The sequence below is a fragment of the Lissotriton vulgaris genome, chromosome 10 (genome assembly GCF_964263255.1).
Source record: "Lissotriton vulgaris chromosome 10, aLisVul1.2, whole genome shotgun sequence".
NCBI lineage: Eukaryota > Metazoa > Chordata > Amphibia > Caudata > Salamandridae > Lissotriton > Lissotriton vulgaris.
This window is the reverse complement of record NC_141698.1, coordinates 42,401,655-42,473,743: the sequence shown is the minus strand read 5'-3', so window position 1 is coordinate 42,473,743 and position 72,089 is coordinate 42,401,655. Positions and strand designations below refer to the sequence as shown.

The 72,089-nt window shown below is 44.8% G+C and overlaps 1 protein-coding gene across 1 annotated transcript; it reads right to left on the bottom strand.

Annotated features, from left to right (window-relative positions):
- Positions 1-33,416: 33,416 nt before the first annotated feature.
- On the bottom strand, positions 33,417-68,608 carry LOC147684508 (uncharacterized). The gene is made up of 3 exons (XM_086942360.1): positions 68,513-68,608; positions 36,245-36,295; positions 33,417-35,095 (listed from the first exon to the last, which is right to left on the bottom strand). Exons 2-3 carry the CDS (start codon positions 36,245-36,247, stop codon positions 34,133-34,135), a joined length of 966 nt encoding a protein of 321 aa, XP_086798486.1. The 5' UTR covers positions 36,248-36,295; positions 68,513-68,608; the 3' UTR covers positions 33,417-34,132.
- Positions 68,609-72,089: the final 3,481 nt, after the last annotated feature.

The following is a 72,089-nucleotide window of genomic DNA, read 5'->3' as shown; positions in this document are numbered from 1 at the left end:
TTTAAAGATAAAAATATTTCCCATTTTATAAATTGGTGTTGGATTTCTATTATGTGTTGTGCCTTAATTATTTACTGAATTGGTATTTTTAAATGCTTTACATACCTGCGTTACCAGTGATGCCTGTCTGCTTACAGCAAGCTACCAAGGGTTGAGAATAGGAATATTTTTCTAAGACCTACACTGAGGCCTACCATGTGTTAGTGGCCTTATTGCCAGTGGCAGACCTACATTTGCCCCTACCATTAACCCACTTTCCAACAGTATTGGAACACAATCTCTGTGGGGACTTGAGCTTTCCTGTATTTACACGCAAGCTCTGTTTCGGCTTGAACATCATCAGCTTTGCCTTCTCTGTATGGGGCTTTGTGAATACTGAAAAGTAGTAAGGTTAAACTTTTTATCTAAGTTTACCTTTGCGAATCGAGCCCTTTTTTAATGAGGACTTAAACACAATCATCTTCATGGACTATCTCTGCGGGGACTTAAACATCGCTATAATAACACACTATCTTTGTGGGGACTTGAACAACACTATTCTAAAACACTATCTTTGTGGGGGCACTTGAACAACACTATAATAACACACTATCTTTGTGGGGACTTGAACATCACTATAGTAACATACCATCTCTGTGGGGAATTGAGGAATAGGACACGTTACAACGCAAACATTTATAATGTATGCCTTTATAACAGGTTTTTACATCACAACATCCATTACAACGCATGTCATCACAACGCATTCTTAGAAACTACATTTACAATGCATTCAATTACAACGCATAATACTTTTAGAGCAACAGTAGGGTAAGTGTTGGATAGTGTAGGGGTAACAATTTCTATTCCCAGTCCAGTGAGTACAACAGTAGGGAAAATTTTGGATAGTGAAGGGTTAAAAATGACTATTCCCCATTACTTACCTTATAATGCGTTGTAATGGCATGTGTTGTAGTGACATGCGTTGTAATGGCTGCATTGTAATGGCATGCGATGTAAAGGCAGTTGCGTTGTAATGACTGGGTTGTAAATGTAGTGCATTGTAATGACTGCGTTGTAATGATTGTTCCCCGACTTGAGCATTCCTGTAACTAAACACAAGCTCTGTTTCGACTTGAACATCATCAGCTTCACATTCTCTGTATGGGGCTTTGTTTATATTGAAAAGTAGTAAAGTTAGACTTTTGGTCTAAGTTTACCTTTGTGAATAATGAAAAGTAGTAAAGTTAGACTTTTGGTCTAAGTTTACCTTTGTGAATAATGAAAAGTAGTAAAGTTAGACTTTTGGTCTAAGTTTACCTTTGTGAATAATGAAAAGTAGTAAAGTTAGACTTTTTGTCTAAGTTTACCTTTGTGAATTGGGCCCTATTTCAATGAGGACTTAAACACAATCATCTTCATGCACTATCTTTGTGGGGACTTGAACATCCCCGTGATAACATACCATCACTGTGTGGACTTGTAGATCTCTATTATAACACACCATCTCTGTGGGGGCTTGCATATTTGTTTGTTTGGCACTTACTGATTGACTCCCCCGGTCCACCGCTGCCCGCAGTTTGAGTGGAGGGAAGCCAATACCGGCAAGTTAACTCACTTCCGGTCCTCTCAGCGCGATGGTTAGCAGGCTAGTCTACCGCCAAATAACTATATAAACACCAGGCCACCAGTCACACGCAGCAGACACGCGCAGCGGGCACGCCAAAGGCAAGCCCGTCTGCGTCCGTCCGCGCCAGCACCGGGCTTAGGGCCACCCCCCTGCCGGTTCTATACAAGAGCATCAACCTTACAAGCTTACATATAAACCTGAACATCTAAAAGCCTTTAATAAGTCTTCTCATAAATGCAACCCCATCGACTTAGGCCAATTAAATTACTCCCCCTTTACCTGCCCTACTTGCCCTCTTCTTTTATTGAAAACCGTCACTTACAATGCCTCATTAAAGACAGACAAAATAAAGTGCCAAAAATTGTTCGATCAGCTCTTATTAATGTAAGATCATTACTGAAACATAAACATGAAATTGCTAATATCATAGAAAACTTGAACTTAGATATCCTTTTACTCACTGAAACGTGGGGAGACCCTTCCTGTGGACCCGACTTTACCACAGCTTCTCCCGAAGGTTATACAAATACCAGATGTGATAGGCTTTTAAAAAAAGGAGGAGGCATAGTCATAATATATCGTAACAACTACACACTGCGAATAGAGCCCATACCTACTACTTCATATGAAGCAATTAACTTTACCTTTTTTACCCCCTATTCCAGTTCATTCAGAGGCATTCTCTTATACCGCCCCCAGGTCCACGCACTACGCTCCTATCAATTTTGAGCCACTTCCTAGAACCCATAGCATTTGAAAATACCTTCACCATTTTGGGAGATTTTAACTTCCATCTGGAAACCCTTGATAATTCAGATACAACAGTCGTTCTGACCGAAACAGAAGCAGTAGGCCAAATACAATTAGTCCATTCTCCTACGCATTCTGTGGGTCATACGCTGGATGGAATATTCTCAAACCTTAATTCACTCTCCATAGAGAACACCCTTCCACTAACTTGGACTGACCACTCTGCAATACTTTTTAATATCACCACCCCTGTGAAAGTTGAAGAAATTGATGTACATAGACAGCATTCATTCCCCTTCTTCTCCCACTCCTCTCCCTGTGAGCACCATGAACACCGTAAACTATTGACCGTATCACTCTGCCAGTGAGAGCCCCTACCCCTATACATATGTACAGCCAGTCTAGGCACCATGGCCTTTTACCCATTGGGATCCCCGGTTTCCCTCCTGTGCGTATCTTAACCCCCCCCCCCCCTCTCTCTCATGCATAGACCATGAAACCCTCTCCCTCTGCGCGACTCCGCTGTGAAAGGCAACTCTCCCACTTGACTCGCACAAAACCCCCCCCATTCCTTCTTGGAGAGGCATCCTTCGCCTTAGCTGACGTAGCCCTCCCCAGCCGCACCTGACTGCCCCCGCTCTCTCATGTACGGATCATAAGATCTCTCTCTCTCTGTGGGACTCTGTCCCTGTGTCCACCCTGGCTACCCCTCCCTTCTCCTCACGTGGGCAAGTCATAAACCTTCTTCTTCTGCAAGACCCTGTCCTTGAGAGTCACGGCCGCGCCTGACCAACACCTCCTCCCCTTCCATGAATGCCCCTCTGTTGACAAGCCTTCCCTCCGCGCTCGATTGTCCACGCGGCATGAATACCACTCCTTTGATGACCCTTTCCCCCGAGTCCGGCTGACCACACATGTCCGAGGCCATCGCCTGAGCCAGGAGATACCATTTACTGCCCTTATTGTATGAAGTCACTCCTCTTCAAAGGATCCTCTATTGGTCTTAGCCACCCCACCTCCTGGGCTATGATCAGGCGTACACATCCTACGAAACACTCAGCTGCGTGATTGCCCTCCCCTCTTATCAGCAGGTCAAGGGTCCCCATTGTGAATGTATGTGGGTTAGGATCACCACGAGGATTATAGGGATGTCTTTCTCTTGCGTCATACAGTCCTGATTGTGTTATCGAGTGTTCTGTAAGGTATAAAAGCAAGAGTCTCAGCTCACTTGTTAGAGCACCTCCCGAAAGACACTGTGTTTCGTGTCCGAAATGACTGGCTCTCCTCATGAGAAATAAACTCTGTTCTTGATTCCTGCTTCCAGCGCCCGTCTCTTTATTTTGGTAATTATTCAACATGGGAACTAAGAGGCGGTTTGCGCCAGCGGCCTGGGCATCGATAGGATTATGGGCTCGTTTTCCACAATTGGCGTCCCAACGCGGGGTCCATCAGTGACATAGGGTCCGATAAGAGAGATCCAGACGAAGAAGTGAACATCTAAATGATCGGGGCATGCCTGCCTTGAGAGGGCCCTCGCCCGGCTGCCGATCGACAGAACTTCACCAATTCTGAACTGACCTCTCTTGAGTGACCTATTGTCCTGACTGGAATCCCACAGGAATGCTACATGGAGTAAGAGAACGATCGGGCGCTGGAGGAGGAAGTCAAAGAACTGTCCGTATGGTCCGGTCCGGGTAAGATTAAGTAGGGCGTTCTTACGCCTGATTGGTAGGGTGGTTCTATCCACCTGATTGATTGATTGATTGTATTGAAATCGGTATTTGTATACTGATATTGTTGGTATTGGTTCATTTAGCTTTGAATGCTACTTGACATATTGGTTCTCTTCTGAGAACGAGACATTCTCTGTTTGCAAACAGCGGCGAATAGGAACGTCGTCCCTCTTTGCAGATAGAGAAGGGTAGGTAATGCAGACTTTTGTCCCCGGTATTAATCCGTCATGCCTACTTTTCTCCCCACTGATTGTTTGAAATCGATTAATAATCGATTGTTGCTCTTTGAGATCTTCCCTGTCTACAAACTGAGACGAGTAGGAATATTCTGTTTCCTTTATGGATAGCGAAGGGCAGGTAATGCAGACATTTGTTCCCATTGTAATCCGTCATGCCTGTTTTTCTCCCCACTGATTGGTTGGTTGCCTGGACATTGTTGTTCCAGGAATTGTTTCGTTTGAGGTATTTTCTACTTACAAACAACGTGGAATAGAAATATTCTATCTAGTCTTTGCAAGTAGAAAAGGGTAGGTTATGCCCCTTTGTGAATTCGTCAGTCCTACCCACTCCCCACTGTTTGGGGGGTAGCTCGCATGGTCTGCCCAGGAGACTACCCTTATGGAGGACATATGCTCCCCGCTCATGGGCCATTTAGTGGAAGTAGACCATCTGGTCCGTCCAGGAGGCTACCCTAGTAAATGGAAGTACATCGCTCGGTCTGTCCAGGATGATACCCTAATGAAGGAATATATGTTCCCCTTTTGATCGATAATCTCGTTCCACCCCGGACCATTTATTGGAGGGAACTCGTCTGGTCCGTCCAGAAGTACCCCCTAGTGAAAAGGACACATAAAAATATGAAGTGATCACCGTTCCCTACTAACAGAAAGCTTTAGCTCGAAACACGCTAAGGAAGAGAAAGAAAAATAAAAAAAAAGAAATCAGGCTAAGTCAGTAACCCCCTGATGAGCTTTTGACTTCACTAAAAATAAGAAACATTAGAAATAGTTCATAAAAAGAAATATAAAATGGCGAAAAGTTTGGCAGCAAAAATAGCCACGAGGTAGCTAAGCTTCACTGCCTGTTCCTGCTCCCGACATGCCTGCCTCATTGCCCGCCACGCCCAAATAACGGTCACATGAAATAGAAACAATCCAATAGGTACCTACCCCCATTCCGGAGGCTCCCGAAGTGCAACAGGTCCGCGGTTACGCCCATCCGGAAGGCGAGGCCTCGAGGCACTCGCCTGACCACGGTCGGGAGGAGATGATGTTGGGCAGGCGGTCCAAAGAATGGCAGAGTCCTCTCCTTCTCTCCTCTTCTGCTGCCCTGCAGGCCACGGGGGGGGGTTTTGCCTCAGCCACCGACCACCCCCTCCCCTTCTGTCTCCCGCCTGGTCCGACCCACGAAGAAGGCCGAAGCCAAGAGCGAGAATGGCGGCGCTTGCAAGTAGTCCCGCCACATGTCAAATTCCTGGACAGTTCCAGGTAGTGCCGCCACATGTCGATGCCTGGACGGTTCCAGGTAGTCCCGCCACATGTCAAGAGAAAAGGGGGGGCTGTCTTGCCTCAGCCGCCGACCACCCCCCCCCATCTTCAATAGCCAGCACGGCCAATATCGAAGCGACGGAGCCGAGGAACGGCGCGGGGTCGCTGGAAGGGGGAGGTGACGCGAACGAGCCTCCCCCACCTCCCTCCAGGTGGAGGCTTCCAGCGACACCCCAATGCTCTTACTTAAAGAGGGTCAACATCAAAAAGCGGTCTTCTGCCCAGGACGGGCACACGCTCCATGCCTTCTCCCCTCGACCTTGAAGATTCTATAAGAGCCGGGGGGCACCCCGATCCCTCCGCATGGGTGCCCCCGCCCCCTTCACTGGGAACCACGACACCGGTACAGCTCCTGCCGGCACCAGCCTCGGATTGGAAATGGCTAAAATGCAGCCGCGGCACAGACTTGTTCAGTTCCGGAGGAACACCAGGATGACCCGGTAGGAAAATTGTTGCCGCCCTTCCCACTCTTTGACTCATGGTCCATATTTGATAAACTATTGACCACATAGCACAAAACTTTTTGAACTGCCAACGGAAAGTTCTGGGCCAACCACACGAGACTAGAGACTTTCTGACTATGCTGAAACTCGCCTGACCCCTCCCAAAATGGCGCCGACACAAAATGAGACGTTTTGAATAAACTTTGTTGCACCCTGATTGCGCAGCTTGTTGTCCCGAGATCTATATGCAGTTTTTGGATAATGAAAGTAGATACGAAGGATGTTGAGTATGTGCTTGGATAATGAACTGACTTAGGGTGGGTACTGATTACGATTTGGAAAATGAATTGGTGTAATTTAGATAAAGAATGAGTATCGGATAATGAATTTATGAATTAATTAAAACTGAATTCTTGACATACATCATACTTGCTCTGTAAGAAAATTTTAATACGATTTTATTGCACTGCTGCACTTTATGCAATGAACTGCCACCAATTTCGTTTATTAAAAGTATTTTGAAGAAGAAAGCATGGTTGTAGCAGTTGCATTAATGAGTTTTGGATGCCTTACTACTGTGAGCGAAGAATAAGTATGATGAAGGATGTAGATCAGAAGGGATCAGATATTTAGCAGCTACATTATGTGTCACAAGCAGCCGGAAAAGTGTTTCAGACACCCTTAAAATGACACCACAGAAATGCCACCTGACCGTCACCCTTGCACCCGATAAAGAGGGTTACGACCAAGTAGCTCATGTAGATACGCAGATCGTCAATGATTATCTATCTGACACCACTGGTCCCTTTGGGCTTAAACGCCAAGATGGCAAGGGAATGCAGTACGAGGAGATAGGGCGAGTATGTGGTAGGTAAAAACATTTTCGGATTACTGCATGATGATGTGCTTTGAATGCTGCCCCCCCACCCCTTCTTTTCCTCCCTTCTGCAGGTCACGTCAGAACGTCGGCTGAAGTGTGGAAGAGCGACGGTTGGACCACCGACGAAAAAGGGAAAGAGGGAATATGTGTTTAGTCGTTATAACGATACGTTTTTAAAAAGACGTAGGCTTAACATGACTGTTCCTCCTTAGGACATAGCGACTGAGAGGATGGACTGACATAGAAACTGGACAGGTACTGAATGACGAAAAATTGACTAGAAATGACGTGTTAAATAATGTAACTGGACGTTTGACTAGGTAGGGAAAGGACAAAGAAAAATTATACGGGTAAGGGTTGCCACGGCACCACCCGTCTAGGAAGTTAGAAATGTTGCTGATGTTCAAAATGCACTACCCCCTTTCTCACACTCTTATAGATATAGCCAAGCTGTCTGACTGTTCTCCCGATCAATACTTGCCGTTACCTCAGCCTGGAGAACTTCCCGCCAAAGGAGGGAACAGAAAAATGGCTTAAGATCCAACCATGGGTAACTAGCACGACCAGGTTAATTACTGATCGACCAACCGAGGTGTGAGTATTGGTAATTGGGAACGCTCGCAGGCGTGACAAGCGAGAAGGGAAAGGGGGGAAGGGTAGAAAGAGCTAAGCACATAGATAAAATAGGATAGTAAAGATACGTAGGATATATATATAAAAACAGATCTTGTAGGCTAACAATTGTTTCCTGTCCTGTCGTGAATGTCTTGTATATGTGTAATACATGTGCCGTCTTCCCTGTCTGAGTTTGTGTGTGTGTAATGTACGAATTTATGTCTTCCCTCTGTCTGTATCTGCGTGTTACCCGACCTTTGCTGTTCCGTGTTGTGAGCGCACTAAATGACCTATTTTCGTACACGTCTCTCTCTCTCTCTCTCTCTCACCACCCCCTTATCTCTCCCTCTCTCTCTCTCCCTCTCTCTCCATGTCATACGTGTACCGAATGGCTCGTTTAGATTGCGGACGACTCTCCCTCTCTATGAGAGTCTCCCTATTTTCTCTCCCTCTTTTTGGTAAAATTGTGCCCCACCGGCACCAGTCTGATTTGATACATATTGAACGCAAAGGTGTTCAGCGAAATTGACCGAAACTAAAATGATTGTATCTCGCCATATTACTGCCTCTCCTTTCTGTAAAATGAATGAACTTGAATTGGCTGAGAAGGAAAGGACAGGTAAGACGACTAAAGTCCCCCAAATCTGGCTATTTATAGGGGAACTGTATGTCAATGGCACCTTATGTCTGTTCTTCAGAGACGAACGCCAACGTCTAGATTGACCCCCAATGCCCAGATTGCCCCACCCCCCCCCCCCTTTTTTTTGCACCGAAGCGTAAGCGCCCGAAGCGTCCCTGCCCCATTGTGATAGAACCCAGTTGCTGTCCCGGATATAAACATGATGACCATGAGTAGCTGTTGACCCTCGAGAAAACCTTGTTTTGCCTGACTCTCGATAATGGCACCCCCGCCCTGTTTGATAGGGTTAGCCAGTCCTGAAGGGAAATGCTCTGTAATGTTGAATATGATGTAATGCACAGTTGATGGGAATCTCATTTACCTCACTTGACTTATAAATAAGACGATGAATAGACCTGCCATGAACCCAGTAGGAATACTGACACATGCACTACTTGGTAATGGACCTCTGACTGTGACCAATGAACGTATCTCCCAAATGCGTAGAATTGAGGGAGGAATTCACATGCGTAGATATCTTCTTTTGCCATTTCACTGAAACCTTGTCTTGTACCTATTCAAAGATTCACGATCACCGAAGGAGATGGGTCAGATGTGACGTACAGCCTGACTGCGGATCTTGGGACTCGTGTGACCTCGACCAAAGGTGGAGCCGCAGAGCAACAGGATACGGGACGAGACCGCAATTTCAACGTGGAAAATGAAAAACGGTGGGCCGCCTCGAAGCCCCCCGCCTGCTAACCCACGTGTGCCTGGAGTCTCCGTCCCCCTTCCTTGGGCCCGATGGATGGGCCTGCCTGCTTGTTATCCCTTGCTCCCTTGGTCCCTTTTGTGTGTCCCAGGAACTCTGACCCAACTCCGCCCTCTCACCTATCGACTATTTGAACCACACTCACCCTCTTTTCCACGTGACTTTTTGCCAAGGGAAAGAACGGCATTCCACTGGGAATAGGGTGCTGCCATAGAACTATGGGTGCCGAGCATAAGGCGCCACCAACCGGATTGTTTAGGGAACAGGACTGTGGTCTAACAGCAGAGGACTGACCGCACCCTGCAACGCGTAGGGATAGAACCGAGCTGGACCTATAGCTCCACCGCCGGTGCTCAACAGCGCCAACGAAAGTACTCGGACTAGAGCCTACCAGTGATGGCTCACTGACAAAAAGACACTGTGACGAAGAAATATTGTGTATTGAACTGAATTCCGCTCTCAACTACCTGGTCAAAACTGTTCATTGGTCACATTTTTTAAGTCAGAAAGATTTTTGCTATGTAGTGCATTTAAATTGTTAGGAACTCAATGAAAAGCAATTTTCTTTGTACTGCATTCTGCCCATCACCTTAACTGTCTATGATTGTACGCCAAAATGTTAGTATCGACAAAATGCTAATTCATCAACGATGCCTGTCTACCTGTAAACCCATCAATTGCAAAAAAAAATGACTACTGCTATGTAAAAAGGGGCGACTGTGAAAGTTGAAGAAATTGATGTACATAGACAGCATTCATTCCCCTTCTTCTCCCACTCCTCTCCCTGTGAGCACCATGAACACCGTAAACTATTGACCGTATCACTCTGCCAGTGAGAGCCCCTACCCCTATACATATGTACAGCCAGTCTAGGCACCATGGCCTTTTACCCATTGGGATCCCCGGTTTCCCTCCTGTGCGTATCTTAACCCCCCCCCCTCTCTCTCATGCATAGACCATGAAACCCTCTCCCTCTGCGCGACCCCGCTGTGAAAGGCAACTCTCCCACTTGACTCGCACAACCCCCCCCCCATTCCTTCTTGGAGAGGCATCCTTCGCCTTAGCTGACGTAGCCCTCCCCAGCCGCACCTGACTGCCCCCGCTCTCTCATGTACGGATCATAAGATCTCTCTCTCTCTGTGTGACTCTGTCCCTGTGTCCACCCTGGCTACCCCTCCCTTCTCCTCACGTGGGCAAGTCATAAACCTTCTTCTTCTGCAAGACCCTGTCCTTGAGAGTCACGGCCGCGCCTGACCAACACCTCCTCCCCTTCCATGAATGCCCCTCTGTTGACAAGCCTTCCCTCCGCGCTCGATTGTCCACGCGGCATGAATACCACTCCTTTGATGACCCTTTCCCCCGAGTCCGGCTGACCACACATGTCCGAGGCCATCGCCTAAGCCAGGAGATACCATTTACTGCCCTTATTGTATGAAGTCACTCCTCTTCAAAGGATCCTCTATTGGTCTTAGCCACCCCACCTCCTGGGCTATGATCAGGCGTACACATCCTACGAAACACTCAGCTGCGTGATTGCCCTCCCCTCTTATCAGCAGGTCAAGGGTCCCCATTGTGAATGTATGTGGGTTAGGATCACCACGAGGATTATAGGGATGTCTTTCTCTTGCGTCATACAGTCCTGATTGTGTTATCGAGTGTTCTGTAAGGTATAAAAGCAAGAGTCTCAGCTCACTTGTTAGAGCACCTCCCGAAAGACACTGTGTTTCGTGTCCGAAATGACTGGCTCTCCTCATGAGAAATAAACTCTGTTCTTGATTCCTGCTTCCAGCGCCCGTCTCTTTATTTTGGTAATTATTCAACATGGGAACTAAGAGGCGGTTTGCGCCAGCGGCCTGGGCATCGATAGGATTATGGGCTCGTTTTCCACACCCCCACCCCCCTCCCACTATATCCTCCAATTCCACTAAATTTAAAGCTTGGAAAAGGATTGATCTGGCCGAATTTAACCATAAATTACATACCAGTCAGAAAGTTAACATCTCAGATACAGAAATAGCAGCTATTACACATACCAACTGGCTTCGAAATATAATATATACCACAGTCCCTACTAAAAAAAGATCCACCAATAGAATATCTAATTCGGCTCCCTGGTTTAATCAGAGCCTTAGGCTTGAAAAACAAAGCTGTAGACGGCAAGAACGGAAATGGCGCCAAAACTACAATCCGGAAGAAAAATCCTGTTACAAACAAAAATTAACTAAATATAAACAAATGATCATCTCTGAAAAAGCTAATTCTACAACAATCAAACTAATTCAGCACAGGATTCAGTTAAACAACTATACCAGGTTGTCCAACACCTATCGGGACACGATAAACCCACCACGACAGATACCACCCAATCAATGTGCGACTCCCTAGCAATTTACTTTCAAGAAAAAGTCTGCGATATTTACGCTAAATTCAATAAACATACCACCCCCTTTACAGATCGCATTCTTTCACCATCTGGTCATAAACCTACTCCTGATCCCGTAAGCCCCATAGTTGTTAATAAAAATAAGCCTACTTTTCAAAATTTTGACCAGGTATCCCCGGAACTGGTCGCCAATCTTCTTATAACTATCAACTCAGGCTCCCCCGATGATCCCTGTCCTCCAGCAATACTCAAAATATTTCCTGAAATTATCAGTCACAAACTCAGACGTCTTTAATGCCATGTTCAATTCAGGTGTTTTTCCCTTTATCTGGAAAAAAACGGTAATTAAACCACTCATCAAAAAAAGTATGCTCGACCCTGCAAACGTCACCAGATACAGACCTATAGCATGTCTACCTTTTCCGGCAAAAATCGTGGAAAAAATTATGAACATCCAGATCACTGAATTCATTGACCGTAACCACTGCTTGGACGACTCACAATTTGGATTCAGGAAGGGACATGGCACAGAAACCGCTTTGATTAAAGCATCCGATGAAATCAGGATGATCCTGGACGGTGGAGGTGCTGCAGTGCTTATACTGCTTGACCTCTCCGCGGCCTTTGACACGGTCGAACATACGACTTTGATCGACCGTGTCACGGCAACAGGAGTATCGAAAAATGCCATCTCCCTTCTTTCCTCCTTCCTAGCCAATCGGGAACAGTCCGTGGCTTAAGGTAGTTTTTCATCTTCTCCATTTGTTTTTCCCTGTGGTGTCCCCCAGGGATCCTCGCTAAGTCAGACACTTTTTAATATCTACGTGGCTGACTTGGCGAGGATCATTAAAGCTCATCGTCTAGCGGTAACCTCATACACTGACGATACACAGCTTGTCCTGGCGATTAACAACAACGGACTGAAAGTAGCCGCCAACTTCCAACAGGGAATGCTTGCAATCAGCAACTGGATGAATGAGAATTGCCTTAAACTAAAATCGGATAAAACCGAGGTAATGGTCTTCGGCAATCTCATTCCTACTTGGTCCCCCACTTGGTGGCCGCAAGATCTTGGACTTCCTCCCACCCCGGTCACCAATGTTAGAAACTTAGGGGGGATTTTTTACAACAAACTGTCATTTGTACATCATGCCAATACAGTGGTCTCTTCCTCGTTTTTTACAATAAAAATGATCAGGAAACTCTTGCCCTATCTTCCCACAAGTACAATAAAAACCTTAGTTAGTACCCTAGTCATGTCTTGCATTGACTACTGTAATGCACTCCTTGTCAATGCGCAAGAAAAGGTACTAAACAAACTTCAGCTGGTACAGAATGCAGCTACCAGATTAATCACAGGAATACCCAAGTTTAAACCAATTTCTAAAACCATCCGACAACTTCATTGGTTACCGGTGAGACACAAAATTAAATTTAAAGCCTTATGCATATCTTTCAAAACCATTCATGCAACAGGGCCTGCTTTTCTGAAGCAATTCCTATGCCCCTACAGACCAGCACGTACACTACGATCCTCCACGGCTAATCTCCTCAAGGTTACAAAAACCGAGAAATCTACCTGGGGTGACAGATCATTCGCAATTACTACTGCCAAACTTTTGAACTCTTTGCCGAACCAAATAAAAAGCACCACATCCTTAATACCCTTCCGCAAACAAATAAAAACCTGGCTTTTCAATCAATGATCATCTATCAAGTTATCACTCTACCTAAGCGCCGAGACAACTCAGGGTATTTGTGCACTCAATAAATCTCATAAATTAATAAAATAAATAAATTGAACATCACCATGATAGCACACCATCTCTGTGGGGACTTGAACATCACCATGATAACACACCATCTCTGTGGGGACTTGAACATCACCATGATAACACACCATCTCTGTGGGGACTTGAACTTCTCTATGATAACACACCATCTCTGTGGGGACTTGAACATCTCTTTGATAACACACCATCTCTGTGGGGACTTGAACAACACTATGATAACACACCATCTCTGTGGGGACTTGAACATCACCATGATAACACACCATCTTTGTGGGGACTTGAACATCTCTATGATAACACACCATCTCTGTGGGGACTTGAACAACACTATGATAACACACCATCTCTGTGGGGACTTGAACAACACCATGATAACACACCATCTTTGTGGGGACTTGAACATCTCTATGATAACACACCATCTCTGTGGGGACTTGAACAACACTATGATAACAAACCATCTCTGTGGGGACTTTAACATCACCATGATAACACACCATCTCTGTGGGGACTTGAACATCTCTATGATAACACACTATCTCTGTGGGGACTAGAACATCACTATGATAACACACCATCTCTGTGGGGACTTGAACAACATCATGATAACACACCATCTCTGTGGGGACTTGAACATCATCATGATAACACACCATCTCTGTGGGTACTTGAGCATTCCTATAATTACACACAACTTCTGTGTGGACCTGATCATCATTAGCTTCACACTCTTTATAATGGGATTTAAGCTTTGAATGTACACACTATTTCTATGGAGACTTAAACACAATGATCTTCACCCACTATCTCTGTGGGGACTTGAACATCTATTTGGGCAAAAATGGAAGCCCCTAATCAAGCTCTGGGTTCCACTAGACCATATTCCTTGGTTCCATATGTTAATTTATTTATGTGTTAGTTCCCTTATCTCCTAATATTGTAAGCACTAATAACTAGGTTAAATACAGGTTTAAGTGTCTTTCTTTAAGCATGATATGATATTTTCTGACACATTAACATAATCTGTCTTTAATGCATACCCCTAGAATATATGCAACAATTCATATATGAATAGGTTGTAATGTTATTTGTGTATATTGATAAAATAAACATTTAGCCATGTGTCTTTGACTGCATTCAATCACAAATAGTGTTAGGGACTAAGTCCCCACAAGGATGGTAGCACGTGTTCAAGTCCCCACAAGGATGGTGCTGTGCGCACGATTAAATAACAATATAATTGCAAATTTGAAGCAGGATCCTTTATCATGAATTTTTTCTTAACATTTTTCTGTTATTAGTGTATTCCAAAAACCTTGGGAAAGGTTAGTCCCCACAAGGCAGGTATCCACACATAGTCCCCACAAGGATGGTAACACGTGTATGTGTGTGTGTGTGTGTGTGTGTGTGTGTGTGTGGGTGTGGGTGTGTGTGTGTGTGTGTGTGTGTGCAAATGCAATAGGTCTCGCGTTTGCGAAAGATTAAGCTATTGACATTGTAAATGACAATGCCATTTATCTGTTTTCAAAATCAACACATAAATAAACAATTTGTCATTTACAATGCCAATAGCTCTAACTTTGGCAAAGGCGAAACCGTTGCATTGTAAATGCTTGTTTAATACTTTACTTACATATTTGTCACAATGGGCTTCAAAATGAGAGTTGCCATCTTTCCAAGAGACAAATACCAGCCATTGTTGTTGTTTTAGGAGTCTCCAAAGTCCCGGACGTGATGCCAAATATAACTGCAAAGGCGTATGTATTCATTTGTAATATGACTTTTCGATCTTTGTTTACTTTAACTGGTAGCCATGGATCACTAATGCAAACAAGAGCACATTTAAAAATGCTTTCTATTTATATTTTCTATTTGAAGTACTTACAGATAAAGAATAAAAAAATGTCTTTAAGTGATTTTGCCTATTTTTGTACAAGCTGCGCCATCAATATACCAGTGATGCTGGTATAAAATCAGTCAAGTGGCAACCCTGTTCAAAATGCACCACAGAACGCATATTACAACCCTACCATTCTCTTGCTCAATTGAGGTGTTGCATTGCTACACTTATCCTTAAAGTAGTGCATTCACTTTTCACAAACCCCATGCCTTTGGTGTCTTAACTCCTTCCATGCTCATGACGTCATGAGGCACGGTGCTCGTGTGCTGATGACGAGCTGAGCTCCTCATGACCACACCCATTTCTATTGACCTTCAGCACAGCAGGGGAATATCTCAAGCAGCCAAGGTGTTAACACAGTGCTTTACGTGGGCAGGTACTATCCGGTACTGAAAACCTGCCCTTATTTAATTTTAAGAGTATAAATTCTTTACAATGGAAGAGTCCCAGCACTTCTTAGGAGCAAACAGGTACTCTAATTAGAGAGTTCCCGCACTTCTTTATTTCCATTTGAAGCACTGACATAACATTAATAGCTCGATCCCCCCTCTGGAAATTATTCCATCACCACTGTTGCTTGTTATGGTTGTGGTGCTGGCTATAATTTGTGATTTTCGGTGCCTTTTTCCATTTTAAATCACAATTGTGTTTTCTTCAACTAATTGTAAAGGGAATTTCTATGTTTACATTTTAGTTTTGTCTTCCTATTACTTGAACATACCTCTTGTTTAGCCAAGTATGTTTAGGTCGAGCCTTGCCAGCGCATTACCTGCTCTGTGAAACAAGCTGTATTCAGGTATGGACTTGAAGTTCCGCCAACTCTCCACCCACATTTTTCTTGGCTTGGGTCATTGCCCACTGTAAACTTTGGCTGTTCATTGGTAAAAAATGCTGAGTCGTCCCTCCTTAGTATTGCCTTGACGCATTTTGTAACCTCCCATGGCAACACCTCATTACGTGTACTGTTGCTCTATAGGATTTCATTACAGCCTCCAAGCACTATTTTCTAAAATAGCATCGTCCTGCCAGCTGTTGCAGGCAGGACACGGTCTCCACTAGCTTCATTATTATTTGTTTTACAGGACGCAAGGTCTTGCATTTGCATTTGCGAGAGTTTAAGATATTGGCATTTCAAATGAAAATCAGCCTGATTCATCAAAGACCCGTTTTGCGAGTCTCTAATAGCGATTTATTTATTTATTTATTTGCAAACTTGTACTGCGCTAGGAATCGACTCCCTGAGGAGTATCTCCGCGCCTTTGGCATCATCTGAGAGCAAAAAGGGGCCCAGTTATTTATCCTAACTCCCTAGCCAGTTAGCCTAGTAGTGGAAGAGGAAAGTTTTTAATTTTTTCCTAAAGGGAAGATGTTCTTTGCATAGTCTGATTTCCATAGGGAGATCATTCCATAGCTTCGGGCCGGCCACTGATAGAGCCCTTCCCCCTGGTCTTGTCTTCTTGAACCTGGGGACACATAACAGTTCTTGATCTCCTGATCTCAGAGATCTGGAGGGAACGTATGGATTGAATTTTTTTGTCAAGTAATCTGGACCTTTACCTCTGAGGCACTTGTGAATAATGCAGCATGTTTTGAACATCACCCTCTGTTTCACTGAGAGCCAGTGAAGTTTGACTATTAGGGGTTTAGAAGAAGTACGAGCCGGGACGTTGAGAACAAGGCGTGCAGCAGTGTTTTGCACAACCTGTAGTCTTGCGATAATCCCCTCATTGGCGGCTAGCAGTAGACCATTACAATAATCCAGCCTACTCAGCACGAGCGACTGTATCAGTGTTCTTCTAGTGGTATCAGGTAACAGGGGGAATACCTTCCGAAGAAGCCCAATGACATGGAAGCAGGAGCCGACCACTTGATTGGCGTGTTGTTTGAGGGCGAGCTCCTGATCCAGTTTTACTCCTAGATCTTTCACAACCAATTTGGGCTCGGGGACTGGGCCTAGATCTTGAGGCCACCAGTCAGGAGTCCACAGGCATTTGGCTTCCCCAAAGACCATCACCTCAGTCTTGGAGACGTTACACTGCAGGAAGTTTGCTGCCATCCAGTGGGCCACTTCTTTCATCCCCCGGGCAAAGGAGTTACGTACTTCAGGTGTCATTGTTTTAAACGGAAAGAGGAGTTGAGTATCGTCCGCGTACGATACCGGGATGAACCCGTGGGATCTCATGATGTTAGCTAGGGGCGCCACATAGATGTTGAATAACGTTGGGCTCAGACAGGAGCCCTGTGGCACCCCCTTAGAGATCTCCACCTCCTCTGACTGATATGGACCCAGAATGACTCTTTGAGTACGTTTAGTGAAAAAACTCCTTAGCCAGGCCAGCGCCTTGCCACCCAGACCGATGTCAACTAGTCTGGAGGTCATGATGTCGTGTGACACAGTGTCAAACGCCGCAGACAGATCTAAAAGCACCAAGATAACGGAATAACCTTTATCCTGTAGCATATGAAGATCGTCAGCGACGGACAGCAAGGCGGTCTCAGTGCTGTGCCTAGGCCTAAACCCAGATTGGGAGGGGTCTAGCCCCCCAGCACTTTCGATGTATTTTGACAGGTGTCGGTTGACAAACTTCTCAGTAAGCTTCCCTAGAAGAGGGAGGAGTGAGATAGGTCTCAAGTTTGTCAATTCGGTCCAAGGGATAGTATTGTTTTTCCGCAGTGGCCTCACCAGAGCACGCTTCCAGTCCGGGGGGACTTCCCCTGTACTCAGGGACAGATTAACTACATGCCGAATTCCAGCACCCAGATCGCCAGTCAGTAGTGGCATGATGCGTGCCGGGATAATATCTGAGGGGCACCCGCTCTTTATTTGGGTGATTAAAGCAATTGTCTCCTCCATTGATATGCGAGGGAATTCTACAAGCTTACTAACATTGTTCTATGCTGTTCTAATGGATGACTGAGCCATATGGTCAATTGTGCCCATGTTGTTGGGGATGTTCTTGGAGGCTAGTATCTTATCATAAATCCCCTCAATTCTTCTAATGAAGAACTGGGAGATATTATCACAAAGTTCCTGGGATTCTATCCCCTCAGTCTCACAAGCAGTGGGCTTGATAAAGGTTTGTAGGATTTGATATAGAACTTTCACGTTTTTACCGGCTGCTGATAATTGGGCTGCTATATGCTGTTTCCGAGCAGTCCGAATAGCTTTGTGGTAGCTTTTTAGAGAGATCCTATGGCTCTCCTTATCCTCAGCCTTGCGTGTGACCCTCCATAGTTTTTCTAACTTCCTCGCAGTTAGCTTTAGTTGTCTGAGGTCGTCAGTGAACCAAACTTCTTGTTTTGGAGCAGGCCAGGGTTTGTATGTTCTGAGAGGTACAATGTGGTTTATGGTCGCTGTCACTGCTTCATTGAGTTTACATGCGGTGGTAGCATTGTCCCCACATTCGTCCCAATTGGGTTCAGTGTATTTCCCCCTAAAACCCTCTGGTGTTAATTTATTCCAGGGCCTCCTGACATCTGCCATAGCCCTCTGAATACCCTTTGGTTTATATTTGGTCCGAGTGTAAAATCCAATAATGGAATGGTCAGTCCATTCCACTTGGATGGGAGGCAAGCATTTTATGGCAGTAGAGTTGCATAACACTAGGTCCAATGTATGGCCTGCTAAGTGTGTGGGCCCCTGATTTATCTTATTAAGCCCCAGTGTGCCCAGATCAGTTAAAAGAGTCTGCGCCTCCACACAGGTAGCAATTTCACTATGGACGTTAAAATCCCCTACCAGGATGAAATCAGAATTCACCTGCACATGGGGTGCCAGAGCTTCAACAAGTTGATAAGGAATCGCTATTACAGACTCTCAAAACAGGATTCATGTAGGAATCGCAAAATAAAAGGCGATTCCTACATATTCTTTATTTGCGATAAGCAAATTGCTAATCGCAAATAAGGAATAACTCCCCATTCATTCCTATGGGCCAAAAGGCCCATAGGAATGAATGGGGAGTTATTCCTTATTTGCGATTAGCAATTAGCTAATCGCAAATAAGATAGCGATTTAAAGGATGCCACGGGAGTCCAAAGGACACCCAGTAGCACCCCTTAAATGCAAATTGAAACAGGTGTTGCGCACACACATGTCCAAAGGACATGTGTGTGTGTGCAACATGCAACTTAGAAAAATGCTTTTAAAAGCATTTTTCTAAGTTTTAGCTATTTACCACGAGGTTTGACCTCGCGGTAAATAGCGGCCCGAAATTGCGAATTCGCAATTTAAAAATGGATGATGAATTGCATTTAAGGAATCTCAAATAGAGATTCCTTAAATGTAATTCCTCGCAAAATAGCGAAATCGCTATTACCGATTTTTGCATTTGGGATGATGAATTCCAAATGCAAAAATCGCACTCGCAAAGGGCCAGATTATCAGAATCTGGCCCTTTGCGAGCGGAATTCAGCTTGATGAATCAGGCTGAATGTTTTTATGTATCTGTTTAAAAAAAAAACATAAATAAAAGCCATTCTCATTTACAATGTCAATAGCTCAAACTCTCATAAATGCAAGGCCCATTGCCTTGCAAATGCTTGTTGCATGTTTAATGACAGATCATCCACTTCATAAATCACTGCAGCACCTAGACATTGACCCTGTGTATTGTGAGTTGGGTCCATACATTGTACTGTAACATCAGTGGGTACTGAAGGGCGACATTACAAGGCCTTGGAATGCGCATGTCGTAAAATAAACTAACAGTGCCTTGTTCACAGCAAACATGGTGAGGTCACAACTGAGGTGTGGGGAGAGCAGCGCTAGCAACACACAAGCCCATCTGCGAGGTCAAAGGTCATTGCACTAGTTTTCCATTTTGGTGCCACCGAATGTGCAAAGGCAATGCTTCGGAAACTGCACACAAACCCTCGAGGCACTGAGCGTCGCGTTAATGACGTGAAGAGATTCGCACGTCCCTCGGAGAGACAAGGACACAGAAGGCACGTGCTCCTTCCTCCGTCACCTGGCTCCCTGCATCTCCCTCAGGGGCGCAGAACTTTGTTGAGTTTAGTTCGTGCCCCTGGCGCGGCGCCGGCCCCTCGAGACTCCCGGTAATGGTTACAGTTTGAGCCCAGAGCTGTTCGGGGCTCTATTAAAATAAATAACAGTGTCTCCTCGTTAGCGCCCTCGGCGGGGCTCGTTAGGCGAGGCCTTGTTTACCGGCGGGGGCTCCGGGGAGGCGCGCGCCGGGGCGGCTGATTACGAGCAGGGGACGCTTGTCTCCCGGTCTTATTTTTACAATCTACCTCCGTTAATAAGGACACATTATTTTCTTCATCAAAATGGTGTGTTGTGCTTCTTTAATTGGAGCGCATGTCGTTTAAATCAAACCATTTGGGTGGTGCACCCGTGGGATCAACGCATCGCCACGCGCACAAGACACCTCGCAGCCCCGTGCTCTCCTTCCATATATTTTATTATTGGGACATTCGATCAAACGAAATAAACAAACACTGGCTCTGTAATTAAATCCCAACTCCGGATGTACGCCTCCATTGACTGGGTCAATTGGTCCAAACACACCCGTTTTGCCACCTTTATTGCCTTCTCGGGGACAGGCACGCGCCTTTGAAAGCAATGTGTAGCCCTGTCCAGGAAAAAACATTACCTGTCCAACGCACTCGGAATATTGCAACGCTGCAATAAAAGTATAAATATAGATCATATAGATGCATGCTTGCACGCCTCAATGTTGCGCGCTCCACAGTTTAGCCTTGCACAGTGTCGTCTCAGCCCCTACTCGCCACACAAATCACCTTTAACCGCTCAATTCGGCCGGCTGATTAGCCTCGCTTGGCGACAAACGTCACAACACCTTACATTTTTATATGGCACAATTCATGCCAACTTTTATACTATGTGTCTTTTTTATGCTATCGCTTTTGTAAAATATTTTTAGTAATCATACAATAAAGAATATATCAAAAAACTAAATATATATCATACATACTAATAGACCTTTATTTTAGCTGTACCCCCGCCCGAAATTGCTTCAGCTTAGTTAGCAGTCAAAGGGCAAAATACATTTCCCCAATTGTTTCTCCAAATCTCCCACTTCCTGTTCTAAAATGCTGGCCTGTATGAGAGATAACATAGTGAAGGGCACCACTGTATAATTTCTGTCCAAACACACTCTCCATTGAAAGAAAATGTTTGATTTGCTTATAACTTTTCCCCCCGGTGCTGGCTGTGCAAATCAACTAACTTTTGACGTGTGAAGGTTCATGAAGAGCTGTCCATGGTAAAGGAGGGAAGAAAGTACATGTCCCCATTTTAGGTCCCAAAAGAAATGTTCCTAAAAGATGAGGAGAAACTGCAGTTACACCAAACTTAGCATGAACACATATCTTTACTCAGAAAGTATATATATATATATATATATATATATATATATATACACATATATACATATATATATATAAATTTTGGAATAAATCCGTTCAATAATATTTGTGAGAGCCACATTGGGCAGATACATACGGTCATGGGCAAAACATTTTTAACTTGCTAATAAGTATAGCAGTAGGTGATGAATCTGCACAAAATTGTTGGTAGAAGCTGAAAAGGACGGGTTTTCGATTGGCTGTCAAGTTTTGTGCCAATCTATAAAGGGGGTATATTTAAAGGGGGTCTTTTTTAATTTCCCTATAATTGTGTTGGTCTTTGACCAATCAGTCGGAAGTAGGTGAAAAGTGATACCTAGGGCAGGTTTTATTAAGTTGTTTGAAGATCCAAAGGGGGTAAATCAAAGTTAAAGAGGTGGGTGACTGAAAATATTTTTGATTTACTCATAAATTTGGCATCATTTTCAGATCTGCATGAAACGTGGCGGGGACTTGCCACATTTAACCTTCGTTTAGTATTTTTAGGTCTCGCGACCTATCGAAGCGCACAAGCGCATCGAGCGGAGCGAGAATTCAAGTCGGCAAAACACAAGTCAAACCAAGGGCTTTTAGCCCCGCGGTTTTCTTGCAGTTCACGCGAATCACGTGAACAAACAAGCACGCGCATCAGGCACTCCTCCCCCTCCTCACGGACATCTGTTCATTTCTCCTCCCCCTCCCCAGCCAGCTTCCCCCAGGCACCTGCTGCTTCACACCCTCATTGCCGCTCGGCCCCCTCCCATGCCCGCCGTATCGCATTTCTCCTCCCCCCTCCCCTTCTCTGCCTTGCCTTCCCTCCGTCTTGTTTTCTTTGTCAGTTAAGAACTATAGTGAACTCCCACAGTTCGATGCAACAGCTGGGCTCCCCTTTCATCCACACATTGCTCTGTACCAGTCAAGCAAAGAAAGCACTAGTAGATCCAGCAGAACCTCTATGTGGCTCCAGCACAGTGCCTCGCGTGCACTCAGTCCGATGCAGTTAAGGCAGGAAAAGGCAAACAAGCTGTCCCCAGTCTTCGACTTGTATACAGGATCAGCGCACACTTTAAAGGCTTACTGGCGCTGCAGAGAATTCAGTCCCAACACCAACCACAAAATGCCCGGAGCAGGTATCAGCGGGCTACACGGAAGTGCTCGGATTTTATCTTTGTCCCGACTTTCATAAACTTTCCCTTTCATCGACATAGGAGGACAAACCAGAAGGGTTATAAGAGGTGTTTGAAACATGACAGAAAATAAAGCGTTCTGATTGCTGCAGGATAGCTCAGCGTGGTGACCGTTCTGTTCTATAACCTAAGTAATGTTTGTAGGTCAGGAGTTCGATTCTAGGCACTGATAAATCAACTCATCTATCTTCCACTGCATCCACCACCACATCCACCACATCCACCACCACATCCACCACCACATCCACTGCATCCACCACCACATCCACTGCATCCACCACCACATCCACTGCATCCACCACCACATCTACCGCATCGACCACCGCATCCACCACCGCATCCACATCCACCACATCCGCCACCACCACCACCACCACCACCACCACATCCACCACCACCACATCCACCACCACATCCACCACCACCCCCATCACCACCACATCCACCACCATCACCACCACATCCACCACCATCACCACCACATCCACCACCGCAACCACCACCACCCCCACATCCACCACCACATCCACCACCACTTTCACCACATCCACCACCACCACATCCACCAGTAGGTCTCGCAGTAGGAAAGTTGGAGCTATTGGTTTTGTAAATGACAAAGCCCTTTATGTTTTTAAAATGAAAAGACAAATACAAGGCATTGTTATTTGCAATTGTAATAGCTCCAACTTTCCTACTGCGAGACCTATTGGCAACGCCAGTGCTTGTTAAGCTTATACAGTTCCACCAAGAGGCGGTGGAGGAAAAATAAAGGGTGGGGGGTGAAAAATCTTTGCTAATGACATTGACGCTGTATGACAAATTTGAACAAAATTCGGCAGAAGGTTGGTTTTCCATTGGGCTGCCAAGTTTTGTGCTTATCCATCAAGGGGGGCAATAAAGTGCTCAATTCTATATAACTTTAACACTTTGATGAATCTCCATTCAAGATGGAAGTCAGTTAGCTAGTTACATCCAGTTCATATATTAGAGGTTTTGTGCAGAACCATTGCTGAGAGGAGTTAAATAGATGGTCAAATCGATTTTGATTTACCATTAACTTTGGCACTGGCTGATGGATCATCTGCTCAAAATTTGGCAGAGATGTAGAAAGTATGTTTAACCTACTCTCGGTTTCCTCAATTCATGCAGGCCCCTCAATAGGGCGGGGAATACAACAGCAGGAGGGGAGAGAAGTGTCGATTGCTAATAAATCTCGCACAGTTTGTTGAAGCTACACAAAATGTGGCAGATGTTCAGCAGGTTAAGCTTACTGATATTGATGTAAAGTTTAGAGCAGACTCATCAAGGGTGCTGAGAATAGAGCAATAAGAGTTTCATTCATGAATAACTTTGGTGCTGTTAATTTAATTAGCATGAAACTTGGCAACTAGCAAATTAAGCCCTGCAGTCAACACCCGCTACACAAGGCCAAAGCTAGTTCACCATAGGGCCTGGCCGAAGGCTACGCACAGCACAGAAAAAATACATGGCAGGGTGTGCACAGTGAGGGTTTGATGGACATAACTTAATGGGCATAGAAACTGGGCATGAAGCAAACCCTGGCAGCACAGAGCCGAAGGCTGTCCATATTGCAGGTTGGGCAGGCGCTGGGAGAAGGGCATGGCTACAAGCCCCACTGTGCAGAGCCAAAGGTGGTTTACAGCAGGGGTTGTAAATAATTTATATTAATAATAATAAAAACACAAAATTCACCCATGCAAACCACTGGAAATTCATCAATTTTGGTTAGCAACACATAACATGACCTTCGCCATCACCATGCAGTTATGTTGCTCTGCTGATCACTCTTGTTGATTTCTGTACCTTTGGCGAATTGATGTTCCGAGAATAGCGGGTGGCACAAGTTGTAGTGTATTGTGTGCATTGCTTCCCACAACTGATAAATGTCAATGTTTTGACAAATTTGAGCCATAATCATAACTCACATTTGTAACAGTGTGTGTGTGTATATATATATATATATATATATACACACACACATACGCACACACACGTTCCTTTGAGAAAGTCCTCTCTTTTTCAAGTGTCATTCACATTTTTCTCCTGCCTACTACAGCCCGCATTATTGGGAAGGGGTAAGCCCACTTTAACCAATAGCTCTCTTCACTTTGAGTGATGTCATTTTGCCTCTTGACTTGTTTACTCGCCTAAAATGTAATCCACTTCAATGCCTTGGCTAATTGGTCAATTTTTGCTTTCATTCAATGGGCTATTTTGTACCCATATATTTTTGCAAACATATTCATGCCACCTTTAGACAAAAGCATAATGACTTTTAATTGTTTTTCAACTTTGAATGTGTATTGCACAGGTTTGTTTATATATATTTAAAAAAAACACATTGCTGGCTTGCCATGTCTAGACCCAATAGCTTTGACAATGCTTGAATAAACTTGCCTTGCATCACTAAAGATTCCATGTGTTTATCATTTCTCTTCTTCTGAACATGCCTCCTGCTCCATTTTCTGTAGTGAAACTATATCTTCTGCCATTGAAACACAAGGTTTCTCAAGTATTCTGGCACCGGCGAATTAAGAAGTCTCACACCGAGCTTTGTGAGTGCACCAAATCCTACAGCTGTGGTATCCCTTGCTGTTCTCAGTCTATCGAGCATTCACACACTTTATTTTTATTTATTTATGGATTTATTAACATGCTTCTCAGGACCACATCACGGTGGTGCCTATGCACCTCATTGCTGAACTCCAGCACCTGCGTTGGGACACGCCTGCAGACACAATACATTTCAGTGCACTCTAGCAGTAGGGGACACCCTTAATGGGGTTCAGGTCATGGAGCACTTTGAAAACTGTGGTACGCTTGATACAGAGGGCCACGTTATGGGACTATACAAGGTGGCGTAACGTAAAATGATGGAACTGCACCCCGCCACACACAGAATCTGAAGAGGGCCTCCTCCAGTCTCCCAAATCTTGGATATTCTTTGAACTTAGGTAGAATGGAACCCCTCTGAATTCACAGAGGACCCTCTTGTATTTTGGTCCTGATTGTAGGGTCTCACGGCGTTACAGGTTCATTGGTATGCTCAACCCCTGACCACAGCACTTAGGATCACTCTGTTACAGGTCTATTTCAAAATTGATTCGCTCACTATTGGGACTGTGGGAACCCTCTATCTCCCCAATCAAGCGCTACAAAAGGCCCGAGACATTGAGACTGTGCTCTCCCTCTATGTTACAGAGTAATCTTCGTATAGATTTGCAGAGGGTGGGACTATGTGGTTACTCTATGTTAAAGTCCATCAGTGGCGTCACTAGGGTTGGTGTCACCCGGTGCGGGTAACTCATGGTGTCACCCCCTCACGACTTACCGCATGGACATCCTCCGCTCCGAGTCCGCCAGTGGACACAGTTGGCAAATAACGGGACCACAGGACAACACAACACTAGACAACCTGGCAGCATACCACCAAGGTCAACACCAGAGATCCAAAATATAGCATTGCTTTGAACAACTTAAAACATGGAGCCATTACGCACAACACAACATGGACATTACACTAGAAAGTATGAAGCCACAGTGGAAAACGTAATGGCACCATATTACCCAACATGGCACAACTTTGTTTAACATGGCATCACAATGAACAGCACAGCATCATACTAGAGAGAAGGACACCACAATAGACAAAAAACGTCACCACACAAACCGCAATGGCCCAGCAATGGATGATATGACACCAGCTTAGCAACATGACACCACACTAGACAAAATGGCTCCACTCTGGATACCCCGATGGCGCAACACTGGTCAATATGGCACCAGACTAAACAGTGTGGTACAAAACTAAGTAATGAGGACCCAGAGTAGGCCTCAAGAACCCTCACTAAACCATAACCTAGACTGCACCCCATGTTATGTGGCACTAGTCAAGAAAAACAGCACCACATTGCACAGGCAGGCGTGAGACTAGACTGAAAAATACTGCACTGAACAACACGGCAGCAACACACTTGACAATATGATGACACAGTCTGGCTTGACAACACGGCACACTCTGGGCGAAACTAACTGCCACGTTAAAATGTTGAGAAAGCTCCTAATACAGTACCTTGAGACTGACAAAGCAAATAGGTACGTAGTTGTTCTTAGTACAGCAGGTGCAGTGGCCCTGGGGTGGAAAGTGCCCAATCTCACGTCAATTGTCAATATATTTTGCTCTCGCAAGCGGAGGTGGTGGTCACATTTCCTCCTGCTTGCACTAGGGCCCATAGTGCCCCACTGAGAACAAAAAAAATACAGTAAATAGCCATTGCAAAAAAGTCCTGAGTTTCAAAGCGATGCCCTTCCTGCGGGCGGAACACAAACACACACTTGGCAACCGTTGTTTGTGGAAACCAATATCCATCTAAAACTGTTTCTTTTCTAATCACTTTGCTAATAGTCTAATCGCACGGAGTGCTGCAAAAATTGCAAGTCAATGGGTGCCCTGTCTGAGTATTTGCGTGCAGAAAAAAACCACACACATTACAGAGGGCAAAGAGAGAGAGAGGGGTGGGAAGGCGCAGAGGGCTCAAGCCACCAGAATCCTGAAAAGAGCCAGGATGCCCCCCTCCCCAACTTCAACGAACCCCACAGCGCACCAGGACAGAAACTGGGAGGCGGGGCAGAGGTACCATGCGCGCGAGAGAGAACTTCCCACACACTCTAGACAGATGTTGTGTGCAAGAGGGGAGGAATCTTATTGCCCCATGTATGTGCACCATACTGAGAAATACTAATACTAATATTTGCTGAGAGAAAAACATTATGTTTATACAAAATAATTTGCCACAAAAACGAGGAGTCCAGTTCAAGAGTATCAATCTGCATCACGTAGGCATTTTTCCAGTCACGCAACCTGCCATTCTGAAATGGCGGTTCTATCCTATGAAAGGCGCTGAAGTCCGATAAATTACCATCCACATGGTATACATATTGCTGTAGAAAAGTTTTAAAGAGTGTGCCCAAACTCTTGCTCAACTCACAGTGACATCTTACCCTTTCTTTAGACTCCACTGTGGTGGTGGCTGGGCCCGTAACGTAGGGGTTCTGCAAATCGCCCAGCACCACCTCACTGCCGAGACTGTTTCCACTCAGTCTAAGCGTGTGGTGGTGGCGCGCATCAGTGGAGCACAGCGTGGGGGCTGGTCCAGGGCTGTCATTGGTAGCGCTATAAGATTGACGGCCCTAGGACCCACAAACTGGGTACGCCGCCGCCGCGCATCTCACCATCACCACTATGCAAGTAGGTGGTGTGTGCCTGGCATGCACTGCAGTATTTGTTGTAAGCAGGTGCGCAGTGCGTTTGCACAGTGCACTAATAATTGCACGTAATGTGTGCACTGTGCTGCCGCCGCCTCCAAAATAGAGCCGCCTGGGGCTGACGGTGACCGCCCTGCCCCCTCCCCTCTCTCCCCCCCCCCCCCCCCCCCCCCCCCCAGCTATGCCGCTGCCTAGGATGGGCGAAGGCCCTAAGCATCCTTTTTGTCCCACTGTCCTTTCCAAGGAAGGTATGACAGTCAGCGCCCCTGCACACACTGCTCAGAAGAGGACTCTTCAGAGTTAGAACAAATGCATTTTGCACCATTTTTATTGTCTCCTCCATACTAGGGAATCAAACAAACAGCCCAGAACTAAAGAAATCCTCGAACAGTTAAATTGAGCAAGCTGATGGAGCATGATTTTGGCTGTGTTTAACCAGAAAGGAAGCACTTAAACTTTCCAGTCTTCAAATCTGAAAGACAGAACTACGTTTGTGCAGCATCATTTTGTTTAATTTCTTGAAATTGCCAAAAAATCTGAACTAGGGAGCTCTACGAATTTCACAAAAGTAATGCACATTATGTGCATTAATTTCATACTCTGTTTCCTCCGTTTTCATTTTTTGCAAAAACAGGCACCGGTACAAAATAACTTGTGTACCTTGATTATTAGCAGAACGTGCGCACAACAGATTCGATTTGCTCTTTGCATACACCTTCACAAAGGGTGCCTAATGGTACAATGTATCATTTCATATTCTATGTGCCAACAAGTGTAATTCCGTAATACCTGAAAGATCAGTGGCATATATGAGTTGTTGTCAACGCCGCCCGTCATAGCGCTAGCAGAGTTCACATCTGAGCGCTAGGCTGTATAATTTCTCTGCGAGGCCCTGCTAAAGCTCCCAGCTCGAGAAGGGGCGTGCAATCACAGGCTCCAGCTCCCTTCCATTGTTCACCTGTCTGACTGTGCTCCTGGGTGCACCGGTTTGTATTGCCTCCTCGTGCCTCAGGGCCCCGGTTCCTTCCTTCTGATTATAAAGCAGAGCAGAGGCGAGGCTGCAGCGCTGCAGAGCACAGATTGGTGTCACCCCATGTGGATGGTGTCACCCGGTGCGGTCCGCACCCCCCGCACCCCCCTAGTGACGCCACTGAAGTCCATCGGTATTAAAGGTTCCAAACATGGTACATTATGTTAGTCTGTGTTACAAATTCGTGTCCTTTTAGGGTCTAATATCCTGGGGCTGTGGAAACACTGTGCTACTAGTCAATTTCTATAAATGACACGACCATTGCACAGGAATATGTACAGTCCATTGGTGGTCACACTCTTACACGTCTAAATACTTCTAAATACTTTGCACGCCAGGACACTCATGAGTATTTGTGCGCAGTATAACTCCACTATAACATAACACAGGACAATTGTCCAGTGGAACACAGCCATGCACATTTGTTGGTGACCCATTCTGCCTTCAAACATATGTAACTTTTAAGGAACGCCAACTGGTTTTAAGGAGCACTTGTCCCATGAAACAAACACTCTCCTTTTGACTGGGAGTTCTTGGTCTGGAATGAGGATCCTGGGTTCAGTACCTTCCAGATGGGTGGATAAACTGCCTGGATACGTTCTCCCTCTTTCCTTTAAGATACTGAAGTGTTCCCAGAGCTACCACCATCTTAGCTCCATTAAAGAGAGCCCCCATATATACCTGTTGCAGGGGTAGGAGCAACCGAGTCAGGTGGCTTGGTCCCAGTGTGACCTTACATTGACCATTGGGACAAAAATCCAATGCCCCTCAATGGTTGTCACAGTACAGTTTCCACTGGGGTCATTGTCAGAACCATAGGGTTGTACCACTTTCAATTGTAGATGCATCCGCAGCTGGTTATGTGGTTTTTAAGGGTGGGCGCAAAATCCGTTTCGCGGGCGAATTTGCGGATTTTCCGTGATTTTGCGATCGTGAATCTCGCGAAATCGCGGTAAAATCCGCGAATCATCGGGGATGAATTTTCAGCCAAGCAAGGGTTACAGCAGCAGGTGCAAAAGTTGAACCTAATTTCTTTGTAACCTTTTACAAAAGTGTTACAAACAAATTAACTTCAACTTGGACACCTGCTGCTAATTGCTTCCTGGCGCCTCGTTGCCTACTTGCAACTATTCTATGACCCTGCTCTGACCCTTGAAGTAGGGTCAGAGAATAGTTACAAGTAGGCAACGAGGCACCTGTCCAAGGAATTAAACCTCATCAGGAAGCACTTACAGATATATAAAACAGGGAAGGGAGAGGATGGCAAATACACCCATTTTGAGTTGTAAGGAAGGGGTTAAACTAAAAGAGACCTTTACAGCACAATTTTCATATGCATTTTGCTAAAAATAAAAAAGCTGTATGTTCTGTCGGGGCAACTCAGGAATCTGGCCCTTCAGAGATCCGGCCTCTCTTTCTTTCTCTCGTTCTCTCTCTCTCTCTCTTTCTGTCGATCTATCTCTCTCCCTCTCCCATAAACGACTGCATGGGTAACTTCACTATGCAAGCGGATCGCGAAGACGCAAAAATCACTGCGAACACGCAAAAAACCCTGCGAACACGCAAAAAACCCAGCGAACACGCAAAAAACCCAGCGAACACGCAAAAAACCCAGCGAACACGCAAAAAAACAAAAATCCGCAAATTCGCGAATTTTGCGGATCGTAAATTCGCAAATCGTGAATTCGCAAAATTCGCCCATGCTTAGTAGTTTTATGACATTGTATAAACCTCAAGTCACAATAAGCACTGCACTCTATTTACTGAGTGTTGAATGCATTAAACATGCATCAAATAGTGGCCTTGAGATTTGTTTTATCAAAGCAATATATGGTTAGAAAATGTGTAACTGCAGGCATTAACTACAGAAGTGTACCTGAAAATGAATCTCATTGGATAATTGTGTTTAGTACAGTTTGATTGCCCACATTTGGTTGAGGGTTAGAGTATAGCCCATGTTCCTATGTAATTATTTATAGGGTGACAGATTATGGAAATTTGTCTTCCCTCTGTGTTAGAGTTCCATTTACATACATGTCTCCAGACCATGGATTATGTGTGGTCAGTCTGTCCTACAATGCGGTCTTAAGTTTCTCAGACTATGGTCTCATTATACTGCACGGAGGACTAATTTGAGGAGCTTCAGCCAGGACATCTTGTGTTTATTCCTCATTACCTTAACACGCTCTAGTACAAGTCCACGCGTGTTCTCCAGGGGTGCAGCCATGACATGGGTGCAGTGGAATGGGGCAAGTAGCCCTCTGCACCAACATTATAGTTGGCTTTTCATACCAAACTGTGTGATGTGGTGAATTCCTCAGTTCAATTAGGGCCGCATGCTACTGCTGTTCATCCTTTATTATAGGTATATTTCTGTAGAGAGTTAAATCAATGGTGTTGTTTTGTCCTATGGGCTCTTTTATCACATGCAAGAGCGTGGTAGCCTCTATTCACTCAGCTTTTCAGCTTTACAGTGGCATCGTGCTACAAGCCAACAACAATGACACCCTGGGGTCACTTAGTTTTATAGTGGATTACCCTAAATAACCACAGACTATGCAACAACAATCCTTCTACTTTACTGTGAATCTCCCTAATTGTCTGACACAATGGGAAGAAATGGCTACTCTGTTTTACACTAGTATCTCCCTAATAGCCTACACATCGTGTTAGTCTGTAGTTACTCTGATTTACATTTGCATCTATTCAAAAGGTCACAGCATTTGGCAGTGCGAGGTCCCTATGAATGACAGGGTCTTTTTCTATGAAGAAGAAAACTACCTCAAATCACTACAATCCGAGTCTATGAGACCACTTAAAGTTTCTAAATTACCCTGAACTCAGTTCCACAGTAGCTATGGCACACAGAAGACAGATTTCACTTAGAGGCAATGTAGCAAGGTCTTGAAAACACATCTATTTCCCATTAACTGAAATAATCTCTCTCTCCAAATGCTCCATTCTCCTCCTCATTTAACATCTGAGGATTCACTTACTGGCAAAGCGCGGAGATACCCCTTCGGGGGTCTATTCTTGCGCTATAGAAGAATATAAAATAAAAATAAATAAATATAGATGCAATACTAAAACAGTGATAACGTTAAAATACATCATGAGAAAAATCGCAAACCAATTCAGACAAAGAGTAAGTTTAAAAATTCTTACCTCCATTTCTATGGATTGCATTTTTATCATTTTGTTCTCATTTTTATTTTTTAAAGTTAAAATTCAACAATGGCGCCGAAAAGCAACAAATGGCAACCTAGTCAAGGTCAACCACAATGGAGCACAGGTAGTGTACAGGAGCCAGGTTCCAGCCAGTCTGCAGTTTTACCTTCAGATTTAGTCTCTGGGATAGAAGTCAAAAATCCTCAGTAGAGCAAGGGAGCAGGTTGTGGCTGAAGAAGGCTCCATGTTATTGGATAGCCCTGGGACAAACCAGGGCCGGACTGGGAAACCCAAAGCAACCTCTGCAGATTTTGGTAGACCCGGCCGATACCGTACACAGCAAGCCTGACCACAATAAGGGGTCTTTGGGGTGGAGGTCCCATGAGCATTGCTGATGGTGTTGCACGAAGAGCCAATTGTCACTTCTACAGGTCCAGGAGTGTTCTGGTGAGAGATTCTGAATGTTCCACTTTCATACCCGGTGCAAGCCTTTATGTGGGGTACTCCCTGGCCTACCCCCAAAACTGCTTCTGCTCAGTTCTTCACCCTTCTCCTTGGTCTGGCTCCAATCTGTTTGGGTGAAAAAAGGCAAGGGAAGCCTTGCGTCAGGTACCCTTGTCTGTGCTGCAGGGTCCTTTAAAATGTAATTGGGGCTGGGCACAGCTCCTGGCACACCACCTTCGCAGAAGGCCATCTCCCCTCAAGCCTATGGCTCTTTTGTCTCTGTATCTGCAGAAACACACAAACCTAAAACAGGTAGACTATTCACAGTTATGAGACAGGATGCAGACCTAAATAAATATTTGGTTTGGGCAGAATAATGCAAACTTTCTAAAAAATAAAAAAAGCCATTTCCACAATACTAGCTTAAAATCCAGTTTTGTTTCTAAAGGACAAGGGACCCTGCCCTATGAGCCATTAGGGACTATTTTAGGGGACGCATAAGTATTGAAAAAAAGATTTAGGCATGGCAAAAGGTTCATTTTACCAAGTCAAAATGGTATTGTAAAACCGTGCTACAGGTTGCAGCGGCAGGCCGGACACATGTTGATAGGACTACTTTAGTGGGTGGTACAATACATGCTGCAGCCCACTAGTTGCATTTAATTTACAGGCCCTAGTACATTGAATACCATGTACTTGGGATTTACAAGTACATTTAATATATCACTAAGATGTTAACCAACCTTACCACGTTTACAAGCGACAGCAGAAATATTTTACCACTGATTAGCAGGGGAAAAGTGCCAAGGGTTCTAAAGGCCAACAAAAACTGGCTCAGCAGATGACCACAGGAGGTTAAGAAACAAAGAAAACCATTTAATTATCAAGTCATTTTTGAAGGTTTACTTACAGGATTTTCAAGTCTCTAAAAAACACCCCAACAACCATTAATACCACCATCCATGCCTAGTGCCCAATTACAACTTTCTCATCTTACTTAAATGAAACCCGCAAAGAATTGTCACAACAGTGGCCATTTTGTAGAATCGCAAACATTAGTTCTTAAACTGTCCATGTTGTTCTAAACCTATAACATTGTCCTTGTCAAGTGGGCATAAGATTAAGAACATCTGAGACAGAAGCGCAAGAACAAATGAGGCTCTGCAATACTGTAAGAAGAGAACACATTCCTTTTAAAAAGGTAGTAGTGGAGGAGCGAGAACTGTACAAATAACGTGTTGTCCACATTGCAGTAATCCACAATCTAGTGCATCGCTCCCACAAACAGACACTCAATTTTTGAACATTAATTTAAATAAAGGAGGGTGAGAGTTCACAAATATTTATGTACTACACATGCCATTTGATCTATCATTAGGGTTTCTGTGTAGAGGATGGCTGGGTTCTAGGGCCAGTCACACACAGCCCAAGAGGCAATGGATAGTTTAGTCCAGCTTTATTGGTTTCAGTAGAAAACAGGTTGACATAAAATGATGCTTTTTCATCTTGGTTACAGTACTTAACATGTTACATAGATAATTAAGAATGGCAATCCGCCATGATGGAATGTGCTGCGAGAGAAGGCTTTGTGCAGTTCTTTGACGTTACAGGATGTTACAAGGGTTCTCATCCCTTAGATCTTCTTGCTTGACCTCCAGGGTGACATTATCATACACCAGACCCTTCCACTTGCCATTCTCATGTGTGATTATAGAGTTGCCATCTGCCCTCACCTTTTTCACAGTGGCCGTGAATGGCACCTCTGCATTCTCTTGCTTGGACACCACCAAGTGGGCGGTGGCTCTCCTGTTTGGAAGCACATTGACGGTGGAATACCTTTCCTCTCGGATGCTCCTTCTGAAAGGAGCGGTCTTCTGGTATGTGCCATTGTAGGAAACTGTGCCTTCGATTCCCAGCAGAGTAAAGTTGAAGGTACTCTTGGAATCCATACCCCAGGCCCTGGACCAGGTGGTCGTGTCCACAGTTTTCATCTCCCATGTCAAGTTGAAGGCATGGTTCTGGGGCATCTCTGTTCGGTTGACAAAGGTTTCCTTCTTTACAATGCATGGTTGACATTTGACTTTGGAAAGGCTGCCAAGGTCCACTTCAGTAATTTCAAATGCTGGGCACAGCAGATCTCCAAGCACAAGCCGGAAGCGGCAGCACTCATCTGGGTTCAGTCGTGAAGGCTCAATATAATGGTGGCGATGGAACACGCGGCCGAGGAACATACCATTAGCAGCCTTGAGGGCTACCTTCTCATCTTCATAGTAGGGCTCAAACTCACACAACGCATCAGCAGCAGGGCAGTCTGGCTCCAGAAAGCAGACACCATTGGGTGGGACAGAGCTCAGATACAAGCCTCTGTAGTCCTGCAAAAGAACCTTGCCGGAGGGCACCAGGGACAGCTGGAACTTGCAGGAGGGGTCTTTTTGCTCCACTGTATGGATAACACTACAGGAAGAATCTCCATTGCAGCTCATATACATGTCATTGTCAGTTATGAAGGCTGCCCCTTCCTCAGTATCGAGGAATACTTCCAGAGCTCCAAGACCCCTTGTCATCACCTGAAAAATAATTATAAATTCGGATTACACTTTGTTTTAATCATTTAAGACCACTTCCGACTAGCCTATTCTCAAAGGCTCTGAATGGCATGGTGTGAAAATTACATTTGTGAGAAACAGCACTAACCAAGAGTAGTGTTTTTTTGGGGGGTGGGAAGAGAAGTAGGGGTGCACCAATGCAGTTGCTGAAGGAGCAAAGAGGCAATACTAAAAACAAAAACAGACAACACCTTACCAAACAAATGTATTTGTCCATTTAGATTCAATGCAAATTAGTTTTTGAGGCAACCACAAGCCAATGATTGCTTTAAATGTTCACCCCCCAACAAGTGTGTGTGTTAATTTGCAGCTATATATACATACACATATATATATATATATATATATATATATATATATATATATATATATATATTCTCCATTGCTGGTTCCCTTTACCACTCGTGCAGCGCTCGGAACGGGTGCGTCGCCCTGCAGCTGAACCACGCTGCTAATCCATTTGCCACTGTTCCCTCTCGAAGGAACAAATTGGGTCGCACTCCACGGGTCAATTTTGCAATTTTTTTTATTTTCTCATTACATTCCACAGACTCAGGCAGATGTTAACGATCTACGCGTTTCGGTATTACAAATACCTTGCTCACGATCGTGAATGAATTAATGGATGTCCTATCACCACATGTGTAAGAAAACAAGTCACTGGTATTTGCAAGGTACCATCTCAGAGGGATGCTGCGTTAGAGTGCTCAATGATCCCACTTGATAATGAGATCATGGTGCTTGCAGAGCAAGAAATGCTGAAACGAAGACAACTACACTGCCTGTAGGATATAGAATAATTGTCAAAATAAGGTCAGGCAAGATGAGAGTAGGAGGAGGTGGAGGAGAAGGAAAGTGCCAAATCCCATGGAAACACTTTGAAGGTAGTCAAAACAGCTGAATTGTGCAAATGTATAAGCTGCAAATTCCTTCCATTGAAAAAGCAGGAGGCAATATGAAACATGAGCCATTTGCTACATGCACTTTGTGATGAGCTCCACAACAAATAACCTCATGTTTTTGCTTTCTGGCTTAAAGCTGGAAAGGTGGGAGATGGTGAGGAAAAAGATGGATAGATGATCTTTACAGGCAGAGGGAATAGAAACATACCATTCTGATGTTTGATGGTGTTGCTGAACTGCAAGCCCCCTTTGTAGAGCCCTGTGGAACAAATTCAAAATTCATCAACCAGGTTTTTTCCTCAAAATAGGACAACCAACTATGTCAAGCATCATTTCTCAGACTTTTCATAAATTGTAGCTGAGACATTAACAAAATCATTATTGAGAAACTGCACAGATGATCAGAAGTTTGTTGGTGACCTAGAAAATGCTTCACACACCTAGATTCATCCGTCTCTTACCCCCACAGTACTACGTAACCTCCCCCTCAGCAGTTCAATCCACCCAAGTACTCAATTTGTAAAAAAATAAAGTGCTGGGCCCTTCTCGCGAAGCCATGTCATCCTACACCACTTATGCCCTAGTCAGCACCACCAATGAATGATGGTACCAACACAACTACTAACAAGTGCACTCCTACAAGAATAGGAGTTTAGGTTTTCCAGTCTGGCCCCAAATAATCTGATCAGCCCTGGCAATATTTTATGGACAAACCCCACCCCAGGGGGTGGGCAGGGTGCAAGCATGAAGCACTGCTCATTAACAAAACCAGCGCCCCCCAGTACTGCTGCTTTTGTTACTGGGACAGATCTTGCAGGATCCCTGAAAAACGGACCCCCACCACTCCAAAACTGTCCCTACCCTTCCAGCCTCCCAGGCAAATGCCCAATACCTGCTACGACCAATCCAGCTGTGTTATTATTCCAGGCCACATAAAACTATAATGGATGACAGGAATTATTCATTTTTAACATATATTGAATTATTAACATGTTTGTGCTTAGATCAAACTTGTGTGGCAACCATCTTCAGAGTGGTGCCAAGCACCGGAAACCAGAACATTGATCCATTCCCCATAAAAAAAAAAATCCAGCGTCAATTATGTAATTTTACTGGCCCAGATGTTTTCTTGCTCAGTCTGACATAATACCCACACTGAATGTTAAACCATAAGAACAAAGAAAAAATTCTGGCCAGTTTACAGCCACAGCACAAGCTCCCACAGAGAAATAGAAGTATGAGACAGCACCAGGTGCAGTTGGTTGCATTGTAATGCTGCAGGCAGGACCGCTGACCAGAGGTCAGTCCAGATTGCGCAACGGTGTTGGGCTGACGCGAGTCTGCCCAACATCGTACTAAAGCCCTAAGTTAGAAGAGAAAACAAATAAAATCAAACAAAGTCGCAAAGTTATGATCTTCAGTCGGAGGGATCCACTCCTAAGAATATGCAAATTCTGGCTGTTAATAGCCAGACATTTGGCTAGAGATCACAGGAAAATTCTTATCCATTAGACAAAGATCCTTGGTGTTTTCATTTTTTGTGTGCATCTTATTTCAACCTCCCCCCCTCGGATGTCATACATAGATACTCCCAAACTAGTACTGGTTCATTTAGATTTTCTTTTTATAAAAATGTCCAACTTTTTTTGAATACCAGTTGTGCTCAGGGACCAGGTGGTATTCCTAACTGCTTTGTTAAAACATCCCCGTATTTATGGGAAGGTATTCTGAAGCAGCTCTTTAATCTTTAAGATAAAAATAGTGCCCCAGTCTTAGCAAGGTAGTAACATAATTTCCCTTTATAAAAATCACCTTTATAAAAAAGACCTATTAAAATATCACCCCATCGCACCATTAAATGCAACTATGAAGATTTTCGCCAAATGCCTATTGAGCAGTCAGGCTTTTGGAAAAGGTGGTCTACCATAGATAGTTTTTTGTGCCTGCACACAATTGTCAAGAATTATTTGAGGCTGGACCTCATTAAGCTATCGCTTAATTAGGTTTTTTGGGAGCTTTGTTAAACATTCTTTTACTTATATTTATTAGAATGTATTTTGTCTGTTCTCATCTTACGTTATATTTCTTAATCATATGTATTTTTTACTCTATTATTGATTGTTGTGTTTTTAAGTGTTATATAGGAATGCATTGTAAAGATTACATGAACAAAACCCTGTACTAAATACTGTTATTGACAATCAGAATTGCAAAAAGGATGTTAAATACACATTTAACTACAAAATTGTAATCTATTTGGAGTTTAAAAAAGTAATGTAATTTTTAATTAAAATAGTTTATTCAGCAATTCTAAATAATTAATGCATATTAAAACATTTTTTGTTTAAGTGGGAATTATTTTTTAATCTAAACTTAAGAAAAAGTATTCTAATTTAATATATTTCCATTAATTAAAGTTTTAATTCAAAATTAAATTAAGTGCTGTAGCTTTTATTTGGTCTACATTGTTACTATATGAAATGAGTTTAAATTCATACTGAACATAACTAATATTTATTTTCAAGTTAAATAAACTATTTTGTACTACTTTATGATGATGATGAGGATCTCGCGCCAAGACTGCAGAGTCTCCCAATGGTATAGTATAGGAAAAATGGTAACAATTCTTTAACTCAAAAAGAAATTAAAAGCTTATATAAAGTGGATGTTCATTAATTAATATTTAACATTTTAAACTCAGAACAATATAAAAATATACCAGAGTACTATTAACTTATTCTATTTTGAATTGAAACTTTGACAGAAAAAAAATATAAGAAAAATAATTTTAAATTGAAAAACAAGCTCATTTTACCAGTTTGCTGCTGCCGTCGGCCAACGGCCGTCGCAAGCATTACCTCCGTAGTGCTGCGCACATCCATTGGCCAACGCGGCCCCACCCGTGCAAGAAATCAGCTACACCACGGCGGAATTTACGCCACGGTTAACGGGTTAAAGGAAAAAATATTTTAACATACATTAACATCAAGTTACTTTTAAATATTTAAAATGACATTCAAAATAATTGTTAGAATAATGAAAGTTGTTTATAAAAAGTTGACATGAAATAGTATTTTTAACTACTTTAGCTATGTATTGGTGAAATTTTAATTACGCAGGATAAATTGCAATAATTTTGTGTTAGTCAACGCCTGTTCACATAATTATTATTAACAAGGCACAAAAATTCCTACTGCAGGAACAGTTAACTGAGTAAGTAGGAGCGGCTGCTGTGGTTGTTCGTGGTCTGTTTCATTTGGCACCATTTTGCATCCTCTGGTCTATTTTGGACACAAGGGTGCATTTTGAGCTGAGAAAATGGCACAACGTGTTGGATTACACTCCTCAGTTAATCCCATTTAATCCCACATATTTCTGACGTATGCAAATTATGCCCACCACTAATTAAATATCCTTTCCCATTGGTTTTATTTTGATTCCTTACAATCATTATTTCAATGGAGGGTATACCAGTGCCAGTGACTGGCTATGCATGGGGTGTGATTACTTAATCAACAGTATAAATTACCAAAAAGCCTAAGTTAACTTTGTGAATCAGGCCCTATGCATCATCATGTACCCAAAATCATTATAGATTTGGGACTGGTTTGCAATAGCACCAGAATATTTTTCAGAACAAGCATTGGCAAAGCCAGTTGGTAAGGATAAAGTGTTCTAATGCACAGAGAAACCATTTAGGTACACAAAGTAACAAAAGAATGGATTGTAAAGGCTCTATTTCCTTCCTTACAATGCCAGTTTTATTTCTATATGCAATAAAAGTCTGATAAAGGAACCTACATTCTAGTCCTTTCATTTTTACGGCCTTCATTTCAACGGACCTTCATTGCAAAGGGAGAATCATGACTATAGGAAAGGCAATAGAGCTTTAATTAAAGACCAGTTTTCATTTCTGTGGCACGAATGACAAGCCACAGAGGGGCAGAAATAAGAACCATTGGAAACAAGAAAGAAAAAGGGTATGAAGCAACGAAAGGGAAATGGGGTAGACTAATTAAATGGCACAGAGGGCAAAAAGGGAGGAGTTTCTTGAGTACAAATGAAAGATAAGGAGGAGTGACACACCCAGGAACCAGAGAGCCAATATCTTTCCTTTTTGAAGGAAAAAAATCAACAACAAAAAAAATCAGGATAACTGAATGTTAATATGATGCTAATGTCCTGTGACATCAAAAAGGCCATTTGATGCAGGCCTCTCTATTGCGTTCCAACACGCCTTTGCACATTCTTACTCTAGCCATCAGGGTAGAGTACCGAAGCTTAATCCTTGATCAGAACTGCAGCCCCAAACCCCAGCCTGCAATACCTCAAGTAGGTGGGGCCACTCCAGAGTGTCACGGTGTTTTCAATGTCATGGAATGCCATCCAGAGGGATTTCCCAGAGGAGTATGTCCAGGGCATAATCATGATCAGCTAGTGGAGATTTAACAAGCTGTCCCTCCCTGGGATGAAACCGCTCTGCTCTGTATCTGAGGTAATATAAATTTTATGGTCATGTTGTGTTCCCTAGCGAGTACCCCACCGACTCCATGTACGAGTTAAAAGTGCATGTAACTTCCCTCCTGTACCAGCTATGAAGACGCAAATACATTTGCGTCCAACGTTAACTTGTCCTCTTTCAGACCCACCATGAATGGGTTTGATGGTCCGTTCCTAAGTATGCTATGCCAACGTCTTTTTGAAGTGTACTCCTACGTTTTTCAGCCTGGCTGAAAGTAGGCCCTGAATCTCTGCCACCGAGCCTCTTTTCTGGCTTCTGACTGCGAGGGCCTCTGCCCAAGCAGCCCCCGTACCCGTGAACTCTGACTTACTTCTAGCGCGGCCCTCCGTGCTCAGCTCAGCCTGCTGCCTGCCAAGATTGACTATAACCTTCGAGTTATCTGTTTTCCTCCCCGAAGATACATTCCGGTCTGCTAGCTTCAGTAAACATCCGTCCTCAGCTACAGGGCTAAAGGGCCGACCTGTCTTTATGCAAGTAATTCATAGCCTCTGTTGCCATGCTTCCATGGAAGGCCCCATGCCCCCACGCTTCTCATACAGACACTCAGGCGCTTATACACGCATTCACAGCAAGTATAGAATAGCTTCTGCTCTAGAGACCTTTCTGCCCAGATAGCTCAGTTCCTAAACATCAGATATCGGATATGATAGAAGCACAAGTTGATCTGACATGCCAGACTTCTGTCTCTTTCCGTCAGTGTAAATGTCAAGTCCCCTGCACCCCGTCTATCACACGTCATGCAGCTGCGCGCGCATCCAAGCTTCCGATTTCCGCTGACATTGCAACATTCTGTTAGCACCACCCCTTGGTGCCACCCACTTGCGTCACCTATCAGTGACGTTTCTAGCACACACGCCTAGTTTACGCCTCTTGATGATGTACTAGCACCACGTGTATACTGTTATCTTGTCTTCTCTCAGCTGTTACGCCTCTTACATTGAACATTATGATGTAAATCAAGTATATAAGCTATGTATTGTCAATAAACGACGGCGCGCTCATCTATCCCTTCTGACATCCTGTGTGGTGGTCAGAACATGATATCCTGATTCCTTTATGAGGAATAAAACCCTTAGAAACTCTTACACCACGGACTCTGTTTTCCTTCATTTCGATTGAGTTATTATTGATTAAGTACTTACCTGCATAGAAATTAAGAGAGTAAATTAATTATTTACATCATTTTGGCGCCCGAACAGGGACCCCTCCCCCACCTCACGCGCCGGAAGGTGCGTTGCAATCCGTGTCCCCTGCCATCAGTTAGACGGACAACACGTGTACTGGCAGGATTTCCTGCATCCCCCTCTGACACACGGAGGTGACGAAGACTGCGATCAGTGCCCAGACGAGGCGGTGAGGAGTGCGGAGGATCCCGACCAGAGCCCAGCCGAAGGAAGCAAGGTCCGAGGTGTGAAGAGGCCCACCAGTTTTCCGAAGTTTTCCGAAGTTTTCCGAAGTTTTCCGAAGTTTTCCGAAGTTCCGAGTCGAGTCCAGTCGAGTTTTCCGAGGCCTTCTGTTTTCCGTGCTTCCCGGTGAGTACCATTGCTGGGTCGTATCTAGACGGGTTTGGGTACGCAAGTCCGGTCTGCACTGTTTTTAGGCAGTGTATCTGTACTGTTTAGCAGTATATAAAGTATTCCGAATTTCTGCACTGTTACAGCAGTGTATCTGTATCGTTGAGCGGTACATTCAGAGTAGGGGGAAGTTAACTATGTCTTTAAATGTTTCATGTGATTAATGTCGTGGTATGAATGTGATTGTTTTTGTGCATTATTGTGTTTTTGTATAAATAGTTACAGTTGACATTAAGTATCAAGGATCAAGCATTCCAGTATCAAGTAGGCACAATGCCGTTTTTCAACAAATTAAAGCAGATAGGAACTAGGAAAGGGATGTTAGAGGAAGAGATTCCAATCCCCCCTAGGGACACTCCAGGTAATTTTATGTATAATAAACATGGCATAGACGCCATCTTGTATCTAGAGTTATGGACAGATTATACCAAGCACCTAGAGGAAAGATACCGATGGCCAGTTAACGGAACATGGGATGCCGAGTGCATCATAAAGGTAGAAGAAATATTACGGAAAAAGAAAGCTAGACAATCTCAGAAAGACGCCATAGAATTTTGGCGTAAGGAATCACGTAAGCGTGCTGATAGAGCACTCCGTAGAGAAGACAGGCTTAAAGAATCAGAAAAGGCCCAAGAAAACGAATTAGTTACTGAGGGAATTCGAGTAAAAGTAGAACAAATAGATCGTATCCTAAATGGCAAAGTGAACAACATGTATCTTTTGGCCGATGGTACCCCTGACGCCATTTCAGAAATACCGAAAAATTTGCCGTCACCATTAGTTCCAACTAAAGTAATGCATAAGACTACTAAAGACATATTCCTAAATTCATATCTCGAAGATGTAGCGCCAGCTTACACCAATCTGCCTGTTCGTGCCCTGCCTACTGACAGGGCCGGGGGTGGTACTGCCCCCCAAGATCACTCTCAGCCGACACCGAAAAAGACTAGTCCCGTTCCGCCAGCTCCGCCACTTCCCTCACCTAAAACTGATCTGCCGAAACCACTTCAATCAGATCCTACTAAAAGACAAATTCAGATACTGACTACACACAGAGATAATGCCCAAGTTTCCGCTTCAGGAGGTGCGACCGCGGGTCTCCAGACCCCGCCACCGACTCACAGATTAAATCTCAGAGGTATGCAGAGCCCTTTTACGCACAGATCCCCCCGTTCTTCTAATTCATCCCGTCTTGATGCACTAAAAGAAAATATGTCAGTTTGTAGATATGATCCAGAACCTGGACAGGACGACTTAATGATATTAGCGTCTTTACGGTTAAGATCTGCTACTGATAGTTTGTTATGTTATGCAGGAATGAAGGAGCACCTAGATAGAATATATGAGTTCGTTCAAACGGGAAAGGACCCCGACAGTATTAAGGATGCCCTGGAGAAACAGAAAGTTACCATGCAAGCACTGATACTACGATTTTTCATAAATTGTCTAATAAGAGAACGAGACAGGCCCGGAACAGAGCAGAGTGAATTGGATGCATTGAACAAGTGGGGTCAAAATATAGCTGATGGAAAACATGACAGACAAAATTGCATAGAGGCCATGTATAAAAAGATTAAGAAGGCAGTGATAGCAGTACACGACAAAGAGAAAGAAAAGGCTCCCTCCGAGGAGGAAGAAGAATCTGAAGAACTAGAACCGACTACAAGCACTATAGCATATGTAGGTAAGGGAACTTATCTTAGGAAGGGTATCCGTCCAGAAAGCAAGAGAGTTTTCTTCTCTGCCTTAACGAATCCTAATTCTGCTGAACATCAGTTCCAGGAAACTGATAAACGGCTTCGAGATCGAGTGGGGTACCATGTACTCAATTCTATGGATGAACAAGAACTAGCCCGATCAGCGGTATCATGGGCCGAAAATGCAGACATATATAATGATGACACCGTAGCACAGACATTTCTGAACCTCTCCCCCGACGAACAGAAATTAGCAGGGGTATATATGATTCAGCACCTTCTCATTAAGTACAGAAAACATTATTCCGATCCAGGTCCCTTACATGAGACACTAGAAGCACTACTGATGGATAGATGGAGAGGCCTAAGCACTAAATTAGTTCAAATAATTCTAGAACAACGACGCAGATATGACACCTTTGTAAGTCCTGAATATGTTCCCGCCCCACCTCCAGAAAGGAAAATGTACCATATGCAGTGCGGGGGTGGTATTGAAAGTCAGAACCCCTTGCGAGAAGTGCACCCTGTTATGGGTGAGGATAAAATTTTGAAACGCGTGTATGTACACACGCCTCTAACTAAATTAGAACTGTTAGAAATGAAGAAATTAGTACCGTGCCATGATAAAGACCCTGCAGGTTTTCATAGAGAGCTCAAAGACATGTTACTGATGGGGGACTACACATATGATGATATCATGAAAATGTTGAAAGTATTATTGCCTACGGGTATATTCGAGAAATTAAAGGAAAAGGACTGGGAGGTGGGAGACGCAAAGATTGCCTGGGCAGAAATAGAGGATGAAGAAAAGAAACGGGTTCCAGGGTTAGGCCTTGGGGACAAAACTAAAGCATTACCAGGTTTAATAGTACAGGTCCTGCCCAGATTATTGACAACTAGAAAGGAGGATTGGGATGCAATCTCGTCCTGTAAACAGAAACATGATGAAGATACTAGCGACTTTTATTCAAGATTCGAGAAATGTTTTATTATCAATAGTGGCCTCCAGCCAAGTAGCGAGTCGTACCCACATCTTTTCGTATCAAAGTTAGTCGAGAATTCCCTACCGTTAGTTAAAAATAGAGTGTATAAAGTCGAGAGTACATGGCAAGCAAATACGCCATCCCAGATGTTACAAATGTTACAATATCACCAGAATAGAATTAGGGAAGAACAAGATCAGGAACAGAAGCGCATGAAAGACACGAAAATGAAAATGTTAGTAGCCCAGACGGTCCCATCCGACAGTCACAGGAAAGGTACGACCCAGACAAGTCACGCTGCAGCTCCTGTTAAAGGGACATGCAATTATTGCAAGCAGCCAGGTCACTACGTACACGAATGTGCAGTTCTGAAACATAACATAGCGACAGGTAAAACTAAAGAGAGACCGCATCCGCCTAGACAAGACCATAACCAGCATCAGTCTACACAGAATACACAGCCCATGCATGCATCCGCACAGACAGCACAGACCGTAGCGGTACCACAGCCACAGCCCATTGCTGCAACTCAGCAAGTCTCACAACAGATGTACCAGTATGCCCAGTCTGCTTACCCCGAATATTCCCGATATACATGAAACAGCCTAGAGAGGGAAGGTGGCTTGCCTCTTATCGAGATTCCTGTAGATCAAGAAGGTCCTTATGTACACAGTCAAGTATTGGGGAAAGATAGAAAGTTTTTAATTGACACAGGGGCAAGTCGCACTACAATAAGTCATGACGAAGTTCCAGGGGCACCCCTCTCAGGCTCACAAAATGTTTCCCTTGGTTTTTCAGGACAACCTATTGTAAATGAAGTCTCAGAACCAGTTCCCCTGGCTGTGGGTCCATTATCACGCGTTACAGACCTGTTACTAACAAAATCATGTCCGGAAAATCTGTTAGGAATTAAAACACTGAAGGCTCTAGGGGCTATAATATGCTGCTCCCCGGAGGGAGTTAGACTCTTTCTGCGGGATTTCAAGGGTCATTACGTCCTTCGTGAGTTTGACGTCAGATTGAAAAATGTACCTGATTACTTGTGGGCAAAAGGCCCAACTGATGTAGGATGTATGCACATTACACCATACCGCGTTACCCTCAAGGCAGGTGTTGTATTACCCAGAATCAGACAATACAAGTTACCACCCGATGCTGTAGCGGCTTTACTGAAAATCATTGAAGAGCTCATTGCCCAAGGAGTGGTCGTCGAGACCGACTCCAATATCTGTAACTCACCCATCATTCCGATTCTTAAACGTACTGATCCCAATGCACCGCCAGTATATCGGCTGGTGATTGATCTTCGAGAATTGAATAAATGCATTATCCCACAGTATCCTGTGGTCCCCGATATATCATCTCTCTTGACTGCTATTGATTCAGAAGCAACGTTCTTTACTGTAATTGATCTCAAGAACGCCTTCTTCAGCGTGCCCATTGATCCAGAGAGCCAATACCTCTTCGGATTCTGTTTAAATGGACGCAGTTTCAAATTTTCGCGCGCACCTCAAGGATTCACAGAAAGCCCCAGCATCTATAGTCAAGCACTGAAAAGACAACTAGATTGTATTCAAATGCCAGTTAACACCGCTTTACTACAATACGTCGATGATCTGCTGATCACCGCACGAAGTGAGCCCGAATGTGAAAAAGCATCACTGACAGTTTTACATTTCCTGGCCGACAAGGGACACAAGGTGTCTCCTTCGAAGCTACAATTCTGTGTTCAGCAAGTTGTGTACTTGGGTCACTTGCTGTCCAAAGTGGGGAGACAGCTCACTCCCGATCGCATTCAGTTAATTGTGAACATGCCGCAACCCAAGACACAAAAGGAAGTGCGGGCCTTCATAGGCCTCACCTCGTACTGCAGACAATGGATTCCCCAGTATGCATTTCTAGCTAAACCACTCATCCAGTTAACGACACAGGAGGCAGCGACTTCGACTGTCCTCCCTTGGACTCAGGAACACACACAAGCTTTTGAAGAATTAAAGAAAGTTTTATGCCAAGCACCAGTTTTAGCGACACCATGTTACAGCAAACCGTTTACACTTTTTGTTACAGAACGTGATGGCACAGCGTTGTCTGTCCTCACTCAAGACCAAGCAGGTTCACATAAGCCTTGTGCTTATTTTTCTAGTACATTGGATTCAGTAGCTCAAGCACTCCCTGCGTGCTTAAAGTCAGTAGCAGCAACAGCGTTAGCAATAAGACAAAGTGATTCAATTGTTTTAGGTCATCAGTTAACAGTTCAAGTACCACATTCTGTAGAGGTTTTGTTAAACAGAACCCAGACTCAACACTTAACTATAGCACGACTGACAGGTTATGAATTAACACTATTCCAGCCACACATAGAAATCAGACGTTGCAGCATCCTGAACCCCGCAACACTGTTACCTACAGTTATGACAGATCCAGCTCCGCATGATTGTATAGAAATAATTAATGCAGTAACTAAGCCTAGACGAGACTTAACAGATGTCCCATTGACAAATCCAGACCTGACACTTTATGTGGACGGTTCATGCATGAGAACAAGTACAGGAGAATTAGTGGCCGCGTACGCCGTGACCACTGAAACTGAAATTAAAGAAACACATCGTATTGACACCCTGTCTGCTCAAGCAGCAGAGCTCATCGCTCTGACCCGAGCTTGTATTCTAGCCAAGAACAGAAATGTTAACATATACACAGATTCCCGCTATGCCTTCGGAGTTGTACACGACTTCGGAGTCCTCTGGCAAGAACGAGGTTTTCTGACTTCTCATGGGGCCAAGATACAACATGGCCCCCTCATTCAAGCACTGTTAGAAGCAATACATTTGCCCTCGGGCATATCAGTCATGAAGTGTAAGGCACATACTAAAGTCACAGATTCTGTTTCCCAGGGTAACGACCTGGCAGACCAGACAGCAAAACATACAGCATTGACTTACACCCAGACTACTGATGTGACAAAGACAATAGTCCAGACCCAGTGTATGGCAGTTAGAGATCCCGCCCTAGATGTAATTGATATCCAGACACATGCTACTCCAGAGGAGATAAAGAAATGGACTGAACTAGGAGGGATTCAGACAGATCAAGGTTGGGTGACGAAGGGAAAATCTATATGGTTTCTCCCCGACTCAATGGTTCAAGTCATGATAAATACAGCACATAGTCCTGCCCATCTTGGAGAGAAAGCCATGTTAGACAGTTTACAGAATCTCTGGTACAACAAACACTTACGAGCAGCAGCAAAACAGAAAGTGCGTACTTGCATGATCTGTTGTCAGTTCAATCCAGGTAAAAGCGTCCCTGTTGAGCAAGGTGGATTTCATCCTCCCGATCACCCTTTTGAAGTCCTCCAGATGGATTATATCCAGATGAATAGCTGTAGAGGATTTAAGTATGTCCTTGTAATTGTTTGTGCTCTGTCCCGCTGGACCGAAGCATACCCAGTCCCAGACTACACTGCTCCGACCACTGCCAGACAGTTGGTTCGTGAATTCTTCCCACGGTACGGTTTGCCCCGTGTCGTGTATTCAGACAACGGACAGCCGTTCTCGTCCGAGCTGATGAGACAAGTTTCCCTCTTGCTAGGATATCAGTGGAGGTTCCACTGTGTCCGACATCCCGAAGCAGCTGGCCTTGTAGAAAGGCATAATCAGACACTAAAAATCCGTCTTGCCAAGATCTGTCAGGAAAAAGGGGTCGACTGGATAGTCGCCCTGCCCGTGGCACTATTCTACATGAGGATGGTCGCCCACTCGAGATCAGGGCTATCCCCGTACGAAGTGGTCTTTGGCAGACCGCCGAATATGTGGGGGACGCCCGTTCCGAAAAAGATCACTGATATTGATTGTAACATGTTGACAGATTACCTTGCCTCCTTGATGTCTGCACTCCAATCATGTCGTTCACAGGTTGCCGCAGCCTTCCCTGACAACACCGATGTAAAGGCGCATGAGGTCCGCCCAGGTGACCTGGTAGTCGTCCGGAATTTCGACCGGAAAAGTCCGCTGGAGCCCCGCTGGAAGTCTCCAAAGACCGTTCTGCTTACCACTAGGACCGCCGTGAAAATCGAGGGGAGAAAGGGGTGGGTCCACACGAGTCACATCAAACTATGCAATGAACTAAAAAACGGACTGAAACAGGACTCTGACTCGTCCACCCCCACCAAAGACTGTGTTGAAGCACAAGACGTTACTGTGCCTAAAAGAGAAAAGACTCCTCAAGAACTTTACCGAATGAAGCTTCGATCTAGCAAGTCAGACAGTTTAATTGTTTAAGTCCTCCCTTAGGTGAATCGGTTAAATAGTTTCTGACATGTATCCCCTAGATCGAGTTAGAGAGAGAGAGGAAAAGAGAAGAACATATTGCAAATCACTTCGTAGTCACTGCATAGTGACACTAATAATCATGTTTATTCTGAGTATTCTAATTATTATTGCCAGCATTCTGCTTCCTATGTACTGGCCTATTTTCAGGCGTGAACAATCTGCTTACAATGTCTCTGCTGAACACACTTTTAGTGAACTTCCTGCACATGAACTCTCTTACAGACTTGCGCTGCGCAACAATACATTCATTAGTATGTTACACCATTCCCATCAGACAAATAATGCTACAGACTGTTGGATATGTGGCCGACTCCCTCCCTACCAGAATTACAAGGGAGCTCTGCCTCTCTTTCCGTACCCATTCACTCACAATGGCTCCTGTGGAGCATGGTTTAAAATAATTAATTCTTTAGATCCTGATATTGCTGTTTTCGATGGGGGCTGGGTTTGGGGAAACTTGAACTTAGTCCTGCTCAACGTCTGTTATCCTGATCAAGAAGGACTTCCCACTCGAATAGGAACTGATCTAGAAAATGAAGTATATGGATTAGGTAATTACACAATCAGCCTTATGATCCTCACTGTTGAATCTGAAACTGCTCCAGTTCTGCCCCATATGTTAGTACTACCAGTCACAGGTGAATTATGTGTTAGCAAGAAAGGTTCAGTACACGTAGGTCATAGTAAATGCACTACTGTGGTCGAGTTCAGTGACCATGGTAAATCGTCCTTTAAAGCTATCAGTCATTCCTACTTTGTTTGTGGTCATACCGCATACATACGTTTGCCTCCAGATTGGGATGGTACCTGTTACATTGCATTCCTTCTGCCACCTGTTTTCCTAGCTCCTCCTGATTACCATAGAAATACGAATCTAGCACCGAATAGACCCAAAAGAGATATTCCCCTTGTCGACTACACAGAAACGGCATGGGAACAGTACACTGATTTCAATAAAGGATTCTTTTTCTTCCTAGGACCTGTCCAAAACAGTAAATTAATACGCAGATTAACGAGAACACTCGAAGCAGTAGTGAACGAAACTGCCTCCGCTCTAGGTAACTTAACAGAGGAGCAGTCTGCTATACGGACTGTTGTCCTTCAAAATCGTCTTGTGATTGACGTCATCTTGGCAGATAGAGGTGGAGCTTGTAAGGTCATCGGGTCAAGTTGCTGTGTTTTCATTCCACAAAATGCACCATCTGTCTATCAAGCTATCACCCGTTTACATAAAATTGCAAATCAGATACATCAGAATCCAGGCACCTGGACTTGGTCCGGTTGGTTCTGGACTACGTTAACGGCTTGGGGATGGAAGATCTTATCGTTCCTAGGCATTGGCCTTGTTATAGTATTCAGTTGTTGCCTGTGCCTGCAGTGTGGGCCAGCGATATGTGGACTGTGTGCCACATCCTGCATTGAGCATTCCAGTTGCCTCTCAAACAGTCAAAGAAAGAAAGACGAACATATAATGTTACAAGAACAAACTGATCGATTTATGAGGATCGACATATCATGAAGGGTCCGTAGGGAACAAGGAGGGAATGAGGTAATATAAATTTTATGGTCATGTTGTGTTCCCTAGCGAGTACCCCACCGACTCCATGTACGAGTTAAAAGTGCATGTAACTTCCCTCCTGTACCAGCTATGAAGACGCAAATACATTTGCGTCCAACGTTAACTTGTCCTCTTTCAGACCCACCATGAATGGGTTTGATGGTCCGTTCCTAAGTATGCTATGCCAACGTCTTTTTGAAGTGTACTCCTACGTTTTTCAGCCTGGCTGAAAGTAGGCCCTGAATCTCTGCCACCGAGCCTCTTTTCTGGCTTCTGACTGCGAGGGCCTCTGCCCAAGCAGCCCCCGTACCCGTGAACTCTGACTTACTTCTAGCGCGGCCCTCCGTGCTCAGCTCAGCCTGCTGCCTGCCAAGATTGACTATAACCTTCGAGTTATCTGTTTTCCTCCCCGAAGATACATTCCGGTCTGCTAGCTTCAGTAAACATCCGTCCTCAGCTACAGGGCTAAAGGGCCGACCTGTCTTTATGCAAGTAATTCATAGCCTCTGTTGCCATGCTTCCATGGAAGGCCCCATGCCCCCACGCTTCTCATACAGACACTCAGGCGCTTATACACGCATTCACAGCAAGTATAGAATAGCTTCTGCTCTAGAGACCTTTCTGCCCAGATAGCTCAGTTCCTAAACATCAGATATCGGATATGATAGAAGCACAAGTTGATCTGACATGCCAGACTTCTGTCTCTTTCCGTCAGTGTAAATGTCAAGTCCCCTGCACCCCGTCTATCACACGTCATGCAGCTGCGCGCGCATCCAAGCTTCCGATTTCCGCTGACATTGCAACATTCTGTTAGCACCACCCCTTGGTGCCACCCACTTGCGTCACCTATCAGTGACGTTTCTAGCACACACGCCTAGTTTACGCCTCTTGATGATGTACTAGCACCACGTGTATACTGTTATCTTGTCTTCTCTCAGCTGTTACGCCTCTTACATTGAACATTATGATGTAAATCAAGTATATAAGCTATGTATTGTCAATAAACGACGGCGCGCTCATCTATCCCTTCTGACATCCTGTGTGGTGGTCAGAACATGATATCCTGATTCCTTTATGAGGAATAAAACCCTTAGAAACTCTTACACCACGGACTCTGTTTTCCTTCATTTCGATTGAGTTATTATTGATTAAGTACTTACCTGCATAGAAATTAAGAGAGTAAATTAATTATTTACATCATTTTGGCGCCCGAACATGTAAAGGCTCTATTTCCTTCCTTACAATGCCAGTTTTATTTCTATATGCAATAAAAGTCTGATAAAGGAACCTACATTCTAGTCCTTTCATTTTTACGGCCTTCATTTCAACGGACCTTCATTGCAAAGGGAGAATCATGACTATAGGAAAGGCAATAGAGCTTTAATTAAAGACCAGTTTTCATTTCTGTGGCACGAATGACAAGCCACAGAGGGGCAGAAATAAGAACCATTGGAAACAAGAAAGAAAAAGGGTATGAAGCAACGAAAGGGAAATGGGGTAGACTAATTAAATGGCACAGAGGGCAAAAAGGGAGGAGTTTCTTGAGTACAAATGAAAGATAAGGAGGAGTGACACACCCAGGAACCAGAGAGCCAATATCTTTCCTTTTTGAAGGAAAAAAATCAACAACAAAAAAAATCAGGATAACTGAATGTTAATATGATGCTAATGTCCTGTGACATCAAAAAGGCCATTTGATGCAGGCCTCTCTATTGCGTTCCAACACGCCTTTGCACATTCTTACTCTAGCCATCAGGGTAGAGTACCGAAGCTTAATCCTTGATCAGAACTGCAGCCCCAAACCCCAGCCTGCAATACCTCAAGTAGGTGGGGCCACTCCAGAGTGTCACGGTGTTTTCAATGTCATGGAATGCCATCCAGAGGGATTTCCCAGAGGAGTATGTCCAGGGCATAATCATGATCAGCTAGTGGAGATTTAACAAGCTGTCCCTCCCTGGGATGAAACCGCTCTGCTCTGTATCCACCAATGTCTGTGCTATAGGGACTAGTCGATTAGCGAGTATTTTACATAATATATCGAACGGTGGAAGTTCAAAAGAATAAATGAGGATATGACCATACCAACAGCGGGTCTCTGTCTGGTTTAGAAAAAAAACATAGTATTGCCTCCATTATGCGGTCAGGGAGCGGTCCCTTTGTGTGCACTGTCTTGTAAAACTACAAAAGTCGTTTGGGAGTTGGGCAAATGTGGAAGCCCATCCTTGCTCAGGGGTCTAACCTCTCGCCATTTGATTGAGAGCTAAGGACATCTATTCCATCGCCACTGGAGCATCCAGAGCAACGTTGGAGGGAAGACCTCACCGGCAGGAGAAGAGCATCCAAGTACCCCTTGATGCAAGGGACCTCAGCCTTCCAGCGACCACCGGGGAAGCATATAGCTTACTACAGTACAGGCAAAACGTCTTGCTGATCTCAACACGAGATTTCACTAGCTCTCCCCACCCCCGGGTCAGCACTTCTTCTAGGGGGTCTCGGATCAAAAAAGCAATGCAAGAAGCACCCTGCCTGGACGCCCTCGAATTTTCTTTTACAGGCCACACACTCCCTATATAGTCTAGTGCACATAACCAGGTCAAGGAGGATTTACAGTTCAGCTGCACCCATGTTAACTTGCCCTCTAGGGTATGCATGCCTGCTTCATTCATCAATAGCTCCATGAAAAAGTTAAAGCGTTTGCTCCCCCAGCAATTTGTGAACCGGTCATTCCTCCAGGAAGAGGAGCATATTAGGGCAGTTTAACAATGTGAACATTATTCAGACTCAAGCGTCCCTCCGTATCTTCAACCCTCATGTACAGTTGACAAACCTAGACTTGAAGGGCCTTTATTTGGGATGGTGTATCTTTAGCAAAGGGGCGTAGGGTGGTCATGGTAGATCCAATTTCAGTAAACCTCTTTCAGCTTTTTATGGTCTTCCAGAAAGATTCCAGTGGCTATGATGAGAACATTCAGCCAGGGTTCCAGCAAGAATTTAATGCCCTGGATCGATGCAAACTACCCAGTGTGATCTTGGACCCTTGGGCCTCATCTGCCAGGATACTGATTCTCCCACAATGACACACAGGGGGCCCCAACACCCTTTGACTTCCCCTTTGTACATTGTGTGGCCTTTGTTGCAACGATCTGGTCTCCCTTTATGTGAGGGTGAGGGCAGAGGGACACGGCTGCAAGGCACACTGATCTGGGGCCCACACCAGACACAGTGCATCCCTTCAAACACTGCACACCCAGCAGTAATTTAGTCATGGGAGGCAGCACACAGAGGGGCAAGGAGCATTGACGATTAAGGAGATTTGCCTCTGATAGCCTCAATCCCAGAGCAGTCAGCACACACAGTGCCACCAGTCCCATGGCTGCTGGAGCCAAGAAGGCTGCAGTACCTGGCAGAACATGGCACTGATCTAACAGCCTGGGCTGCTGGTCTCTGCCTGGAGAGATGGAGGTGCAGGGGATGTTGGCAGACCTAGACAGTAGACGAGTGGCACGAGATGTCGCACTTAATGGTGTGGTCTCCAAGCACTGCCAGGCCACATCCATGGGCCAGAAAAGTGCTGCAAGCCTGCATCAGAAGTTTGGGTGATTGCAGATGGCTGATGGGGGGGCAGGGAAGTCTGTGTCCAGTCCAGTGCTAGGCAAGAGGTGAAATTAGGATGCCCTGCAGGATAAGTCACGTGGGGCAGTTGCCAGAGCTCAAAATAGTTTCTGTCCCGGCCACCATCTTGTCCACGCCGACTACCTTCATCATCTAAATTTGACCATTTCTTTAGGGAATCCAGTGTACAAAAGATTTTTTGGAAAGCATCAGGGAGGATCTTAGCGACCTTGCACTCAGATATACTAATTTCACGCTATTAGGTGACTTAAATTTGCACCTTGACTCGATCACTGATACTGGGGCAGGCTGTTTCAGGGATTTAATCAAGGTACTTGGCTAACTATGCTAACCCATGACATTACACACAAAGCGGGGCACATGCTGGACTGTGTTTGTTCCAATTTAGACCTTCTGAGGGTTAAGCCGCCTTGTGTACAAACATGGTCCGACCACAAACTCATTCCATTTGAGCTTATTGTGGAAGGCAACTCGCCAGGGAAAGGCGCTAGCAAACCAGGTGGTCAAGCTAAACCCGGCTGGAAAAAGCTAATTGCCAACCCGGAGCTCCCAAGGTCAGCAGATAGCAGCAAGCCCGCAATGACCGGTAATACCCTAATTGATAATAAACGCTTCTGTGATTGGATCACTGAGCTTACTAGGCCTTTGGATACCACAAGCTCAGGCAAGACACATGGAGCAAAAAAAGCCTCTGCACCATGGTTCTCATTGTTTTTAAAAGAAAAATTAGGCGAAGTTAGAACGCTGGAACAGAGATGGCGCCGAAACTATGATTCGGCCGAGCTTAGTATTTATAAATCGGCGGCAGTATCACGCCTTGATTAAACTTGCAAAAAAAGCATACTATCTGGAAGCCATCTCTTCCGCGGAAAATAGACAGAAAGACATTTTTAGGATAGTTAATAGCTATAGGAACCCCAGAGTACTTTCACAAGACATCCCACCCTATTTGACTCTATGTAATGCCATTGCTAACCATTTCGAGCAAAAGATACAGGACATATTTAGACACCTCCCTAAACCAGCACCCCCCCTGGATGGAAGGAATGGGGAGGGCACGGAAAGAGTCCGGTTTAAAAGGTTTCGCCCTGTGGGACTAGAGGAGTCTCGCCTAGCCATCCTTTCTAGTAAATCCGGCTCACCCTTTGATACCTGCCCTCCGCGGTTTCTACAAGCAATAATAGACTTGGTGAATCCTATCATTAATGGTATCATTAATTCATCAATGGCTACCGCCGAGATACCTAGTGACTGGAAATTAGCTGCTGTTAAACCTTTACAGAAAAAACCCTCAGCAGATCCGGCAAATCTCTCTAACCTTCGCCCCATTTCCTCAATCCCAGTGCTATTTAAACTCACCGAAACATTTGTGAATAAACAACTCACTGAATTTTTGGAAGGAAACAATATTCTGCATCCCCATCAGGCAGGGTTTAGGGCCCAGCATTCAACAGAATCTGCCCTCCTTTTCACTGTGGAGACCGTGCGGAACGCCATCGATCAGGGTAAGAAAGCCGTACTGATCCTGCTTGATCTATCGGCGACGTTCGATACGGTTTCACATACCATACTGATTGACCGTCTAGTAACATCAGGGATAGCAGGAACTGTACTGGCATGGCTAACAAACTTCCTTAACCAGAGGAGGCAAGTTACCGTACTAGACGAGTTCTGCTCTGAGGAGAAGGTTCTGATGTTGGGGGTGCCGCAGGGCTCCAGTTTGAGCCCTGTACTCTTTAATCTGTATATGGTCCCCCTGATCGAACTAATTTCTTCTTTTCAGATCAGTACGATCTCATATGCTGACGACACTCAGCTTATCCTAGTATTGGATAGGGAGCTGCCCGGAGCAGAAGAAAACCTTAAAAACTGCCTCACAGCCAATTTTGACTGGATGAGGAATAATAATCTTAAGTGTAACTCGGGTAAAACCGAAATTCTGCCTTTCGGGCAGCAAAACTTGTTTTCACCCAAACTATGGTGGCCGGAAGATGCAGAAGCCCCCCTAAATACCATTCCTGCCGCCCACAATTTGGGCATCAAGTTTGATGATTCCCTCTCATTTAAGCAACAGGCCGTGACCGTGGCTGGCACCGGTTTGAACATCATTAGAGGTCTCAGAAAATTCTTTGACCTTTTGCCCTTGGATGCCTGGAAAACGGTGGTGGTTGCACTAATAACATCTAGGCTGGATTACTGCAATAGTCTGTATGTGGGAGCCAATCAATCTGTGCTCCACAGACTACAGATGGTCCAGCATGCAGCCGCATGCCTTGTTCTTGGCTGGCCAAGGAAGTCGTCCGCCTCGGCCGAGCTCAAAGCCCTCCATTGGTTGCCAATACATAAGTGCATCCTGTTTAAACTGCTGGTAATCACCTTCAGAGCTTTCCACTCGCAAGAGCCTAAATATCTTGTGAGTAGTTTCAGGCGCTACGCACCTTCGCGGGTCCTCAGGTCATCAAACCTGAACCTACTGGTGGTGCCCAGAAATAAGCTCTATCAAGGGAGGAAAATCCCTTGTAGTCATGGGATCCAGAGCCTGAAACAAGCTTCCCCCAAAATTGCGACAATTCACCACTGAGAGCCAATTCATGAAAGGGCTGAAAACATGGCTCTATACACTCACTGATACAGCTTGCAAAGCCCTAGTATAAGCACGTAGGACTTCTGAACTCCATCTGTCAGCAGCCTGATCCATCTGGCTACGTTACACAGTGCCAAGATGCTCCTTGGAGTGATAGCCGCGCTATAAAAATGTGACATTACATTACAGAAAGTAGTCACCTAACTATGGTACCTATATGACATATGAGTCACAGCATGGTTATCGGATTTACAGGATGTCTTCTCGGCCATCAAAAGAGGGTCTGACAGTTTGTGCTTTTAATCATCACTTAGTAAGAAAGCACCTCCATCTTCAGGATGTGATGGTTGATGCTAGACAGAAGTTAGTGACTTTGTTAGTTATTGTGCCAAGCAACTGCTCCACAGTGCATTAAAATCAGACAGTTTGAATGGTAGACAGAAATCTGTTAAAATGAATCGGGAGTAGTGAATTTTGGTCAAAACCAGTCTAGATACCCAACAATAAACAAACTAGTAATTACATGCATAGCAACAGGTTTGCATTAGAGGAGTCATAGGAATGAAATGGCAACAATTAGTTGGGCCACTTTCTACCTATATGTGATTTTTTTCGGATGACTTTAAAGGACAGATGTTCTAAGTAGATTATACAGAAAATAGAGATTTCCAAGAGCAAAGTGTGCTGGGGCACTCTGCGAAAAGGCACGCCGTTTAACATATAAAGCTAGATTTTCAGGCCGCAAGGGGAAAATGCACACACCAGACATCCTATTATAGCTAAAGTGACTGGTAAGTAAGCAACCCTCGGCAACCACAGTCTCTTCCACTGGCTCAGCAAGGCAAGCAATACAGGGCATAATGAATGGTTTGCAAGGCTGGAGTGAGGATTGCTTGTTTGCTGGCACAGATCTATTCCTTAGACTGATGGGTCCTAATAAAAAAGTGATACCAAGTAAACAGGTGATTGCCTCACTGTTTGGTAACCATACATTTAACTAGCCCAGGAAATACAGCATGGAATTCAAAATTAATATAACAAGCGTGTGTTTTGTGTGCCCATGACAGCAAGATCTGTGGTGGTATTTATGTTCTTGTTAAATAAGAAGAAAAGAGGATACTGACAAATGCCAAATTTGACCAGACTCTAGGTCAGAAGCTGGAGTTTCTAAATGTTAGTTCTACAGAGGTCTACTGCTCTAAAAGGCATGAGGGCCCAAACTACTGGAAAAAGAAGTAGCAAAAAGAGTAGAAAGTGTCTGCTTTTGTTAATATAATATGCAGGACCTCGGTCAACCAAAGGCAGCTCCTGAGAAACAGCGAGCTGCACTATGATCCAGTAAAATATAGGTCTTTATAAAGTTGCGAGCAGGCCACAAAGCAGCTTGGCGCACAAGCTGAAAGGCCACTTATGATGGAACCATGAAAATGCCCGAGGATGTAGAACATCATTGCAGATGGCTTTTTTGGGACATGGCATCTATTTTCACTAGAATTTACTCTGGAAAAAGACTGCTCTTTTGAATTAAGTGAGCTAGAAGTTAGTATTTATATCCTAAATCTTCCTGAACCATCTGTATTGGTGTATGCAGCCACCTCTGGATTCCTATCCACAAGTGGTCATCTGTATTCATTACAAGAGGAATAGTATGGATGAGCACTATAGAGGATTATGAAAGTAAATGGTTGCTTTTCCCTTCAAGGTAGGAGTCATGAAATTGTTAAGAACTTACTGTTTTGTTCCATTCAATCAATAGTTTCTGCAGAGGTTCATGGACACCAATCCTCTCCATGTTTAAGTGCAATGGCAGAAAATTAAAAGGAGAAAAAAACGAAAACGTGTTCAGGATTAAAGAGGAGGGAAGGATCTTCTGCCAATTAATGCCACGATGTACTGTGGTATTTAGATCAACATGAACGCTGACATTTAGGATCTGAGAGGTAGATTCAGACCTCCGCACCAGCACCCATTAAAATCTAGAACACCAGATAACTGCTTTCATTCAGGTCCAGCTTTCCAAAGCAGAGACCAGGCACAAATGCCCACAGTCTGTAGAAGCTAACCAAAAATAGTATACGTATTCCTCCTACCTATCGACCCACCTCATTACTGCATGCACAACAGCAGACATGGTCCCCAAGAAGCAGAGGTCACATTTGTCCTTCCTCTTTGGCCCTCAGTTGAACGGTTCCCTTTTACTTCTGTGGAGTGTGGACACTCCATAAAAGGTGCTCACCCCACAGCATCAATTTCAAAAGTGGGAAGGAGAGCAAAATTGTGTTCAAATGCAGAACCTCACGTTACCCATTGAGAGATGAACTGGGAGAGATAATACAAAGGGCCTGTTTATAGCAGCTGTTGCTATAAGGTTACTGACTCCTCAATTGAACTGGATTTTTAATAGTTATTAAAAATTCAATTTAACGGAGTAATCAGATTTTTAATAAATGTTAAGGAAAAGTAACTTTTAAAATGTTACTATTTTCCCAACTTATGTTCCTGGAGGCAAATTTGCAATAACTCTCCTGCAAATCATAGCCAGTGTTCAGCCCTGGAAAAAGTGTTAAATACCTCAGAGGAGAACACAATAGGCTGCTCTGACTGGGCAGAGGACACTATTAAACTCAGAAGAATAAGCAGGATGGGGGCTATGGGCATTCGTTTAACACCAGTGTCAAAACCGCCCTGAAAGATCTGTTGAGTCACATGTAACACTTTAGCATACTTGAATGAGAGAGAACAGGATGCCAGGACAATTCTTGCATTTCCCCGGTCTGTTGCTGAAGCCCCATTTTTGTTGTCCTACCAGACTCTGGATTAGCTGTGGGTACAGAGCCTGCTCCAAACTAGATATTAATATTAGATGTAGAAAGATAACATGATTACCATAGAGTACTGCCCTACACACCCTGCAACCCTCATTGCCCAAGTTTAGTGTGGCTGATTAATTTTGCCATCTTAAAAATTCCCTGACAAATGTCATTTTGGGTTTGGTTACAGTAAGGCAAACAGGAACTATTGAGAAAGTGGGTAGGCTTGCCCCCAGGAACGTCTGCTCCATTGGTTAGACAGTGCCCAGTACTTACTTCCACCACTAGCTGGTGGGCTCATAAATATAGCATCCAAAGAACCCTCTTCTGAACTTTTTCTGGATCTACAGAAGGGGTTTTCACCTGCTGTCTGAGTTGCGCGGCGCTCTCAACAACTGTACCCTATGTATCCAGGGTAAAGAAGTGGATTCCATGCTCAGTTGACTGCCCACCTGTGTAGCGTAAGAGTCACAAAAAGCTGCAAGAGACCTTTTTCTACGATTCCCTACAGGCCAGTGACAACTGGAACTTGGACTGGATTTAAATGTTGGCCTCTGCCAGAAACCTAGGTCTCTGGGTGCCCTGTCCCCCCGCCCCATAGTCCAAGGGGGCTGTGACATGTACTAATGCTTTCATTTGGGCACCAAGAAAATGTTTGAAAACATTTGCTCCAGAGGTAAAGGAACCTACCATGGAAAGTATCCTACAGGCATTTGCAAGACATTGGATTACACTGCAGATTCGTCCCCTTGAAAGGACTTCAGCCTCTCTAAATAGAACAAAAGTCATTTTTTTCAGATGTAGAACTTTTTCTAGTGAAAACCTCAAATGTTCTAGAACCTTAGAGGGGCCAATCTGCAGCAGGTGTATGACCAGCAATTCAATGGTGGTGACTACAATTTCAGATTGGTCCCATTGGACAACTACCGTTTGGATCAGGACTTTGTTTAACTTTTTGACTTGCACCGGGACCAATCCACTTGCTATATACAACCATTGCTGTTGGCCTCGAATCATGCCTAGGTCCCAGTCTACCATTCCTATAAACTATCATTGACCCTTTGGTATCATTTTCACTTAAATCTTACAAAAATCCATATCTCCGGATCACCTTTTTGGATTTCTTATAATTTTTTTATGACATTTTATTCTTAGGTTTCCAACTCAGTTTGGGGATTTTTGTCACTTGGTCTTATTTTTCACCAAATGTTTTTCTCTTCATTTAAAAATTTGTTGTGGACTTGTGTAGTGTTGTGTGTGAATTTTTCTACTGTGTATGCACTGCGTAAATACTTCACACTGCCTTTTGATTTGTCTGACCACTTTCTAGCATGTAACCAGGGATTGAGCAGTGTTTTTTTTAAATGCAAGTTACACCAATTCTTCTTCCATCCTCTCTTCTCCCTCTGATTGCTTTCCCTTGAAGCCTCTCCCCCGAATGCAATTTACCTGTGGGAGCTGTGGATAGTGACAGAGGTGCCAGGAGTGGCCCCGGGTATTCAAAACTGGCCTGCAAGGACTTCAGCCCCCAGGGGTAATACTTGGTGGATAAAAGGCCTGTCTGGTCCTGATCCGAAGAACAACGAGGAGGGGTAGGCAAATAAAAAGTATGCTGAGCCTATTTTCTGTCCTTTCAGCAAAAGGTAATGGTGTATAATATAGAATAGATAAGTTACACTAATCTGTGGGAAAGCTGTTTTTTTTTAAATAAATGCTCAGTTGGTTAATGCGATCCCTTCAGATGTCTGTGTATTTTTCTGAAGGGTCACCAGTCTGATGTCAGCGTGGTGCACTGGTGAATAGTGACGTGTATTTATAATGCTAGGAGGTCCTCGCCTGTGAATAAGCATGAATATGAAAGTCTTTTGTTAAAATTATATTATATATATATATATATATACACACACACATATGCACACATAGCTCAGGTCATAATTAATGTGAAAAGGTGTGTGAGTAAGTAAGTGAAGGAATGGGTGAATGGCTGGATGGATGAGTGAAAGGGTGGATGGATGGATGAGAGAGCAGGTAAATAAATAGATGTATAGGTGGAATGGTGGATGTATGGGTGGAATGGTGGATGTATAGGTGGCTGGGTAAAAGGGTGAATAATGTGCAAGTGAATGGGTGGCTATATGAGTAAAGGGATGGATGGATTGATGAATTGATAAATAAAAGGGTGAATGGACGGATGAGTGGAAGGGTGGATGTAAGGATAGATGAGTGAGTAAAAGGGAGGGTAGATGGGCAAAAGGGTGGATGAGTAAAAGGGTGGGTGGATGGATGAGAGAAGTGATGGATGAGTGAAAGGATGGATATGTGATAGGGTCAATGGATGGAGTCATGAGTGGATGAGTAGATGGATGGGTGGGTGGATGGGTGAAGGGGTGGCTAAGTGACAGGGGGATAGAGAGGAAATGCGGATGGATGAGCAAAAGTATGGATGGATGACTGACAGGATGACTGACAGGATGGATAGGTGAATGGGTGTATGGATGAGTGAAAAGACAATGTAAGGATGGATAAGTGAAAGAATGCAGAGATGAGTGAAAAGGAGGGTGAAGAGCTGGCAGAAAGGGTGGATGGGTGAATGGATGGATAGATGACTAATTGAAAGGATGGCTGGATTAATGGAAGGGTAAATGGATGGATAAGTGCAAGTATGGATGGATATGTGTGGATGGGTGGGTGAAAGGGTGGATGGATGAATTAAATGATGGATGAAAGGATAGATGGATAGGTTTGGAAAAGGTTGAATAGGTTTAGATATGGATGGGCAGACAGATGGAAGAACAGAATGAATGGTGAAAGACTGAATGAAATAATGAATGGATCTAACACCCCTGGGTGACGTCACGCATCAAGTGTGGAATTCTGGCTTGAACTGCTCCTTCTGCCTGCCATAAAGCATAAACTAATTCCTTGTATGGTGCTGTGGTACCACAAGAGACGTTCGTTCTGCTGTTGTGCCGCTGATAGGCCCTGCTCCCCTGCCACCGGGAAACAGCACGAGCGGTCCTCTACCTGCACCGAGGCCATAAGAGATGCAGGAGGGCACGAATCAGTGCAGCCCTTCTGTTGGGAAAGTTGGGCAAGACAACATAACCTGCACTTGCAGACAACAGAACCGACAAGACTCGAGTCCCTTCCACTACAATTTTTATTTCTTTAAAAATGTTGCACCCCTAAGAATATAGCATTCAGGGCAATCCCTTCTGTGACCCGCCCAAGCAACGTCACTGCCTACCAGTATGGATGACATCTGACTCTTACACCTTGTAGCACTCAATGTCTTAAGTAACATCTCCTATACATTGACTTTCACATATACGAGTCATTGTCTCTATATAATATGTGTGAGATATAACACTCTCCAACACACTGGCGTACACACTTTAGATGAGTAGCACCATAACAGAAATAAATACACATGAGAGAGGGTCTATGTGAAGATAAGGGGCACCATTGGAGGGTGGTAATAGGCCGGACCGGCATCGGGCGTTTCCCTGGGAGTCTGGAAGTGTGGTGGGCAGTTTTGTTACTGGGGGCTGGCACTGCAAAGTTTTTTGTATTTCCAACAGTTTTCAGGCAACAATAAACGTTTCACAGTACGTCTGGTGACTAATGTACCCGCCGGTGACAGATGGGAGTATTGTTTAGTGGCAGTTTTGAATCAACTAAGTTAGTACAGAGGGTTATTATGGCAGCTGCAAAGAATAGTTTTTTATGTGCGAGCTCAGTGGTTTACTGCTTTTGTCACAGATTCTTTTGATACTGGGATTCTTTTGTTACTGCGCAGGTCATACGTAATCTAGCACAGTGAGGTATGAACTGCCATAAAAGAGCTGCATGGTGTATGTTACAAAGTTATATTTTCTTCCCAGTGTTTCATTATCCTGATGTTGCAATAAAAATAAAAAAAAATAAAAAAAAAAAAAAAGAAGAAGGTTTTTGTTTCGGTAGTAATACATTCTTATCATTAAGGTCAATGCTAACTACTGTGTTATGTTCTGAATCCTGAGTTTCAGGTTCTTCACACCAAGCACTCTTACAAAATGCCTACCAGTATGGATGACATGCATCGTACACCTTGTAGTCCCCGTTGCCTTATGTAACATTTTCTATACACTGATTTACACACATACGAGTCATTGTCTCCATATGTGTGTGTGACATAAAGCATCTGTCGCCCTACAATTGTATTAGAGGAGTAATAAGACAAATGCAATACATGTGAGAGAGGCACTGTAGGCAATACTGAGGGAATCAATAAAGAGCCCCATCAAAGATTGTTGTATTCTGGTGCACAGTAAGGTCATAATTTACTATGCTTTAAAATCTAATACAAGTCATATACAAAGACAAATACATTGTAGAGTGCACCACGTTTTCCCAAATTTACTTGAGGGTGGGAAACCAAAGGCTTCCCACCCTAAGGCTGTGAGTTTGTTTGCAACACACAACTTTTACATTTCTGCAAATGAATTATACAAATGTTTGAAAACAGCTTTTAAGAAACCACAAATGGACCACTTGTTTGTAATTCAGAAGTGTGCTGGAAACAGAGTTTTAATAGGATCAAAACAATTAAGACACTTTACTTGGTGATGTTCAAATGATACATATTTGCAGTAGGAAATTGCCCCTTTTTGCATGGACGCTCCCACTTTTTGCCAAACTGTTGATGTAATTTCACTGAGTGTGCCCTGGGTTCCTGCCAACAGGTACCCAGGGCCTATGATCTTTGCCTAAACTGTACTGTTGCAAAACCCAATTGGCAACTCTCTGGCCACATGCAAGTCCCTTGTAAAAGGTACCATAGGTACCAAGGGCACTGTGATTTGGGAAGGCCTCTAAGGGCTGCATCACTTAGTGTGCAACCCTTAGAGGCCCTGTAACTTTACACACACACAGCCATTGCAGGCTGTGTGTTATGGTGCAGTACAAAGTGAAGAGTCAACATGGCCCACATCCCTGTGTGCCATGCCTACACACCAATGCCCTGGCATGAGTAAGCCATACCTCTAGTTGGGTGCACTATTCCAGAGGTGAGGGTACAGGTGCATGAGCCCTGTACCCCTGCAGTGGCCAAGTCTATTTTCAGACATTGTAAGTGCAGTAATATCAAAGAGTAAATGGTCTGAGAGTTTGTCATTATGAACTCCACAGAACCATAATGGCTTTACTCAACACTGGGAAATTTGGTATCAAACTTCTCAGCATATTAAACCCACACTGATGCCATTATGGGATTTAATGAAAAATGCACACAGAGGGCATCTTAGAGGTGCCCCCTGAAAAACGACCCAACCCTAGTGTCCTGACTGAGTGGCTACTCACTAGCTGCCACCACCAGACATGTTTCTGGGCCCCTGGGTCAAGAGCCTGCTGCTCTTGGGGTCCTAAAACAAAGCACATCCTGGGACCAGGTGCCAAGCTTCTTTTCCCAGGATGGGCAGGGTCCACGAAGAGGACACTTCAATGGCTTGCCGCCTTTGTGAGCTACCCCAGCTATTTGCTTCTCCCGCAACTGGCCCCCACCGGATCTGACCCAAACTTTGGATGGGAGAATCGTGGGAAAACCAATATAGGAGGAGAGACATGCCCACCTTTGCCAACCACCCCCTCACCTCCCCCACCTGAGGGGTAAGTACAATGCTCAGTCCCCGCCACCTTGCAGAGGGGGGGACCCAGCCAACCAGAGGGAGGCTTCTGCCCCCCTCCCACTGAAGAGAGGCATAATAGAGGGGTGTACCCACCCTTAGGAAAGGACCTATTGGTCCAGACCTGTACCTACCTGTAACGCCCCTACATTTAGTAACTGAAAAGTCATTTTGATTGTTGACTTATCTGTAAATCAACCAACTGCATTTGAACCTGCATTCAGCTGTAATTCACTGCATACATCTTGCAAAGTATTATTTCATTTACCTACTACACCAGACCTGGCTTGGTTCTAGAAATAAAATAACTAAATATTATTTTCATACAAACAAGTTGGTCTGAATTCTGTCTTTGAGTGTGTTACATCATTCCTTGCCTGAGTGTGTACAATAAATTATTAACACTACTGTCTGATAAAGCCTTACTGTTTGCCTACACTACCACAAATAGAGAGAGTAGGTATTATCTACTGTTAAGTCTGCCTATGTTTTGACTTCCGCTGGACTCTGTGCACACTATACACCTTACATTGGTGTAGTATATGCAGAGCCAGCTTACTACACTTCAAGAAACTACATTTCCACACATTAGTAACTGTGCAATACATAGTTTTAGACGTAAAAATGCATGTTGGCATTTTGCTTTGATTCAGTAGAAAATGTTCTGTATGTAAAAGACAGTGCCACTGTCTGTTCTACAATTATGCCTTAACTGTGTATACAGTTTCCAATCCCCAGCACGCTTCTGTGCATTAATGAGAATCTGCATTTACAGCTCACAAAAATAAAACAGCCCAATCAGTATACTATTTCCAATATACAGCTAAAATAAGGAGGGCTGATATATGGCTGGCCACTAGCCAGGTCATTATATAGTAATGTTACATCCTATCTAACCACCCTGACCCACAGTACCACCATAACGCTAAGCAGTGGGCAGCCAATCACAACTCATGCAGGCTGGTAAATAACTCCCTTTTCCTGCTTTAATGCTCTTACCCTCACACAAGTCCTGTCCGCTATGGGTCTTATCCATCACTCGGTACTGTACAGCCCTTATGCCAGTCATCACCAGCTGAACAGGAATGGAATATCTGAAGCAATCCGACACAAAGCTGGCCACTCGGAGGACTGCCCTCTTGTTCAGCAACATCCGATACGTGCCGCTTTACATCTCACAATGGCACTGATGTGTCTGTAAAACTTATCTTTTGTCCTGAATTTCGACCTTTTGTCCTGAATTTTTACTCTTTGTCCTGAATTTTTACCCTTTGTCCTGAATTTTTACACTCACCGTCCTGAATTTGCACCCATGTCAGTTGATCACTTTACCTACCAGCCCTTTCACCAGAAGGGAGGCCAGTGACTGTCGAAGTTAGTTTTGGCAGTAAAGTTACTACTTACTAATAGAAGGCATCAATAGCGGGGTTACATTATGACAATAGAGTTAAATGAAATGTACCCCTCTCTGTGCATTGTGTTGCCAAATAAAAATACACACAATTGATAGACGGAATGCAGAACAAATCAAAACATTCACCCCAAGTCAAGAGATCTGGGTTAAATCCATCATTTTTTGATCACCATGCCACCCCAGTTCAGACACAGCTGTATGCAAATCAGTCTTGACCCTGTGCCTCATGGGAACAGTCCAGCCCGAACTGCCAAGCCATGCCCTCCCTGGACTGGAAAAAAAACATCCTTGGACCGGTTTGCTGTAACACCAAACAAAATGACAACACTGGAACGGCTGGCGTCTTCAAGTCACACGGTAACCTCAGACAGTTTGCACAGCAGTGCATCGTGCGTGCAATAACAAGAAATATTAAACCGGTGCCACGTTTACTAAGCGCTACACATGCAATAAAGCCAGTTTTGAGACACGTTAACTAAGATTTAGATAGAAGCTTCCAAGATGCAGTGCTTGGGAAGAGTCGGTTTCCTCATAGTGAGCGGCACACGAGTCGGAGTTCCCGCGGTTCTCTCGGGGCAGTTAACGCGGCGGCGGGTTGGGCGGTTCCGTAGAAGGGTGGGTGCTTCCGTAGAAAGACGGGTGCAGATATCAACCGTCCACCATCGATAAAATAAATATCACGAGTTGTTCTGTTCCAGGGACGCGTAGGCAATGCAGAACTTTTTAACCGTTGCATTCTGGGCCTTGTAGGCCTGCGAGTTCAATGAAAAATATATCAGAATACTAAGGAATTAGGAGTGGCTGAGGCAGACACGCGCGCCAACTAGACAGGTGGTCATTTCGAAGTGAGGTCGGAAAGACGGAGGAGGGATGGCCTACACGTTGTATACAAAAACAATTCTGCACCTCAATTTAACGAGGCAGCTACACTAGACGAAAATCGGTAAGGGTGACTTTGGTTTTGCTGATTAATATACACTACGATAATACACTTAGAGACGTTTGTAGTGCTTAATTTGTTTTAAAAAAAAAAACAGCTGTCGATGCCCAAAGCTCGGCTTCGAAGCGCGCGGCCGGTGCAATTGAAAGTCTGTGCCCCGAATAGAAGGCGGAGGCTGTGCAGTTCTACATTCCCCTCACACCTCTTTAACCCACTTACAGACAGCCCCTACACGTTTTTCGCACTCTTACATGTTTCTGCTTTCTCCCTTTGTGACGGGTTTCCCTCTTGCTGTCAGAAACGTCTGATGCGTCAAGAGGAGTGAGGGTGGCTACCACCGGGTCAAACTAAGCACTGGGTCAAATTCGACCACAGCACACGGCGTCACTGATTTCCAAACCATAATAGCTTAACCGCAAAAAACTAAATATATAAAACTACACATTTTTCAAGACTAGCTAAAAATACGTCGGTCGATCCGAGTTGTGTAAATTAATACAAGTATGAGGAATTGTGATCGGTTTGGATTTCTAAAAAACACTTATGCTGACCATAAATACATTGAAATGAAAACACGGGTATCTGAGGCACTTTTTTCCCAAACAAGTGGGTGAAGTATATATTGTCAGGTCGCTCGTGTACGCAACTAACCCGTCTCAAGCTTTCCTGTACTTAACTAACCTTTCATTTGCTTCCGTGTACTCAACTAACCGGTCTCTTGCTTTCCCTAAATAAATGAAGCCGACTTTTGTGGTTAGTGCACTCACCCTGGCGCTCTCCCGCGGCAAACACAGTCCCCCTCTCTCAGCAAGCAGATCACCGGCCGTATGTCTGCGTTTGTTCCATGCACTTCACAATTGACCATTAAGGTTCACCTAACTGCACGTGCACCCAATCAGACCGTTCTAGTACCTAACACTACCAGTCCCAGAATGCACCACGGCTATACAGAATGCTAGCAGGCATATTCTTTTTCTTAAACGAGGGTTGGCCATTAGTTATGTGACCTCACGCCCCGTTCGCACGTGCACAGTGCTCGTTCTTTCAGCCGCCCGCTATGCCAACATGCTGGTGACTTCAAGAAGTAACACTCTCGCAGAGCGTCCAGGGGAATTTTCCTGGATGTGAAAGAGAACGCCGATAAGCCTGTGCTTCCAAGTCATCCCAGGCTATGCGGGTATAAACAGCCCAGCGCCCACGAGTCCAATTTCGCCCTCTGTGATGTCTACGCAGTCTGCCGAGGTAACACCAAAAATCCATCTCTGTTTGTAGGAGGGAAAACAGCCACCAGGTGTCGCTTGAACCTAACATTTAAAGAGAGCATTCCTCCTTTCCATTCTCCATTTTCCCTGCTTCCGAGCAACGCAGACTCTGCTCAGGTGTCAGATCTGTCTTGTTCCAGTGCTAGTGGAAACTATGGATGATGGACGTATGGATGTTCTCATGAAAGGTGATGGTGTGACCATGTATTATATGGGATAAAGTACCCCTTAGTGTACATGGAAAGGATATTGCAAGTCTTCGGCCTCGTTCCTCCATACCATGGGTACTCACAAACTTTCTCTAGGGCCAAATTTACAGTGTGGTTTGTGGCCGAGGGCCCCACTGGTGGGGCGATGTCAGTGGGGGAAGGGGGCGGGGCTAGACCCACAAAAAAACTGTGACCTTGAGGTTGAACACAGGTCCCTACAGCGGACACCTTTGTCCACTGAGCCACAAGACCCGGCATACACATCTCTCTCTCTCTCTCTCTCTCTCTCTCTCTCTCTCTCTCTCTCTCTCTCTCTCTCTCTCTCTCTCTCTCTCTCTCTCTCTCTCTCTGACTTTCTACCTCTATCTCCCCCCCTGTCTCCCTCTCCCTTCGTCTCTCTCTCTTTCCCTCCCTCCCCCTCTCTCTACCTCCCTCAGTCACCCTCTGTCATCTTACTCAGGGCTGAGACAGCTTCCCGGGCACACACACACAGCATCAACTGAGCACTTCACAGGTCTTTAAAAGACCATTTGCATGTTAATGAGGCTTTTTTGTATTTCACCTTTTCTTAGGCCCCTGCAGCTCCACTCTGACTATCCCTGGAATCACCGGGCCCCCACAGAGCAGGGTCTCTCAGAGTAGCACTGGTGCAACCGGCAGTGTTTGGGAACACTCTTTAATTTTTTTTTAAACACAGGTACTATGCCTGCAAGGTCCGCGGGCTGCCAAGGAAGGCTTGCCGGCCGTACTATGAGTTCCCGTGCTCTATACGGAACTTCTTGGTGGTATGCAATAAATATCCTCATAATGTACAGCAGGGGGTACTTTATACCTTACATTTACACCTCCTCCGTGCAAATGATGCCGCAAAAATCTCATTTTAATTGTAGGGGTGCATCATGATCACGTGTAGAGCGCATTTACGTATAATCATACAATTATTGTCACCATGGGGTGTTAGAATTGTGAAACGTGTTAACATAATTATATGACGTGCTTGAGTTTATGGATTAATGTCATGCAGGATTAACGTAGAAAATAAATGCAACTAGCAGAAAACGTTTGCAGTAAACGGACTTGGAAGACGGCGTTTCTGGTTCCCTCAGGACCCACCACCCACAACTCGCGGTACCCGCTTCGCGGGTCCCGCTTCGCTGCTCACCTGCCTGACTCGTCGGTGGATTTGACGCCCAGCTGCTCCTGTGGGGTTCTGTAAGACGGTGAGGCGGCAGGGCTGCGAGCGCGACCCGGGACTCGCTTTCCCAGGAGTCCCGGTGTCTCTGGCCGTGTCACCTGGCCCCGCTCTCCCTGGCCGCCCCGCCCCCAGCAGCCCCAGGTGAAAAGGAGGGAAGGATCTCTCAACAGTGGGACACTCCTTTGCAGTAAACGGACTTGGAAGACGGCGTTTCTGGTTCCCTCAGGACCCACCACCCACAACTCGCGGTACCCGCTTCGCGGGTCCCGCTTCGCTGCTCACCTGCCTGACTCGTCGGTGGATTTGATGCCCAGCTGCTCCTGTGGGGTTCTGTAAGACGGTGAGGCGGCAGGGCTGCGAGCGCGACCCGGGACTCACTTTCCCAGGAGTCCCGGTGTCTCTGGCCGTGTCACCTGGCCCCGCTCTCCCTGACCGCCCCGCCCCCAGCAGCCCCAGGTGAAAAGGAGGGAAGGATCTCTCAACAGTGGGACACTCCTTTGCAGTAAACGGACTTGGAAGACGGCGTTTCTGGTTCCCTCAGGACCCACCACCCACAACTCGCGGTACCCGCTTCGCGGGTCCCGCTTCGCTGCTCACCTGCCTGACTCGTCGGTGGATTTGACGCCCAGCTGCTCCTGTGGGGTTCTGTAAGACGGTGAGGCGGCAGGGCTGCGAGCGCGACCCGGGACTCGCTTTCCCAGGAGTCCCGGTGTCTCTGGCCGTGTCACCTGGCCCCGCTCTCCCTGACCGCCCCGCCCCCAGCAGCCCCAGGTGAAAAGGAGGGAAGGATCTCTCAACAGTGGGACACTCCTTTGCAGTAAACGGACTTGGAAGACGGCGTTTCTGGTTCCCTCAGGACCCACCACCCACAACTCGCGGTACCCGCTTCGCGGGTCCCGCTTCGCTGCTCACCTGCCTGACTCGTCGGTGGATTTGACGCCCAGCTGCTCCTGTGGGGTTCTGTAAGACGGTGAGGCGGCAGGGCTGCGAGCGCGACCCGGGACTCGCTTTCCCAGGAGTCCCGGTGTCTCTGGCCGTGTCACCTGGCCCCGCTCTCCCTGACCGCCCCGCCCCAACCCCGCCCTATAGGTTCCGGACTATAAACTTGGTAGCTACTCGCTGCGCGTGAGCGCGCGGGAGCGCCCGGGGCTAAGCCCGGGCAAAGGGCGGGCCCTCTGTGGCCCTCCGTGGCCTGCAGTGCCTGGCCTGGGCGCACCCTCATTAGTCCCTTGTACCATTGGTTCGTTTTGTTTGCTATAGTTGCCTTCCTGCTTGAAGCTATTGGGGTAACTTCTCCTTCGAGTAGTCTATTTGCTTTTCTTGTGTTTATAGTTTTCTTTGGATCTTTTGTTGTGATATTTCATTATAGTTTGTTTTCCTTTTCCAGAGATGTCTACTCGTAAAACTAGGAGCCAGAGAGCTGGTAACGCTAAAACTAAAAAAGTAATTGGCACCCTAGATAATTTCATTTCTCGAACACACTCTCTGATAGATGAGGGCATTTCTATCATGGAAAGGAGAGTATCATTGGATCTTGCCCACGCAAAAAGATCTTCACTGGGCAACATTGCAATGGTGCATTCCCCGCCGCCAAGTTTGATAAACCCTGTTGTTACTTCAGCTGGGAATTCCACTAATGATTCTACTCCCGCCAGCAGTCAATCACTAATTTCTATTA